Below are 72,089 nucleotides of genomic sequence, written 5' to 3'. Positions count from 1 at the left end.
CTGGTGATAAACTGTTCATATTATTGGTATTTGCATGATAATCAATCACTATTAGTCGAAAAAATTTCAAATAATCCCTTTTTACTTGAAAATATATTTATTTTAAAAATTATATAATGCTATGTTGTTTATTCTTATTAAATGACAAGTATGTGAATAGTGTCTTTATGTATATAATAACCTTTACTTCTGACTATACCTGTTTATGTTATTTCTATGTTATAAATGTTCAATGAAACAAATGCTAGATGAATATCTAGCTATTCAAATACGTGGAGGCAATATTTTTCGGAAATGCGAAGATGGAAACCACAATGCAAATATCTCTACAATCCATATGATGTATATCTTTTTCTATTTGATTTTCCCATTGGGGAGGGAAAGAAGAAAAAAAAAAAGACTTGAAAAATCTAATCATATAAATCAAATATAATCATTTCTCCTTAATTTAAAATTCGTATTTATCAACAAAAAAAATTCCTTGTTTAAATGTTTTGATCCAATTGTTTAGTGTAATATTTGCAAAAGTTTTATTAAATTTATGTTATTTACTATTTAAAAATTATCCAGAAATAATTATTATAATCATTACTTTATTATTCTTTGAATTACCATAAGTCCCTTTTTGAAAATGAAGCATTTTTTAAGCATTGATGTAAGAATTTTAATCTTATTTTTTTATTGTAGTAAGCACTAATTAATTGTATATTAAGCACTTATTAATTTGAAACAATTGTTTTTTTTATACAAAAAGCATCATTAAGACATACTAAAATATTCCTGCATTATTACAATACATGAAAATATATTTAGATTGGTTTGAAGATAATTTTAAACCTACATTTAGTTATATTTTTGTTTTTTCATATATGTAATTATGTCAATTTTATTAAAATTGTTTGATAATCCCGTTAATGTTTTGTAATTTTCTACAAAAATAATTTTCTTAACACTTTTTTCCCTCTAAAAACATTTAAATCTGCTTTTATGATTCCTTTTTTTTATCATATTTGACTTTTGACAATTGGTGTTAATATATGATATTTTATTTTTTATATGTTCTGACCCATGAAATTGATAAAATTGATTTTTTTTTCCATTATGCGAGTTCTATTTCGTTTATGAACTAATACAATGTTGTAATAAAACTCCTATGTTCATTTAAAAGAAGATTTCTTCCATTCATTTAGAAGTATTTTATTAGTAATATTATATTTTTTCATTGTGTTTTTTTTTTCGATGTTTGGGCCGCAGTTGTAGCCTTTAAAAAACAAAAACTAGATTGTTTTTATTTAAGATTATATCATTGTTCTGTATGATATGAATGAGTGAACAGTTTATGCTTCTGAAAAAAACTCAGATTCATTCTTTTGTTGTTCTTTGATTTTTAAATATTATCTATGAAGATGTAATATTTTGTTTGGAATTTATAAATAAAATTTTTTAAACAATTAGGCTATTTTATTTAACAATTTTTTCAGATATATTTTATATTCCGTCCCGCAGTGGACTGATCGTTAAGACACGGTTCCCAGCAGATCACCGAAGTCAAGCATCATTGGCTGCGGTCAGTGTGCGGGTGGGTGACCACTTGGATCAGCCTGCGTAGGGACCGAGGGTGTGCGGTATTGGTCCTCGTTAAACTGTTCTACTGTAAAGTGCTCGACTTCGCGTGCAGGTCGTCGGGCTACCGAAGCCGCGGTGCCATCCCCTCAGCAGAGGATCGAAATTGAGGCATGTCTTCGGATCATCCTCAGGGATGTTTCCCAGACCGTCGCCAATAGCCCATTGTGCAGCTCTACTGCGACGTAAATGAACAACAACAACATTTTATATTGCAGTTGAATATAGTTTGCTCACCAGGAGTTGGCACTTGACTCCACCTTCATCACATGGTATCCGACGATACTATTTCGCTATTTTTGGGAGCAGGATGTGAACAAGGTTGCTATTTGGCGATAATATGACAAAAATATTTATTTCGTAATCTTTATGTGCATTTTTTAGCATTAAATATTTCATAAATTTGATGATATTTCTCTCTTATGAGTGAATATTTTCACCTTTTTGAGACATTTTGCTGCAATGTATTTAATTATTTAGAGTAAGGAACAATATCAGGTGATAGAGCGAAGTAAGTGATTGAAAAAGAATTCATTGTTTGCGTTTGGCGCGCATTAAGGGTTGTCTCAATTTCAAGCGTGGAGACGTTTTTTCTCTTACTCCCGCTCTGAAATAAACAATCTAGTTGTTGCTCTTTTGCATCAAATTTGGCTCTAGTTTCGCCACTGTGAACATGCAAATCATTATTGCTTTAAATGCGTATTCTACAGTTCGTAGGCGTTATTTGTCCTAAAATTTTGGCACAGGGAGTTGCTGTTGGTCAAAAATGTCTTTAAGAGGATGCCATTATCATCAGCTCACTGACTTGGAGCGTGGTCATTTAATAAGGCTGCAAGGAGGTGGGTTTTCTTTCCGCGATATTGTAGAAAAACTGGGGAGAAATGTATCCACTGTGCATGATATTACCGTCGTTGAACGGCAGACCCAATTTTTGGTTTACGACTACTGATACTCAACTCCTTAGCCTTGTAACTTTGAACCCTTCTGGAGAAGGCAAGGGAACTGTGTCTAGTATTGGGAGAAATTTGCCTTCGTGGAGGACTTTAATGGAACTAATCCGTATTTGCGTTTGGTTTGCGAGAGGAAAACCTCACGGTTAGCCTGACGGCAAGAGAAGATATTTTACGTCAGCACTGTGTCGACTTGGTGAGACATGTGGGCGTTTGTATGTCCCATGCATGTATGCATCTACACATACACGATATTTGCATGTTCAATGTATGTCCCATGCATGCATGTACGATTTATTTATGAACAATATATATATATATGTACAATATATGTATGTATACATGTGCATCATATGTACGTATACACGATATGTTCAATGTATTTATCCAAATATGCATAATACATTTGTATACGATTGTACTTACATTGGACTTATTTATATTTTACATGTACACATATATACATTCGACATGCATATATTGTGCAAATGTACAAATATGCATTCGATATGCATAACATATCTACATACATGCATTCATTTGACATGCATATATTGTACAAATGTATATACCATATAGTGTACAGATGTACATTCATATAATGTACATGAGATGTAGTGTACATATTATGTTCTTATAATGTGCATACATATATTGGACAAATCTTTCGTTCAAATTTTACATGTGTGCATACATGTTAACCCCATATATGCTATACGTACAATGTATATATGTCCAATGAATGTATCCTCACATGTACAATACCCGCATGTTCCATATATATAAATATATATAGCCATATGTACTATATATGCATGTACTATGTCTGAATGTGTGTACAAGCATTGTACATACGTACATGCATTGCATGTATACATATGTACAATACATTTATGTCTAAATATATGTATAATATATATAGCCATATATATATAGTCATATGTACTATATATGCACGTACTATGTCTGAATGTGTGTACAAGCATTGTACATACGTACATGCATTGCATGTATACATATGTACATACATTGTCTTAACGTATATATACAATATATATCCAATAAATGTGTATGCATATGTACAATACATTTATGTCTAAATATATGTATAATGCAATAAAGAAAATGCATGTAAGTTAACTGAAAGCGATTCAAGCAAGTTAAATGACAAAATCAAACGATATTTAAATTTAGTTTTCAACTTTAATTGTTCTATATAATTTTAAAATTGTTTGAGTGAAAAATAATTTTCCGGTATTTTCACAAAATGTTTGACACTACAAATTTATTTTTTATAACATAACGATCATGGAAATTTTTAGATGGCAAAAAAAAAAAAAAAAAAGGGNAAAAAAAAAAAAAAAAAAGCGGTTAATTTTATTTGTGGAAATAATATTAAAACAAAAACTTTAATAACTTTACTTTCATAAATTTCTTTAATCGATGCACATTGTATGTATACATTGTAATTACATATATTTCAACGTACGCATGTAGTTATTTATTACATGTAATTGCGTGCATGTATACGTTGTATGCACATACGTGCAATGTGCATATAATCATTTTTGTACATCTATACATTACATGTGCATATGTATTAACAAAGTGTACAGTTATATAAGTACACGTTCCTTGTACAAACCATATATCAATGTACGTGTAAATGTACAGGCATGCATTTTATTTACGCTACTATGTACATATAGTGCATCTTTAAGCAAAATTCTTACATATTGTGCATAAATAGGTACAATGTGTATGTATACGTACATTGCATATACGAGCTATTATTGTAAATTCATGCAATGTATGTACTTACGTACATAAATACTTACGTATAAAATGTTATGTATCTACTTAAGTACAAAACATAAATACATGCATGCGTATAAACATTTATTTCATATACGTCCATACATATATTGTTTTTGTATACGAACATACAAAACATTGCGTTTGTATACAAACTAACACACATGCATACATGTATCATAAATTCATAATTATCTGTACTAAGCATATACGTATTGTATTATGTATATAAAATGTAATTATGTATTGTACATACAAACAGCGTTTGTGCATACATTGTATATGTATATACAGGAATCACAAATTGTGCGTACATTCTATGAACATAAAAATATCCCCACATAAAAGCATCCCCACACATACTTACATAATGTATTTGCATATAGTATGCAATCGTAATTACTTGTAATCGTATAGTTTGATTATAAGTAATCATAATTACTTGTAATCACGATTACATGATGTAATCATATATTTTGATTACTTGTAAACATAATTACCCGTAATCGTTTTTGTTGTGATAAATCGCAATTACTTGGAATCATGATTACACTAGTAATCAAAATTTTGGTGAATTGTAATCAAGATTACAAGTAATTGATTACTGTAATCAATTATTGTAATCACGATTACAGCTGTAATCAAAATGTTTGAAAGTTGTAATCAAGATTACAAGTAATTGATTACTGTAATCGATTATAGTAATCACGACTACAGTTGTAATCAAAGTTGTAATCACCATTACAAGTAATTGATTACTGTAATTGTTTGTTGTAATCACAATTACAGCTGTAGTCAAAATTATGTTATCTTGTAATCATGATTACAAGTGATTGATTATTGTAATCGAAAAATGTAATCGATTACATTTTTGCCCAACTCTGGTGGGTAAAGGAATAGAGCGCTCGCCCAGTGAGGTGACTTGGGTTCAAATGCCAGCGATAGCTGGTTGATACGAATTCCGCACCCGGCTCGCACCGAAAACAGTGTTGACGTGAAAAATTCTCAACGCTCGACGGATCATGGGTTAGAGTCCCCTCAAGGTCAGGCTAACTGTGGGAGGTTTTCCTCCCCATGCTGGTCTCCATGAGCAAATGCGGGTTAGTTCCACCAACGGAGGCAAATTTCTCCCAAGACTTGAGCCAGGTTGTGTTCTGGATTGAGTTCAAAATTACAATTCTGCGAAGTTGAACATTAGCAATAGTAAACTCGAAATTGGGTCGGATGCTCAGCAATAAATAATATAAAATAAAAATTGGCAAATGTTATCATGACACTTTTATGTCTGTACCTTGGGAAAGATTACATAGTGATAATTGACAATTGGTTCACAAATCCATACATGTTTCTTAGCTGCATATAATGAAACAGATGCGTTTGGAACAGTGTGCAAAAATCGACAAGACATGCCCCATGCCTAGGGATATCTAAGAAGGCGATAATATGACTACCGATGTAAGAATAATTTCTTGACATTAAAATGGCAAAAAAAAAAAAGAAAATGCGTGTATGCTATCAAGTGTTCTCAAACTTTTTTTTTTCGAATGGCAGGCACTGAACTTTATTCGTTTCATCTTACAAGATGCCAGAGGTGTTACTCATTTCGCGTTACCCACTGGGCACCTGTGAACCAAAGTCACGGAGGCGAGTAACATTGTCCACGCCACACTGCCAGAAACCCGTTCATAGGGTGGGCTACATTCACACATCACACACAACAGAGGACAACACAAGAGAGAGAAACACCCATGCTCAGAGCGGGATTCGAACCCGCGGCCATTGGCTTCGCAGTCAGGCGCGCTAACCGCTCGGCCACCTGGAAGGCGATCTCTCAAACTTAAAATGATAAAAACTTGTCGTTGAAATTATAATGCAGGTTTGTTGAAGTTAAAACCAGAATGTGGTGCTAATTACAGCCCAATATAGGTCCAATGAACCGTTATTTTGTATTTTTAAACACTCAATTCTCTCAGAAAATGTGTAAAATGGTAGAAGAAGTTAATTTGCAGTTAAAGGGATAATATTTATACATACTTAGACTACTTTGTACTAATATTTATACTACTTCTAACTTTTAAAAAAATCAAGTAATGTATTATATTTCTGGCTCATTGCTTCCAAAAAAAATCCTCCGATCACTTTAATACAAAATACTTAGTTTAATCCTTATTAAAATAAACAAGACAATATTATTACCATAATTACAAATGTTTTAAGACAGAAAAGTGACCACCTTTTAGTACTATCGGCCCATGACTGAATATTTTGCCACCTTGCAAGGAGAGCTATTACTGGCTAGCTGATCTTTTGTCCCATTTTTTTTTTTTAAATTTTTTTTCTTCAGGAATGCCAGTTTTTTTAAGAACCCGAGAGTAGCCAGAAACACTACAGTTAGTGGGGAGATGTTCTCTCTAATTTTTATTTTTATGAAATGTTTAGCAACATATTCATCAACTACTTGAAAAACCATTGATAGCAATTATTACACAGCGGAGTCTCGGTGCGGTTTAGGGAATATGGTGCTTAATGAGGTGACAGGTTTGAATTCTAACAATAGCTTCCGGATCGCACCGTTTTTAGGGGCAGTGATAATTTAAAATAACCACAGTGGTAGACGGATCATGGGTTGGAATCTGCTTACCATCTTGCTAACGATTGGAGGTTTCAGTGGTTTTCTCTCCTTGCAACGAAATGTGAGTTAATTCCCTCAAAAAATCCTCTAAGGCTAATATTGTCTTAATCCAGTAGTTCCAACATCCTCTGGTTTAGTTTACAATTCAAGTCTATGGAAATGAACAATGATAAGTTGTAAACAAAAAAGTGGAATGGCTGTTTAATGCAAGTCTAAAAATAAAATAAACTTACTAGGGTAAACCAACCAGTGAAGGAACGCTACCCAGTGAAGAAACATTTCATATATATTGATTAAAAATAAGAATTTGAAAATTTTTCTTTAGATTGATTGATAACAATAGCTTACTGCCAAACAATAGGAAGTCATCCAGCAATGTTTTGGATTACCTGGTCAAATAGACTTCTCTGGAAAAAATTTTGAATTTGTTATTATCTCTGCAACACCTTGCTTCTTTGAAAAAATTACGGAGGATTATAAAGTGAGTGTTTGTATTTATATGTTTGAAGTGGAATTAATTGCATGTAATAGTTTTTTTTTCTCACTGTGAAAATAAGAATTTAAAATATAGTTATTGAAGTTACGTTTTATTTTTTTTAAGCATCATAGCATAATAAAGTACTGAGATAAGGGGGTGTTTATTCACTGGATCACCAAACGAAGAAAAACCAGTGAAGGTACAACTGTTACTTTACTGGGTTTTTTTCTAAGTTAATGAAAATAAAAGATAAACTTTAATTTTCCTGTACCTTTAGTGATGTTCCGCATCAAAAGTATGTTAAAAATACGAAAAACAACTTCTAACCAGTGAGGGAACAGGCATGTTCCTTTACTGGGCATAGATTTCCCAGTGAATGAACAGTATGTGTTAATATGTTGACACTTTAATTTTCAATTCATGATTACAAAAAAAAGTTAACATTTTCCAAGTATTTATATGTTATAATTTCAAGAATAGGCTTGTTTTTAAATATTTGTATGGCTTATAAATTCATAAAGAGCATTAAAAAATAACCAAAATTAAGTGTTCCTTTACTGGGTGTTCATTCACTGGTAAGAGCTGTTCCTTCACTTGGTCTTCTTACTACTTGTTATTTGAACCTCCAAAACTTTAAAACAATATTATGTAAGTTCTCTACAATTTTTTTACATAATTTGCAATTAGTAACAAATATGTTGACACTGTCATTTAACTAAAATTACGAATTTTGAAATTAATATGATTTTTCATAAGGCAAGCAAAGCTTAAGTGTTCCTTCACTGGTTAGTTTACCATACACTGGACTAATTGATGGAGGAAATCAACAGAAAATAACCCCACATGTTGAGAAAAAGAAAGTGGTTTTAGAACACCACAAAGAAAACCAGCACCAAGTCAATGATATTGATAGCAAAGCTGTGCAAATTGAGCTTGAAATTGCAATCAATCCTAACCATTTGTATACTCTAGATCAGGCTAGGAGTGTGTATCCGTTCACACGTCCCAAAGTATTACCGCATTTTAAAAGATTTTATGCAAATGGTAAAGTCATATGGTAAAGCGTTCTTTCCAACTCTCATTAGAAAGGCATTGACATTCCAGGGAAAAGATAGGAATGGTCTCTTCAAAGAGACCATGTTGATATGATGAATAAAGTCGAATTTGGCAAAAAGTTCTCTCTAGAAGCGAAACTCTCTGACTTATGCATTACAAAGTATTTTACTGAGTTCGAAGTTTCAAATTTTTTTTTTTAATTTATGAATCGGCCAAACCTTTTTTGAGTGATTTATTCTCCACTAGAGCTATGCGCAGACTGGCAACATAAGTTTAAATTGCTTCCTGACCACTGAAAACAGCATTTATCGGGATATTATCATCAATGGGAATTTATGGCCAAGCATAATTTGCTGATGACATCGTACTCTGATTTTGCTGATGATACCTTGATTTTGCTGATGACATCGTACTTATTTCATCCAAATGTACAGACCTTCAGCTTAAAACAAACAAATTCAACAAATATTCAAATAGTGTAGATTTATTCATAAACAAGAAGAAAACTAAAGTAATGTGAATAAATCAAAAGAAAAAATGACAAAATTAAAATCGAAAATCGCGAAATAGATGACATAGAGTCATTTAGCTATTTAGGTTCTATTGTAGATAAAAAATGTGGAAGTAGTGTAGATATTAGACAGAGAATAATCAAAGCAAGAACATGTTTTAAGGGATTACATAAATTTTGGAGAGATTCAAATATTGAAATAAAGACAAAAATAGCTGTTTACAAGGCTATTGTTAGAGCAGTACTATTATATGGCGCAGAAACCTGGAAACAGACTAAGATCGAAATACAAAAATTAGAAACCTTTCAAAACAAATGTTTAAGATTTATTTTTAAAATTTTCTGGCCTTACAAAGTATCAAGTCAAAATCTATTAAAGAAAGCTAAAATAAAAACAATAGAAGATGAAATAAAAAAAAAAACGAAGATGGAGTTGTCTCTGACATATCCTTAGAATGCCCAAAGAAAAAATTACATTTGTTGCGCTTACATGGGCCCCTGATGGTAAAAGAACAAGAGGAAGACCCAAACTTACCATCCAGCACATGTTTTTGGGCGAATTAAAAGAATGTAGAATATCTGGCTGGGAGGAAGCAAGATCTATTGCTAGAGACAGGAGGCGGAGGGATATGCTAGAGGCCTTAAGTGCCCAATGGCACGTAGAGGATAAGTGAGTAAGTAAGTATAATTTTGACGACATTTTGACAAAAAGAAACTAACAGGTATAAAACAAAAAAGAAGAAAATAATGAAGGGAAATGAAACTTTTAAAATAAACTGAGGGGAGGGAGAGAGCAGATATCGACAATGTCAACATTCAAGCAGATATCGACAATGTCAACCTTCATCTATGAAAAAGTAACTCACTATGGAATCTAGTTAACATGTCTTATATACTAGTGAATTGGAATTGCATTTTTGTAGTGGTAGACACTCTACAGTACACCCCCACCGGAATTATAGCTGTGATAGAATTCGATCAACGGATACCACTAGTTGTATCATTGCTGTTTTGTGAGAAACCAGGAGAGCTGTATTAAGATCACCGTGCTTCTGCTGATCGTGAGAGCTGTATTAAGTTAACAGTCGTGGTTGCTCCTGTGTTGCCATTAGCAGTCGAGTCTATGCATGTCGACGTTGTGTGTGATCGAGACTGAGTAGCAACAGTGCGACGAAGTGGTTAATGTCGCAGTCACAAGTAGCAAGTAAACTGTTTAATGTGGACAATGCATCGAAATAGGCTCGTTAAAATCGAAGTGGGTGTTACTGTCGAAGTAGGTTCACATCACACCCGGGTCACCAATGTGGGGAGAGCAGATATCGACAATGTCAACTTTCATATATGGAAAGGTACCCCACCATAGAATCGAGTTGACATGTCTTATATACTAGTGATATGTACTAGTGTTTTATATACTTATGTACATAAACTTTTTATAACTGCACTAAACGGGACAAAATAACTCTAAAACTGTAGTGTACAAATGTTATAAACTTCTATCACCAACGAAAAGTCACCCCACGTCTTATGAAAGTCATGCTCTCTACGTTTCCTGTTTTAGGTTGTCGAAAATAAATTTATTTTCTAATTTTAAGTCTGCTTGCAAAACATAGATTTTAAAATTTTAATTTATTATTTACCTTATGACAAGCTGACAAGCAATCTTATTAAGTTGTGATTTACCATTTTGCATTTTCTTAACCCTTTTTAGGATACAAAACACCGATTTATTCTAATTATCTAGAAATAGTTGCTCTTAAATTTAGACAAAGTCTTACAATCTATAGTTCTTAGTTTCCTACCATTTTATAAATTCTTTTGCAGAGCCGAGCAATTTTGCATCTGTATCGTCCCGTCAACAGGGGCTACTTTGATCCAATACAAAAATAATAGAGTTGTTAATGGACATCAAGTCCAATTTTCATTTTATGACTCATCTGAGTTCGCTGTTAACCAAGCTAAAAGCAAAAAAGTAAATGTTTCCCTCATAAAAGTCAATCATTTGCTCTGTATCTAGTTTTACCTTCCTCATAAATACGCAAAGTAAAGCCTGTTGAACCTCTTTCCTAGCTTGGAATATCACATTACTTATGAGGCCTGTTATGAGGCAAGCAAACATTCAAAATGCATCAGTTAAGAGACTACGACTCATTCGCGTTTTGTATTCTTCTACTGAATAAACAAGCAAAATTAGACATAAGTATTATCAGGCTTAAAAATATTTTTTACCTCATTCGTGGGTATGTTGATAGAATTGGGTAATTTAAAAAATGTTGCCACGCTATTGACAACATTGTAGTTTTTGTAAACCATTGTTTCGATGAGTAAATTGTTAACCTCCAAACTTTCCATTGTCTTCCAGTTGCGTGATAAAAATAAGAAAAGCATAAAAAAAATATTATTTTTAATAGCATGTCACTAATGTGTGATAATTGTTTGTCCAATTTTTATTTTATTTTATTTTATTTTATTTCATTTCATTTTATTTTATTTTATATATTTATTTATTTATTTTTTTCTTGCTTTGACGGTATATTTCAAGGAAACCTAACTTATAAAATCAAGCCCGATACAAAGCATATTCTTACTTAAGAGAAGGCTGACGACATTTAAGAAAATTTTTTTATTTTATTATTATTTTTTATTATTATTATTGCTAACAAGGGGGAAGTCCCAGATTGCCAGAAAATAAAAATATGCTTTAATGCTCATCACATCAATCTTTTATTGTATTCTAAAAAAAAAAAAGAAAAACTGCTTTAGTTAAAGCCACATAATGTAATTTCCAGCAGCCAATTCCAGAGAAAACGCTTAACAGAAGTCAGCGTAAATTCCATTGTTTTGAAAACAACTAATTATATGAGAAGATATTGTGAAGATAATTGTTGCGTGAAACAAATTCCGAAAAGGATTCTTTTCATTATGTATTTGGATTGAAAAAAAAGCCTTAAAGAATAAGACGCGAGTCTTCTATAACTAAAGCGTTGCGCATGGCCAGCGATGCGATTATTTCTTATATATTGATATTTATCGCAAAATGATTTCATGGAGACATTTTAAAATGCCTGAGCGATCTTCATCCGCTAGAAATTCGGCACTTGAGATAACTCGTTTTCCATTGGATAAACAAATTTCCTTTTTAGACAAAACAAACGTTTTTCGCCGATTTTCTTATGAGCTGGGAAATTCTGTCCTCCCTCTACCTATAATGGCAGTGATTTGTATCACCGTTTGCTAGTGAAATCTTCTTATCGTATGAATTCGAAAAATGGTGTTAAGTCGATGATTGTTTTTTACTTTGGATAAAGATTTTTTTTATGGGATATTGAAATGATAACAGAGCATTAAGTTTCTCAGGAATTACACTATATAGCGTTGATTTTGTCACGTTTGATTTGCTCTTGCTAAAAACAAGCTTGGTACAAAATCGTTTAACGGATAGGTTTTTTTTTTCCTTTCAGAATATACTGCTCTATGATTTCTAGATGTTTATATCGAAATGATAAGGAGAATGTATACTTGTCCTCTTGGATTTATTAGCATTGCGAAAAGTAATACTTTAATAAATATATAAATAATACTGATAGTGTAATTCTGGATGTTTACAGATGTTATCGTCAATACACCGGCATTGTATACTATTGCCTTGCGTTTTAAGCGTTTTCAGCGTTAGAAAAATTAACATTCTCTCTATTCAATAAATAATTTTTTTATGGAATACAAGTTTTAATTTAACCGGAGTACAATATCCGGTCAAGAAAAGCATCACCGTAGGAAATACCGGGTAATAGATTTTTACCTTAAAAAACAAATTTAAGTTTGGAAAGGAATACCGGGCAAGAATTTACCGAGAAATCTGCTTTAATTTTAAATCCATAGCGTAGTGAATACCGTGCAAGTTCAGTTTTATCGGACAATGGCTTACACATTTCCACCAGGTTATTGTCCATATTAAGTTGATTACTACTAATAATGGATGACGAATTCTAAACGTTTATACCTTTCTTATTAAAGAAAACAAAATAAGGTAAAAACCTACTTTTTTTTTATCAGGAAATCAGTTTCTACTAACTCTAGTAAACCATAATCATACTAATTAAAAGTATGAATAAGCATAGTTTATACTTTGCCGTTTTGTCAGTTGGCATTGTATACAATGTATATAAGCAATGTATATAAGCAATGTATATAGGCAATATATCATTTGATGCTTTGCAGATCAATTTTTGGCATTGTATGAAATGCCAGATTTCCTACTTTGGATAGCCGCCCCTTGAAGACGATATTTACACTGAAGGAAACATATACAATGTTATTCATACAATGCTGCTTAGCATATTATCAACTCAGTTACAACTTCTATGAATTATTGTTACAATTTCTACTAATTCTTGCTTTTAGTACAAATACTTTATATTTTTTTGAGTGTGAATTCTTTATTAGAATCGTTTCTATCTTCCTCTTTTTTTTATTATGTTTGTTAATATATTAAAATTTTGTCGGGAAGGATGGAAAATACTGATTTCATCCACCGTTGTTAAATATTATGGATATGGCAATAAATATTTAACGTCTCTATGATGACGTTTTTTTTTATTTTACCAAATGAAATTTTATAATGATTCTTGATATAGCGAAATATTGTGTGAAAAAAGAATGTGCACCAATAAATGTAAGTATCAGTGAATATATAAATTAGTAACTCAACAAATTGGTGAAACAACTAAAAATTGAATGTGTGTGAAAATGGATAAAAAGAAGTTTATAAACCTCTAATTTGTGGTACCGCTGATAACGATTTTTCCCCTGAATTTCATTTGTTTTCAAGTTCACAAATATTTTTAAATAATATTCAAACATTAGCATAAATTTTATGTTACAATGTTTAATATTTGACAAGAGATTTTTATAATTATATTTTTTATTCAGTTATTTTTTATTTGCTTAAATATATTCCGTTTTGGGATCCATTTTTCCATATTCTTTGTTGCCTATTACATATGTTTGAAGAGGTGAAAGTTAAAGTTAGCTTTTAATTAAATTGATTATATTCATATTTCAGAAAATTCATTACAGGACATATGTTCTGGGAAACCAAGAACAGAATGTTTTTCCCCTCTCTTTTCTATTCTTTTTATTTAAAAAAGAAAAAAAGGAGATTGTCATCTTAATAAGAAAAAGATGATTTTCTACCAAATCAACACTTTGAAGTGTTAAGTTCGCTCGATAATACCTTTCATTTTCTAATGTTAAGTCTCCTGCCATCAGTGGAGCAAACGATTTTTCATCATCTTTCACCATCCGAAAGAGGGAGCTAAGGAGCATCCAAAGAGGCAGACGAGAATCAAACATTCAGGGAAACTCGCGTCTTCTCTGCCGCGCATGGCACTCAGGTATACGCAAGTGATTTTTCTGCTGAGGTAACGAGGTGTGTGTGCGCGCTATTTCATAACATAACTCTCGTCTCTTATCATTGTGTTTCGTATGGCATGGCGAAAATCGTCTGCCGCACGAGGAAGCTGTGGTTGAGCGCGAGATCGCGTTTTGTGGAGTGTGCGTTCCGTTTGCTGGGTGGCCGCCCCTACGTTCGCTTACATTGAGGACTATAGCGTGCTTGAAATGGCGGAGCAAGTACAGGGCGGCGGCGAGGAGGGCGCCATGGCCGCCCCTGAAGAGGACAGGTCGCCCGAATTGGCGTTCTCTTTTATGGATAAGGTGCGATTTATGATGTATGGTGAGCAGGAAAAGGAAGCTTTTCTTATCGAGAAAAAAGAAAAGGAGGAAAAGAAGAAAGGTGAGTCAAATGATTAAAAACAATGAAAATGTAAATATTTCTGGCCAAATTACTATTTGTGATGGGTGTTAATCAATGATTTATTCAAAAAATATTTAGAAATCAAAGTAGTTACTAAAACTAGAAACTATCAGCTAGATATAATCATAAATTTAAACTTCCAACCACTATTTATTACTGTTATTTTTCTTCTTTCATTTGTTCTTTTTGCAACTTTTCATTATCTCACAGTAATGAGTTACATAAAAAAAAATTTTTTTTAAGGATGGCATTTAAAAGTGAAGTATTACTTTGATATTTGAACTTCTAACCACTATTTATTATTATTATTTTTCTTCTTTCATTTGTTCTTTTTGCAACTTTCCATTATTTCACAGTAATGAGTTATCTAAACTTTTTTTTTAGGATGACATTTAAAAGTGAAGTGTTTACTTTGATATTTTTTCACTAAAATTGATTATAAAATTGCTATCAATTTTTTTTCTTTATTTTTTATAAGATTTAATTTTTTAGTTTTATGAACAATTCCTTAGAAAAAGAAAACAAATTATAAAATTAGATTTGATTCCGTTTTTTAAGCTTATTTTTTTTGCATTTATTCTTAACATTTGTCCAAAATGTTAAGGTGACTGTTGGCAGTGTTGGAGAAAATAACAATTAATTTCCTAGGTTTCAATGCAAGGAAGGCATTATCTCCACGGATAGTATATTTACAGCATATCAACTAATTTCTATCATCTTCATGAAAAAACGACAAGGAAATGAAGGAAAAAGAAATGAAAAAACAAGCGAAAGACAAAACTAACAATTAAAAAAAAAGGGCTTCTAGAAACATTTTCATTTCATTTCTCAGTAAAATAGTTATTTGTCTAGATGCGAAAAGCTAACTTTCTAGTTAAGAGAAGTGGCAAAACTATTTACTATAAGTAATTTTTTTTCAAGTGGAATATTGAATATTTAGAACTGATAAAAACGGACTAAAAATAAAAAACGGACGCAACCACTAAGAATTTGTTAGACAAAACCCGCAGTTTGCACAGTTACCACATTATACCTGGGGGGGGGGCATTATATATAGTGATTATTTAACACCAATTTCAACATTCAGTGTGGCAGGTAATTTTTGGTGACAAGGCGGAGCCATCAAGTGCAAAGAGATAATTATTAGTTCACTTGCTTTCCTCAAGATTGCATAGGCAAATCACTACGATTGACATGTTAGAAGGTGATGATATATATATATATATATATATATACNCTATATATATTGGGAGAATATATCATATCAAGTGTTAGGAGAAATTTGCCTTCGTGGAGGACTTTTTGATCGTACTAACCTGCATTTACGTTACATTGAGAGGGAAACCACAAAACTTCCCGTCGGTTAGCCTGACGGCAAGGGGACTCTAATCCATGATACATTTACCACTGAGGATATTTTACGTCAGCACCAGTGTAAGCCGGATGACCGGTCACCTCATTGAAAGGCGAACGCTCTATCCCCTGATCCATCCCGGCTCTTAGAACACATTTACAATTTAAACAAATATACAAGGTATGATAGTCTTGCATTAAATTTCAAAATTGGACAAATAAGGATCATTTTAGTTGTTATATCGCCGACACTGAAGAGCTTTGACGCATATACATTAAATAGTTTTACTACCAGCTACTTTTCAAGGTAAAAATCAGTCCTGAATAAAATGTTATTTAAATTCAAATCGTCGAATCTCATACATTCATAATCAGATTTCCCTATTATGAAATAATATTGCAGTTGAATAATAACATAAAGCGTGATAAAGACAGAAATAAGCAAAGAAAAAGCGTTAGCGAATATAACATTTCACTGTCATATTTTACTATTGTCTTTGGGTATAAATTATTTGCTGTTTAGAAGGGGGGGGAAATGCGAAGTCAGTTGTTCGTTCTCGATTATAATGATATGAGAATTATCGTTTGATTATTTGGAAGGAAGAGAAAAGATTTCTTATTCGTGTGAGTTAATATTCATTTGATTATGTAGCATAATTGTTGTTACTAAAAATCAAAGCTCAGTTTTTGTATTTTATAAATAGCACATTCTTGATTCTATGCTCTCTGGTTACTTTAAAATGCTATTGAAGCTACTAATGCACGAATATATGCGATATGTAAAAATATAGGATTTTGACTGGCCAAATTTGTCCATCTTAATTGCAAAAATTTAGCTGAATTCCGTTCCCAGAAAGCCATGGATTTACGAAGTATAGATTAATGAGAAACAAACATAAAACTAACAGATTTTTCTCTGTACTGATACTTTGTTTTAAAAAAAGTTTATTAAGGAAGGAAACGTAAAATTAACTCTCTATTCGATTTGGGAGCCCCCTTCTGATGTGGGCAATTGCCCCGTATACCCTGCCTTCGTCAGGCTCTGCTTGTATGCTCCTTATAAAAACGACTTATAAAGACCATATCAAGACGAGTAACAAATTGTAAAAATTAGAGGACATCAAAAAGATACATTCAGTAATACGAAGAATTACAACCCTTTGCCTCCATGCTGCCTTCTGGCGGATTAAAACTATTACGAAAACGCTCGGTCGGCCAGGCAAGCCCTTATTCTAAAATAATACGGTTACAAAACATTAGGTGAAAAATTTCAGAGCTGTGATTTATGATGCTCCATTAGAAAGGGCAAAGAAGTGCAAATGATTGAATTTTTTTAAGGTTTGGGAACTTAAAATGAGCGAAAAATTATGGAGAAGCTCTACTGCTGTGTTAAATGTATGAAAACATTATTTCCTCAGTAGCTTCATGTGTTTATATTTGTGTTTATCCATTCCGGCTCATGGTGACGAAAGAAAAAGCAAAAGTTTGTAATGTTGTCAATGGTAGGGTTAATACTCAATGTTTTTTTTTTTTTTTTTTTTTTTTTTNAGAAAAGTTTTTTTTTTTTTTTTTTTTTTTTAAGAAATAGCTTTTGCTCGAGTTTTAAAATATCTCAGCTGTGATTAAAATCTAGCAATTTAGTAAAATTAGACATTTCGTTTTTTTAAAAAAATGTCTGATGTTTTGTTTCATGAAAAGCTTTGTGGTGTCCTTATAAATGATACTCGAAATTCTCCTCCGTACTCTTCTCCCTTTTCTATATTTTATTTTATAACCGTCGTTGAACAGCAGACTCATATTTGGGTTTACGACTACCAATGTTCTACTCTGCAGCTCTGTTTATTTTGAACCCAACCTAGAAACCAAGTATCTATAACTCCTGGATTAAGCATTGGGACAAACTAGCCTCCCTCGAGATTTTCTTTGAGGAAACTAACTCTTATTTGCGTTGCATGGAGAGGAAAACCACTAAAAGCTCACACGTCCAGCCTAAAGCCAAGGTGACTCTAACCTACGATAACCACTGTTGATGTTTTACGTCACTACTGTGGTCGGTGCAAGCTGGGTGCAGAATTAGTATCAAACAGCTGCCGCTAGGATTCAAACATGGATCACGTCACTGGGAGATGAACGCTCTCTCCCCTGAGCCACCTCGACTCCCCTTACAATGTACTTTTTTATTACCGACATTGTACAGCTGACCCAATTTTGGGTATACCACTAGCAATGTTCAACTCCGTTGTCTTGTAATTTTGAAACCAATCCAGAAGACAAGAGAACTCTTGGAGCAAGTATTAGGAGAAAATTGTCTTCGTGGGGGACTCTTTGATGGAACTCACCTGCGTTTGCGTTACATGAAAAGGAAAAACACGAAAACTTCCCACGGTTAACCTGACGGCAAGGGACGTCGCTGGGATTCGAATCCGCTTCACCTCATTGGAAGGCGAGCGCTCTGTCCATTGAGCGACTTCTTTCGAAGTATTGGCGAAATTAAACAAAATTGTGCAAATTTTAGTTTTTATTTCACTACCACTTTATAAAATCTTTTGTCGAAAGCGGAGTGATTCGTTTCCCTGGTTTTACCGTTAACACGAAAAAGAGAAGTTAATTTTTTCTAGTCAAGTAAGTAATGCGTTGTTTCCATTTCATTTTTTTCCACGCTTAGAGGCTATACGCAAAAAAGGAACAATTTTATACTTGTACAGGGTGTCTATCGGTCACGAGAACTTTCGTTATTTCAAACTCGATGATTTTCTAAGCTTTTTAAGAAATTTTTTTCTTCTTCATCATCATCATCGAAATTTATCTGGGCCCCTCAGGGCCTTTAACGACCCTTTTCCCATCCATCTTGAAATTTTTATCTTCGAGGTGGCTCTTTCTGGTAACTGGGATGCTAATTAGAGGGAAAAGAAATGTCTTCTCTCAAGTTTTCAAAAGTCAAAATTTCATTAAATATTGCTGTGTCAAAATGTATAGTTTTTTTTTCTAAAAAATTGTCAATTTAGCTTTGCAATAATCTAAAAAAATCTATGTTGAGATCGTGTTGTATGTTTTTATTTCGGAAAAACCATCTTGCTTGCGTTATTTTTCGGAGTATTTTATTCTGGCATCTTTTGAGTTTCTCAAGCTGTGATGGGGAGATGTTACTTAAACTGTATAAAAATCTGGTCACCTGAGGCCACTTGCGGCCCTTTTGCCATTCATTTTGAGCTTGATCTTTGTGGTGCTTCGATGAGGTTGTGGAATGCAAATGAAGTAAAGGAGTATTCATGTGGATCTTTGAGGTTCTGACTGTGTAATTATATGCAGTAGGGTGATAACACAATATTGTAAAAGTATGCACTTTAGCTAAGCTGATATGATGAAAATGAGGTTATGTATATGCTATTGATGTCGGGAATGTGATGCATCACTGCAATAGTATGCTGCTATTGGTCTCTTGTCTTCAGTTAAATTTTCAAATAGGAATATTTCATAGAAATTTGGTGCAGAGCAGGAGGTGGCTTTTTCGTGGAATTCGTTATTTAATTTAGCTATATGTGTGTCTACTGCATCTATTCTGAGGTCATGGTGTATTGTATCATTTTTTACGAACCATCCGGCTTTTGTTATCCTTCTTAATATTTTATTCCAGCAGACTGTTAGTTTATTTAGCTGAGCTTGTGTAATATTTGTCAAGAGTGGTGAAGCATATGTAAGGATGGAGCGAAGCATGGATAAATAGAGCAATCTTTTGAATTTCAATGCCATGTTGGATTGATAGAGTAGTACCTGGAGTTTACTGCATGCTGCTTGTGCTTTACTGGTTATGCTTTTGATGTTATCGTTCTAGTTGAATTTGCTATTAAGGATGAATCCAAAGCATTTGGCTATGTCAACTATTGGTATTGTTTGTCAACTATTGGTATTGTTAATTAACTTGTTTTGCGGTAGTATTTTTTTCTTCTTTTTATTTCGGATGATTAAAGGTTGTGATTTTTGGCCGCAAATTTTCACTCTAGGCACCACTTTTCTATGCCTTGTATCCTTACTTGTAGTTTGCTGAGGGCTATGTATGGAGTTTTGGATAAATTTCTTCTTCAACGAATCTGATAGTGGCTAAAAGGAATTAGTTTTCAAAAAGAAGTGGTGTTTGACAGAACCACTTGAAAAAGATATTTGTTTGCGATTCGCATCAATAGTAACCACTCGGTTTTACCTTTTAACGCATCTGGCATTGCTATCTAAACAGATAAAGTACTGTTTTCTCTAAATTTTTCTTTCACGTTGATATATGCATGAGACAAAACAGAGGTCAAGAATAAAATAATTGTACACAACTAATTGTTATTTTAGGAGAAGCTCATGCGAGCATCATAACTGCCTCTTTATAATTTTCAGATTAAGATTCTTTGTAGTGGTCGCAACCTAATTCCTTAAAATAAGCAAGAATTTATTATATTGTAAGATAACATAAGATGACACGTTAGCCTCCTTTGTAAGAAATAACTCTTAGTGGTTGCTAAGATAACGGTTTAATGTTTGATTTCTCGTAAAAATATTGTAATATATATTTAAAATGATTCAGTACTTACATTATTTTAAATAACATTTTAAAGTACTCAGACTGAAAAAGATTAATAAACGTTAAAAACTAATTGCAAAACCATTACATTTCTAAATTTCTTTAAAAGAAAAGTGGAAAGGTTTGTTTTTTTAAATTATAAATTATCTATTTAGTTTTTTATTGATTAAAAAAAAGAAACTCCTAGGTGTACAAGTCATAACAGTTAATAAGCGTTGTTAGTTTAATAATTATAAATTAATTATTTAGCTTTTTTCACTGATAAGAAATACTTTTGTATATATGTCATAACGGTGAATCAGTATTGATAGTTTAATAATTATAAATTATCTAATTAAGTTTTCACCCATAAAAAATACTCTTGTAAATTTGTTACAGCTGTTAATAAGTATCGGTTGTCCAAAAATTATAAATGAACTACTTAGCGCTTCACCGATAAGAAATACTCTTGAATACATGTCATAACAATTAATAAGTATCGCCAGTCCAAAAATTATAAATGAACTATTTAGTGCTTCACCGATAAGAAATACTCTTGAATACATGTCATAACAATTAATAAGTATCGCTAGTCCAAAAATTATCAATGAACTATTTAGTGCTTCACCGATAAGAAATACTCTTGAATACATGTCATAACAGTTAGTAAGTATCGCTAGTCCAAAAATTATAAATGAACTATTTAGCGCTTCACCGATAAGAAATACTATTGCATACATGTCATAACAGTTAATGAGTGTTGTTAGTCCAATAATTATAAATTAACTATTTAGTTTTTTTACTGATAAGGAATACTTTTGTATATATGTTATAACTGTGAATAAGTATCGATAGTTTAATAATTATAAGTTATCTAATTAGATTTTCAAAGATAAAAAATACTCTTGTAAATTTGTTACAGCTGTTAATAAGTATCGGTTGTCCAAAAATTATAAATTAATTATTTAACCTTCCCCCGGTAAGGAATACTCTTGTATACGTATCATAACTATCAATCAGCTTCAGTATTCCAATAATTTTTTATTGTCCATTTAGCTTTTCATCTATAAGAAGTACTCTTGTATACTTGTGACAACTGTTAACCCTTTCGCGCCGACTGTCACAAATACGTGCCAGCATAAAACCGTATCAATCAGGGTAAAAATATAAAACTGGAAATCAAAGTATTTCTTTAGCAGTTTATTTGTGGGCGGAGTTATACTTGTTTGATTTATTTAATTCACCAATACTTTGTTCAAAATAAAACTATTTAGTTATATTTTGAATTAACATTGATTATATGTATGATTAAAGTAACAATAATTAAAGTAAAAGCGAAGTAAGTCTGTCAAATTAGCAACGACTGCATTCAAGTTACCGTTTCTTTTATTTAACTACAACTTGATTTTGATTTTGTACGAATGCTTTTATGAATCACCCGTCCCCAAGGGGTTAATAAGTGTTGTTAGTCCGATAATTATAAATTAACTATTTTGTTTTCTACCGGTAAGAAACACTTCGTATATATGTCATAGCTGTAAATAAGTGTTGGCAGTTAAGAATATTTTTCTCCTAGTAAAAACAAATTAGATATAAAAAAAGTTTTATTATCAGTTTTTTTCTCTCTTTTCCGGGGTAATAACAGCCCTGCTTTTAATAAATAGTATTCTACCAGTTAGTAACTTCTTTCTTGATCGCCATATAAGTTATCAAGTACTTATCGGTAAAAGTGTAAAAAAAAAGTGGTTGCGAAGCTATTTAAGATTTTTTGAGAGAGATAAATCCGTTAACAGGGATGCCAATTTGCTCCGCTTTGTAAAAAAAAAAAATATTTTCTAGTGGTAACAAAATTTATGTTATATCTATTTAAGTATTTTTCAGCTTAAGTTATTTTTTCTATCACTACATATCAAAAATTCAAAGTATCATATGAAATGTAACTTCATTGCAATTATCTCGTGGTGACTCTTTTAAAGAGTAGCCGTTATTATCCTCATTTTGCAAGTTTACTAAAACTTTTGCAGAAAGCGGTGCAGTTGCCATCCCTGCGTTTACTAAATTTCTTACATTGTAACATGTATATTTACTAGTAAAATCTTTTTACACACAAATGTATACCATAACTAATAACACATAATTAAGTTGATATAATTCTGATATAAGTTTTAATTTTGCGTGCTTGCAACGCCACGAACCACGCCTACAAGATTCTGAGTTTAGCGCCTATCCAAGATAGCGGTGAAATCGGAACTATTTTGGCCCTTGGGAAGCCCCTGAAGTGGTAGTTAAAACGACAAACTACTTACACTTTTTGTCATAATATTTGTGATCATCAGCATAAGAAAATATGTAGGTGAAACAAATATCCTTAAAGAAATTGAAAAATTTTTAAAAGTTTTGTTTAAAAAGGCATCCAATAATATTTGCCCCTATTTACATCACATCACTTTAATTTGCATTAAATTTTATCAGCATTTGTCATCAAAGTTATAAAAATTTCGTTTCGTTTTCCAACAATACAGGACGTCCAGTGGTACCCTAAAATTATTATAGTGGCATTTAACTTATCATTAAAGCAGTGGAAGTTTATCTGGCTCCGTAACCGTTCATATATAGAGATGCCAACTTGTATCTCTACATATGAAAGGCGGATAAATAGTTCTGAATGGTAGTCTCTTAATGTAGAGATACAAACTTGTATCTCTACATTTGAATGGCAGATAAATAGTTCCGAATGGTAGTCTTTTAATGTATGATCCTGGGTTTAATAAATCCGATTTATAGAGTTTTCATTCACCACTACTTCCAAATAATTCAAAGGCTTTTGGTTTACGCCACTTTATTAGAGTTAGGTCCTGTTGAGTCTTGGGAAAAATTAATTTTAAACCTACAAATGTTAGTTTGTAGTTCTCTACCGACTTTTAAATATTTTGTCAAATTCTCTCAGCATATGTAGCAAGTTTTCACCTATAAATATATATATGAAGGGTTACCATAGGGCGACTAAAAATGCAAAAAGTGCTGACTAATAAAATTCAAAATTTATTAACACGTTGAATGCCATGGGGGTCACCGGTGACCGGAAATGGGTTTGTTCGTAGCGCCATGGGGTCACCGGTGACCAGCGAATCCAAGATTATTAGAAACACATAATTCGAGTAAATTTTTAATTTTTTTATATTATTATCTTTTCTAAAATTGTTTGAGGAAATTAATGCAGTGTAGAACATACAAAAATAGTTTAATTTATATACTCGGAGATGCCAACTTGCTCCGGACAGCGAATAAATATTTTCAAGTGGTAGTTTATTAAGTGAAATTCTTGGTTTAATAAATTCAATTTAGTAGATTTTTATCCACCACTATTTCTAAACAATTCGTAGGCTTATATAATTCACCAATTTTTTCAGATATATCATGCTAAACCTTTTAAAAAACCAGCAAAATCTGTCTAATATTTGCAAATTTAGTTTGTTATTATTTACCAGACTGGCAAGCCATGTAAAATTAGTGTGGCATTCAACGTCTTAAGAGAAACTAAAATCAGCATCTTTTTATAGAATTTTTTCTGCTTACTATTAAAAGTAGTTGCATATGAATAATAGGAAAAGTAAGTCATAAAGGTAGATACGATTGAATTATTTAAGAGATAATAAAAGTTAATTGAGTTTCTATCACTTTGTACATAAATAATCGCCATCCCTGTCTTCGATTTTTCGAATTATTAAGCAGTCAGGAACGTTTCATGATACCCATTTAAAAATATGAAATACATTTTATGACAAAAATTTATTTACAACTATATTAATAATTTTGAGGTAAGCCCAGATGCCCTGCAATAAGTATTTTCGATTTTTTCTTAACTCTTCCTTTCAATGTCAGAGGCAAGCCCCATGGAAAGATTCGAAAGAACGTCGTCACAACAATTTTTTCCCCATCGGAAGAATTTTTTTTATTACATATATAAATAGAATCCCTAAATAGCGGTACCAAAGAAAGAAAAGACGAAGAGAAACGTATTTCTTTTTCGTCTCGCAGGTGCAGAGTTCCAAAAACGACGGTAACAGTGACTGCGCAGAAGTGGGTAGGGTGTGTCTGTGGGGAGAGAATTACACATCATCAACTGACCATATCGATCTGCCAGACTGACCACTTGGATTCAATCTATGTTATTTATTTATCTATTCCATTTCGTGCAAGAAAAAGATTTATAAAATGAGGAGATATCGTACAAAGAATATAAGTTAATGATCAGCGAATCTTAATCCATTTGAAAACCCACTTTTTATAAGGAGGATTTTTTTTTTATTAAAAAAAAAAAATGTGGTAACACAAGTGTTTTATTATTTTGCAGGAATAAGATACTTAACACGTTGAATGCCACGCTAATTTTACATGGCTTGCCAGGCCAAACGGTAAATTACTTCAAACTAAATTTGCAAATATTAGACAGATTTTGCTAGTTTTTTTAACCCTATCGAGCCGACTGTCACAAATACGTGCCAGCATAAAACTGTGTCAATCATGGTAAAAAGATAAAACTGGTAATCAAAGTATTTCTTTAGCAGTTTATTTGTGGGCGGAGTTATAATTGTTTGATTTATTTAATTCACCATTACTTTGTTCAAAATAAAACTATATAGTTATACTTTGAATTAACATTGATTATATATATGATTAAGCTTACAATAATTAAAGTAAAAGCAAAGTAAGTCTGTCAAATTAGCAATGACTACATTTAAGTTACCGTTTTTATTTAATTACATCTAGATTCTGATTTTATACGAATGCTTTTCTGAATCACCCGTCCCCAAGGGGTTAAGGGTTTAGCATGACATATCTGAAAATAGTGGTGAATTATATAAGCCTACGAATTGTTTTGAAATAATGGTGGATCAAAATCTACTAAATTGAATTTATTAAACCAAGAATCACAATTAATAAACTACCACTTGAAAATATTTACTCGCTGTCCGGAGCAAATTGGCATCTCTGTGTATATAAATGAATCCATTTTTGCGTGTTCTATATTGCATTAATTTCTTCAAACCATTTCAGAAACTATAATAATATTTTAAAAAAATTAAAAATTTACTAGAATTATGTGTTTCTAATAATCTTGTCTTCGCCGGTCACCGATGACCCCCATGGCATTCAGCGTATTAATATAAATATCTTTATCAGAAATCGAACCTTTTTTAAAGCTTAAGTGGTAGGCAACATTAATAAATATTCACTAATGCGGGTTAGTTCCCTAAAACAGTTCTCCACAAAGATAAATTTCTCCCAATACTAAATCCAGGACTTCCCTTGTCTTTTGGATTGGGATCAAAATTACAAGGTTACGGAGTTGATCATTGGAAGTCAGGCTTAGCGGGGAATTTTTTCATTGCCATGTAATGCAAATGAGGGTAAGTTCCATTAAAAAGTCGTCCACAAAGACAAATTTCTCCCACTACTTGATCCAGGAGTTTCATTGTCTTCTGGGTAGGGATGGATCAAAATTGCAAGTTGAACATTGGTAGTCATAAACCCAAAATTGGTCCCGGCTGTTCGACGACGGTTATAAATTAAACAGAAGTAGTTAGTCAAATTAGTAGTTAATTGTTAATAAGAAATAAGAAAATGAAAGAGGAGAAATAATGGACAACACAAACATAGAAGCCACATAAATATATATATATATATATATATATATATATTTAAAAATGNTAGAGATCTCTAAAAGTCTCCAATATATTCCAAGCATATATAAAAAAAATTTTATGCATCATCATCGATTTAAATTCATCAAAGTTAAAAACGAGAGAGCGATAAAATAAAAAAAATCAATCTTTTTGCAAATATTTATCAGACATAAGCATCTTTTTCTTATGTGCAAAATTTAGAGAGCTATCCTGACTGTGTATTTTAATTTTTGTTCCCCTCCAAAATTGGGCCAAGGTGACGCCCATAAATTGGCAGGAATGCAATATATCTAATTCTCCTACTGTGCAATATTCTACTTAAACACATTATCACTTCTCTCCTATATCTCAGGATGATGTAAAAAGCGTTGTAATAAAAATAGTGGGCCATTCATTAATGTTTAGTTTAAATGGGTATTATTTTTTTTTATCTATCACTTAAGTTTAAAAGAAAATCAGGATTCCATTATTATAGATTAAAATTTACAGCTTTATATTGGTAATATGCTATCGACAGTCATGTTTTGCAAAGCTGCTACAACTTATACGCTTTTTGTGAAATACAGTCAAACCTCGTTATAGTGAACATGGTTTATAGTGAACTTCCGGATATAGTGAACGAAATGTTCGTTTTCGTGCCTTGCTATATACATATAATATTATTTTTCGTGGAGATACCGAACCAAAAGAAGTGAGGAAATTGGATATTATGATCTTTTTTCTGTCTTCGACTGTTTTGTTTTCTCATTTTTTAGTAATTTTGAAATTTCTACATAAAATACATATAATGATTTTATAAACCATCTATTGCGTGGACTGCAGCCATAAGCATTTTATTCTTGTTTGCTTCTTCTATCTAAGTTTCCCATCCCTAAATAAAGCCCCCCCTAATTTTTTTGTACGCAAGACAAAGAGTAATAAGAAATAAAAATTAACACATTTTTTATTACTACATATTGGTTTTTTTTGTTAATACATATTGTTTTCTAATCATTTTTGTATTTCTTTTTATTGGTCATTTATTTAAATAATGTTTAATAAAAGGGAGCAGTTCGGAAAAATTAGTTAAAATTGTTTGCAGTATGGATATAGTGAACTCCCGGTTATATTGAATTGAAATTTCGTTCCCTTGAAGATTCACTGTAGCGGGGTTTGACTGTATTTTAAAGGGTGATAGACAGTTAAAACTAAAGCTTTAAGAATTTTTGTTAGTTTTTGCTAACGTTTTAAAAGCCTCACCACGAGAAGGTGGAATTTCATTTAAACTTTTTAAATAATTTGCATGTAGTGGGGTTAAAAAATAATATATACAACATTCATATTTCCAACATTGATAAAGCGTAAAAAAATTACTTAATTTTAAACATGTAACTTAGAAAACCAAGTTGTTCGTCAAGTTTAATAATAACATTTAGATAAGAAATAAAAGTTCTTAACTTTATGAGATCAAAATTAATACCTTAGTTTAAATATAAATACTCTACTACTTTTGCCATGGGTGCTGTGATCACATTCTGCAATTAAATTAATTCGGTAAGTAAAGAGAGCCAATAGAGCATTCGCAAATTTTTCCAATTAAATGGAACGGAATAAACTCAAAAGTTAGAAAGATTGGAGGGTCTCCAACAGATCCGTTTTTGAACGACACCCAAAAGCATTCTATTGTCATTAGATTCTAAAGATAGTTTCTACAGTTATGAAACTTGTAAAATTACCAAAGTGTAATTTAACTATAACGTAGAAAGTACCTAAATTAAAAAAAAAATTTTAGAATAAATTCAAAAAGAAAAAGTCCTTCAGAAGTCTAACGAGATTTAACTTAAGGAGATGTTACCATGAGCCAAAATTATCTCTTTACAGACCCTTCAGAATAATTTTAGTTTGAGAAAAAAAAAAATAGGAACGGCTTCTTACTCTTTTAAACCTTAAAGCTTTTTTTTCCATCCCTTTCACCTAGCTGTTGCTCGTCGTCTGCAAACAATAGTGAAGTATGCCATTAAAATTTTCTGTGGTGAGAACATTGTTGGTCATTAGTGTTTCTCGTTTTCTCCTCAGGTGAAAGAACCCTATACTTAAATTCTATAAATTAGTGACAGAAACTCTGAACCGCACCCCCGCATTTCCTTCCCCTCCCTTTCTTATTCGATGTTCTTTGAAGAAAAATATCTTTTGTTCGAGGTTGGCAGTTCTTTTATCTTCTGTGGACCGTAACCGTTCTCGTCCCACGCAAAATCTTTGTAGAATGTTTCCAGAGGAAAACTCTCATTCACAGCAGGTATAGTGATTTGGGTGATAGGGTTACGGTGCATATTCTAGAGAGGTGCATATTCCTTAACAGTTATTTGGTACATATTCTTTAACAGTTATTCTTAATCCTTTCCAATCTCGAATTTATCTGAAAATGCCTGTCTTTTCGGATCTTAATATTTTGAAAAATTTAGAGCTAAAAATAATAATAATACAAGATTAAATGAATGCCAAGAAAAAGGGGAAAGATATATATGCAATTAGGGAAGCGCTTTTTGCACTGATCTGCAGTTTTTCTACTTTTGTTTTACAACTTTTACTTATTTTTCTCCGGATACTTCTCATTTTCTACTTCACTCTCAGTTGCCTATGTTTTTCCAGCTTTTGTTTCTCACCTTTATTTATTTTCCTTTTTTTGCGTTAGCAGCTTCACGTTTTCTGTTTTAAATCTCTTTTGTTTATCTCAGTCACGTCTGGAGAATATTGAGAATAGGCGTCTATTTTTGAGCACTTGAAGCGTGTCGATTTTTACCATCTTCATATTTTTGAAGCAAATGAAATTTTTATGTCATCAAATAATACAAGATGTCTACAAATAACGAGAATCTCTTCAAGGAATATTTCTTAACAGTTCTGATACATAACACTTTTCTTTTTTAAAATATCTTAACCGGAAGATTTCAGATTATTAATGAAAATTTTAGCTTAGAGATACAGTAAGACAAACATTTGAGAATATCCTGTAATTGAAATAATATAATATTCAGGAGCGGTAGACATCCTGTGGGGTATTCTACTATCCGGAAACCTCTATCCTTTCCTTTGTTCAAAAAATTAAAAATTAGTAGCATGAGCATAGCTGCCAACATGTGCAATTTGCGAGGCACGTTTTTCATAGCGATTGGAAAATATAAATTGCATCAACATTTTTTCATATTTCGTCAGTACCTAAAATCGCACCAAATGACACTGCGAAAAACTCACTCAATCAGTTCTTTTATACATCTTTGTTTACACTCATTAGGGTGTACTTATTTAAACCAATTAGATATAATGGTGTTCAACATAATTTTAAATCAAGTTTAACAAGTCAAGAATAAAAAATCGAAGACTAAATATTGCTTTACGCGTAAAAATTAAATCTTCCGAAAAAACTGGGAGATTTGGCAACAATACCTAAGTATTTTATCACTATAGAAGGTGTAAATATATTTGTGCCAAGGAAATTAGGGCTAGGAAATTTTGCTTATTGGCCTGTGGTCAATTATAGCATTTTTAACAGTGGCCACTTTTTTGGCAATTATTTCAAAAATTGAATATCTTAAATGACTAAAAATCTGTATATCAATGAAGAAAGACTTTCCTTTTGAAGCATTTTCAAAATATGTCACTGTTCATTTCTGATAAGAAAAACTTTTAGAAAAAAGCGTGAAAAAAAGTAATTTTCAGTATATTGTGAAATATTTATAAGACTTTCAAAATGTATTATTATTAATAATAATATGCAAATGGTTTTTGAATGAAAAAGTGCTGATCGCTAGGCGATCGGCAGACACCTTTTTAATTGCAACCTGTTATATTTAATGACGCTGTGGCAGGTGGTTACCATTAATTTGGCCTAATATCGAGCACCTTTTTAAAAAATATGATTTCTTTTCCCGTAAAAGCAAAATGTAGTACCTCGTATCAGTATTTTTTTTATGAAGTAAGATTGTATTGTTAACCATAATATTTACAATTTATATACTATGACTAATTTTTACATAATATTATGATTTAGGATATTGTGATTTAGGGGGGGGGATAAAAAACACAACACTTTCAACGCTAGTATTAATATGTTACCCAGTATTATCTAGTGTAGTGGTTACCAACTGGCCGCTTGCGGGCCACATCCGGCCCGCGAAGCCTTTTTTTGTGGCCCGCGAATTGAAATATATTAGTTGTCATTTTTTGGGGGGACAAATTTCGTAAAAAATCTATATGGGTTTCAAACACTTTTCTTTCGTTAAAAAAAAAATCTAATTTCTTCGTTTCTGTGAAATTTAACATACCACCGGTGCAAAAAAATTAATTTCTCAGGTAGAAATCTGCTTCTTTTAATTTGTAATTCAATACTTTCGTTTTGTACAATTTGATAAAAGTCTGACAGTAATATTTAATGCTCCTTCAAACATAAAAGAGTCCTATATAAAATTCTGATGAAGTTGCGGCCGGCAATTTGACTGGTGTTTTTAATTGCGGCCCACGACCTCATGTAAGTTGGAAACCCCTGGTCTAGTGGGATAATTTGGTGTAAAAAAAAATCTAATTACAGTGTTATCCCAACATATTATTTCAGTATATTGAGATAATACTGTAACAAGGTTTTTTTTCCTCTAAAAAAGACATTTCCCCACCAAAAGCAGTGACTTTTCAACTATTGAGTGGTAGATAACAGAACGAAACCTTTAACGAGAACGGCCTTTATTGTCACAGGCCATTTTTCTTGTTAAACTTTTACCTCATAACTCTTGAAGTTATATAAATACTCAGAGATTGGATACAATTCGAAAGATCACGCTTTAAGCTTTTGAAAATGATGTCATTTTTACCCATGCAAAATTTGGATCAACCAAAATGTATAGAAAAAGTTAATAACTTATTTCTTGTTTTATCAATCAATCATTCTAAAGGTCAACCATTCTAAGGGAATACAATATTTATATTCGAATGCTTTTTTTTATTATTGAAAATTAGCATTGAGAAGAGATATGAAAAAAACTTTTAACTTTCTGCGCTCATTTTGACGGATGCAAATTTTGCGTGTGTAAAAAGTGACACCATTTCTAAAAGATTCAAGCTCGAACTTTAAAATTGTGCCAACAGATTTCCTATGTAAAATCTTCCAAAATGCTTACTGCTAAAAAAAATTATTTGCATGGAATGTTACCATAATTTTGCCCAACCACTGCAAATTTACTTAACACTAAACATACCAATACTTAATATATACCTGTTTCTACCATAGCCGGTCAAATCACCGGAATTTATGTTTCTTGATTGAATGTTTTAAATATTGATGTTAGGAAGGAAATAAACTAAAAAAACTTTATTATAATTAAACAAAATTGTATATTGCTAATTTTTATGTACTACAAACACAAAGAATAAGATTTTTTAACTAATTGCTCATTCTTTTTATTTTTTACACATACAGGTTGTTTCTCTTGTACATTTTCAGCAAACATATTTTTCATATTTTGAACAAATTTTGATGTATATTCAAACGATGTATATTCAAACTCATAATTTTCAACCAGTATATCCTCATTTTCAGAAAATCTATCTTCTTCAGTTTCCGAAAACTCTTCGCCTATATTATTTATTTCTTCTATGAACTTGTGCTGCCTTGATTAATTCGACATTTTTCTGGGTAAAAACTAACCTAAGTAAGCACAGAACCCGTTATCCGGAAATCAAAAAACCGGAACGAAATTCGATAAATTTTCCCCCCATTTAAAAAAAAAAAAATTTTTTTCCTCATAAGATTTTAGAATTTTTCTTTCTTTTTTGAAAGATGTTTACCTTACCATCATTTTGGAAATAATCATTAGTGTATTACTCCATCGTTTTTTCTTCTTTTTAAGATTATTTCCAAAAAAAATTTTTTTTTAGTTGGGTTTAACAATAAAAAAACGGCTTTTTGTAGCGATTCAGAAAACCGGAAAAATCAGTTATCCGGAATAGCGATGGTCCCGATCGTTCCGGATAATCGGTTCCCTATTGTAGTTAGAAATGAAGTAAAGCAATCAGAATAAAATATAAGCTACCTACCAAAACTTTTAGTTTTTGTCTCTTTTTCTTACACAAAAATAACAATCTAAAATTTTAGGTACTTGCTTGAAATTTGAATTCACAGTTATTCTGATTGAATTAATTACGCAACAGTCTTTGCAGAAATGTGCATTTAATCGAATGCAATACGTTGAACACGCATTACATCGCAATTTCTGATCCGATAACCTTATAAAGCAAACAATTGTTCTCCCGGTCAAATGACCAGTTGTGGTAGAAATAGGTATACGACAAGCGTTATTCGAAAGGAACGAAATACAAGAAAATAATACTAATAGATTATTAACTGTATATAATTGTTAGAAAAAGTCATGAAGTCAAATGTGCGAAAACGATAAGATGATAAACGCATTTTCGATGGAAAAGTTCTTAAACGGTTATTTGACCGGTTATGTTATGATTTGTGTTATGTATAATGTCTTTATTTGTATTAAGCAATGGAAACACATCATTGAATGATTCTATTTAAAGTTAATACATTGAAATGAAAGAAATGAACAATTCGTTGTAAATATTAATAGCTCTATTTTGCTTGTCGTAAACGCAAGTCCTCTTAATCATAGGCAAGCTGTAATTACTTTTTACCTACATTGTTCTTCATATTTATCTCATTAAATTCCTATTTTTATACTGCATCATTAAAATGTATTTAAAAATAATTTAAGTTCACTGCTATTTAATTAACTGCCTTTCGAATTGTGGATGTATCTATTAACACAAAGAAGTATGTTAGTAGTTTTTACTTTGGTAATAGAGCTTATAAAACTGCGACAATTTTTTTTCTTCAAAGAGCAAAGTGCAACACTTTTCGACCAATGAGTATAACGCCCCGCTACGGTAATAAACGGAAAAATATATTAAACTATAAGTTAACTATTTTCTGCTTTTTTTTTTCTTTCTTTCTCTTTTTTTTTTAATTGCTCTTATGAATTAAAGCCTAATAGTGAAAATTCTTTGACCGAAATTTTATTCCTGAAATTAATGTGTAATTTTTATTTGACTCCAACGTATTAAAAAGTAATTTAAAAAGTTTTCTCTTCTTCTTTTTTTGCTTTGATAAAAATATGCTCTTAAAGAGAAAAATTAAACTTAACATGATTGCCCTTGAATCTAAATCTGATTAGAGAAGGATAAAATTTAGCTATTTTATTCAAAAAGATAAAATTTGGTATCGAACAAGGTTGACATGATTTAAATTATTATTAAAATCGAAATTTGAATCAGTTGACTTTTTAAAAAATAATATACAGTCAAACCCCGCTGTAGTGAACATGGTTTATAGTGAACTCTCGGATATAGCGAATGAAATGTTCGCTCCCGTTCCTTACTATACACATATAATATTATTTTTTGTGGATACAGCGAACGAAAAGGAAAGAGGAAATTGGTTATTATTAAGGCCCGGAATTTGATGACATTTGCATTTTTGGACATTTTTTGTCTTTTAGAGCATTTTTTTAGATTTATAGGGCATTTTTTTTTTAAATTTTGGGGCGTATTTTGCATTTTAATGCATTTCTTAAAGTTTTTTGTTAATTTTTGCTAATTTTTATTATTTTTTATCAATTTTCATTATTACACTGGCCTCCAAACAGTGAAGAAAATCTATAGAATATTAACAGGTGAAGCAAAATCTTTTCAAATTGAAGAAGAATTGTCAGTAAGTGAGACCGTCTTTTTCAAGTACGCACCTATAACATCAGTAGACGTTGAAAGAAGCTTCTGCAGGAATGAAAATTTACTTTCAGACAAGAGACGATCGTTTACATTTCAAATTATCAAAAAACATTTAATAATCCAATGTAATTCTGATATTTAGTAATATTATGAGATGGAAGTTGTTATATCCATTAAAGTTTCTATACAAAATAAAAATATTTTGGTCTCAATATATTTTCCTTTTTTTGTTATTTTAGGATATAAAACAAATTTTTCAAACTTTAATGAACGTAGAACAAGTATTGCATTGCTTCATATTTTTCAAATGACTTATAATAATTTTAAAGAGCAAAAATTTTTTTAATTCAATATTTTTACTTTATTTAAGGCATTTTTTGCGCAATTTAAGGGCATTAGTTGAGATTTTTTAGGTCATCAAAATCCGGACTCTAGTTATTATGAACTTTTTTCTGTCCTCGACAGATTTTTTTTCTTCATTTTTTTGCGTGCGAACCTGCGACTGCGTGCGAAGCGACTGCGTGCGACGACCTGCGTGCGAAGTCGAGCACTTAACGGTAGAACAGTTTGAAGTGAAGAGGACCAATACCGCATACCCTCGGTCCCTACCGCAGACTGATTCAAGTGGTCACCCACCCGCACACTGACCGCAGCCAGTGATGCTTGACTTTGGTGGTGCACTGCAGAGGAGAAACTTTTAGAAAAGCGTAGTGACGACGTCAGAGTGGATAGTCCTTTAGCATTACAGTTCATGATCATAATTAGAAATTGTGGAAATAACTGGAATATTTAAGAATCGTGACATTTGTTTACTTTTCCCACTTATTTATGATTTATTCTGATTTAATCAAGGTCAAGCGTTGAAACCTTTTTATTAATTCTTCAATGCAAAGTTGCTGGTAATTAATATGATAAGTGAAGATTGCAAATTAAAGAATATCAACCTTTCACAATATCAATATTTTATAAACATAGAACTGCAGTTTCATAATAAAAAATATCCCACAGCCTTTAAACGTTCAAGTTTCAAACAATAGCTATTTTAAATTCAAAAACCTTACAAAAAATATCATTTTTGAAAATATATATGCAAATAAAATGTTAGAAAATTGACCTAGTTTTAATTCAAGTTGAGAAGAATAAAAGATCCCATAACTAACTCATCAACTTTATAGTAACATATTTCCATTGAAACAAATTAAATGCTGCACATTTGAAATTAATCAGTCATAGTTTTTCATATTGAATTGGTCGCAAAAATTCTTAATAGTTTGTCACAAATCGTCTATCTCTTACATATTTGATAGATCAATAGATATTGGAAGACTAAGAGACTTCCTATATCATTAATGACTAAAAAAAAAGCAATATGTTTTTTTGAATTTTGGATGAAATTTTTATTTTGATATAATTTATTAAATTATATATTTATAAAAATAAAAGAAAGAGAGAGTGTGCTCTCACTTTCTCTCTCTCTCTCTATTTTTTAGAATCGTTTCTTCTGATGTCCTAAAATTTAGACAATTTAAGCCATCGATCCTAAAAATTGCGCCAAACTTTTGACTAGTCTGTTCGGGAAAAACATGCGGAAAAAAAAATCTCATAAAGTTTGTATAGCTCATGGTTGCAAATAAAACTACAGTTAAATGTGTTTTTCTCCTAATTATTTAAAAGATATTATTTCAGTTTATGTTTTCTGGCTTAAATCTATATTTAATCAAAGACAGGTTACCCTGGGAGTTTATTGCACATTTTTATGTATTTTTATTATCCCGGGATATTTATGTATTTTTATCAACATTTAAAATCACCATATTACGGTATCGTCTCTGAATTAGTATTTTTGAATATAAATGAAACTACGTGTTTATATTTTTAATGTGTAGTTACGCTTTTGAAATGTGGTTCGAAAAAATTATGTAATAAAAAATCAACTATAAGGAAATTAAAATATGCAATAAAGAACAAAACTCATCGATAGATGAAACTACGTGTACAAAAACTCATTGATCAACTGATAGATGCAACTACGTGTTTATACTGTTAATGTGCAGTTGTGTTTTTGATGTGTGGGTCGATAAAACTATATAATAAAAAGTCGACTATAAAGAAATTAAATTATGCAATAAAGAGTAAAACTCATCGATAGATGAAACTACGTGTACGAAAACGCATCGATCGACTGATAGATGAAACTACGTGTACGAAAACTCATCGATCGACTGATAGATGAAACTACGTGTTTATATTGTTAATGTGTAGTTACTCTTTTGAAATGTGGTTCGATAAAACTATATAATAAAAAATCAACGATAAAAAGAATTAAGTTATGCAATAAAGAGCAAAACGCATCGAGAAAATGTCTTGATAGTGATACATTTAGACTATGATGAGTAGGCTCAATCATTAACATTATTTTCGGTGCCAAAAGGTACTGAACTTAGTTAATCTTTATTTTGACGAATTGAACTTCTTAAAACATGTTTAATTTAATCTGATAACGTAAAGTCACTAGGCAGGGGAACTTATAACAATAAATAAAAATTTAAACCATTTTAAATGTATCGGTATATACCTTTCAACGTTTGCATGATTGCGTAATGTTGATTAACACTGATTTATTCATTTCTTTTTGTGCTGTACGAAAAACGGTTATTCAGCTAGTAAATGAATGTACAAATATTTTTGTAAAATAATATGATATATTTTGTCTTAATTATGCTATGTTAAGTATTATAAAAAATATTGAGAATGCACATAGATATTATTCTTTTTCATTAAAGATCTTTATTTTTCATTCTAAAAATATTAAGTACATATATCGAATCAATTTGCATGGTACTTATTTTTACATTGTTTATGATTGTGTGTATCTGTATTTTGCATGCTTTCTAGAAAAATAAAAAGTTTTTGGCCTTAGTGTAGACTTTTATTTTTCAATTTGTTTTTGCCACAACTAACTAAAAAGGATGGTGGCACGTTTTTCATTTTCAATAATTTGTCACAAAGCAGGAATTATGGGAGAAATTTTGATATTCACAGTTTCGTTTACAAGGCTAGCATTAACTTCACGCAGCTTTGTTTAATTTCTATCAGAGATTCTTTCTAAATTCGTGAATTTGAAGATTTTTATTTTAATGAGTTTATTATTTTATATTTTTTTTATTTTATATTTTTTTTATTTTATATTTTTTTTATTTTATATTTTTTTTATTTTATATTTTTTTTATTTTATATTTTTTNTTCGTGAATTTGAAGATTTTTATTTTAATAAGTTTATTATTTTATATTTTTTTTATTTTATATTTTTTGTTTTATATTTTTTGTTTCAATAAATTTGATTTAAAATAATTGACTAGTTGATTGAAAAATGTATAGAAATCAAAAATCTTTTGCATACATTTATGAAACTGTTAACCCAAAGAAATTTAATATCCAAAACGAATTTCAAATTCGCATTTTTTATTTGTCATTATTTATTTGCTATTATTTAATTTAACATTAAATGAAACAATTTGATTGGTACAATTTACAAATTTATACACTCTTTAAAAAAGTAATTTAAAATGACCAAAATTGAAGCTTGAGCGAAATTGGTCGATTGGTTCCTGAGACCTAAAAAAATATTAAAATAGTTCTGTTTTTGCATAATTTATTTATCGGAAAGGAATACTAACACTACATCAAGGATGCCAACTGCTCTGCTTGCAGTTTAAAATTTAATAAAGCTATATAGAATTAAAAATTAAATTTCTTAACATTTCGAGAGCCTCATCACAAGATAACAAAGCAAAGTGGGGTTTAACAAGTGCATCTGAATTTTTAATTCGTCATGGTAGGAAAAACTCACTTAACCAAGTAACAAACATTAGAAGCTTGATGCCACTGGGAAAAAATTGCCAAAAAGTGGAGCAATTTGCATCTGTGCTTATAAGAGCTACAATACTATCTACGAATCAAGATTAAACCTAATAACTCTTTTATGAACTGTAACTTAGCTGCAACTTATGAACTGTAACATAGCTGCCAACTCTACCGCATTTTGCGAAATTTTGTATCAAAATCATTTCATATATTAACTCGCATTTTAAACATTTTATTTAAAATTATCTACTGCATGGATATAAGTAAACCATATACTCGTAAATAAACAACATCATAAACATTAGATTGAACCTATAACTGTTGGCGAAATTTCTTTTTAAAAAAATCGCATACAATTGTCAATTTAGTTCTTTTTTTTCTCCTTCTACTAGGAAAAGTCGTTCATGGCAAGTGCAAAAGTTGGCAGCTATGAATTTTCCTCCCCCCCTCCCCAATCGGAAATGTGCATGCTTATATGAGAGAAATTTATTTTCTGAGAAGCGTATTGTCACTGCAGGTATGCGAACCCGAGCCCTGTCATTGCACCAACAGGGTTGGTCCTGGACAAAGATTGCTACCGAGCTTGGCTGCCACCGGACCACTGTGATGCGCCTGGTACACAAGTGGCAGCAGACCGGTTGCATTGCCGATCTGCCTCACAGAAGAAGGCCCCGTGCCCTCACCCAACACCATCCTCAACAACAGCAAGTCCACAATGGAGAGGATCAACAACTTCCTGTCCACAACAGGTGAGAACATCCCCACTTTCTTGATTACCAATGAATCTGATCATCTAGTTCAGTGTTCCCCAACCCCCGGTCCACGGACCGGTCAAATGGTACCGGTCCGCCCATTTCTTTGAAACTGAATTTAAATTCCTAGGTTTATACTCCAAATTAAAAACATCTATGTTCCATAAAAATTTTACTTATTTTTAAAAAAAAAGGGCCCCCGAAGGTAGTGACATACATTTTTTTAATATTTGTAATGTATCATTGTCTCCGATTACCCCCAGATGGAACAGTCTCATTGCAAAGAAACAAGTTCGGGGTTCTCATTGATTTAACGTTCTAGTAAGTTAAAAAGTTAAATCCCTTTATATTAATTTTTTGAATGTAACTGTATTTTATTTTGAAGGCATGTTTAAATACAATTAAATTTAAATTAATAAATCAAAACAATCTAAAATATAAACAGTCAACGCCCTCCGTGCGGGCCGAGGTAAAATTATCAAATGTTGACAGGTCAGCGGTGATAAAAAGGTTGGGAAACACTGATCTAGTTCATATATATATTTTATGTTCTTTTTATGGATTTTGCGATTATTCAATAAAGCATTCTTATGTGCTAGTCTCTTAAAGGTCTACCCAAAATAATTAAGTGGCAGTAAACCAGTCTTCAAAATAAGTAGACATATCTCTGCGAATAAACGACCACTTAAGTTTAAATAATTTTCGTCCCAGGTTTCTATAAAGGTAATCGAGTCACTTTGATTAATTTTGTGGACCAATCTAGGCTACACCTGATGCAGCACATTCCTTTGCACGTCATCATGTTCAGTATCAGAAAGTCTCAGTTTATCAAATGGCATTCGCACCTTCTTGAATTTCGAACTTCTTACGGAGTAATATAGAAAGAGCTTTTTATTTAGTCCTTTTTGATGCTAGTATTAGAGCATTAATCTTTTCAAGAGCATTAATTAGAGCATTAATTTTTTCGAAGCGATAAGTTTTTCAAATACAGTCCTCCACCACTTCTAAGAGGTTTGCTGAATAGCTGATTGTAATTAACTATGTATTTTTTTGTACATTCGCAATTATGAAACATATTTTTTTTTGTCAGTTAACGCATGAATTTTATTTCCTTAATTTTTTGCATCACTTACAGCAAAACAGAAATATTAGCAGTTGTTGGTCTTCTGGAATTCTGGATCATTCTGATCCCTAAATCTGTAGGGAATAATTGCTATACAATAGTTTAATTTATTAAAAAAAATTGATTAAAAATAAGCAAAAAATTAAAGGAAAAATTTGTAGTGAGGGCCTCACAAGGAAGCCAGGAAGATCACCTTAGCAGCGAATGATAAGACTTTAAGTGTAGAATCAGAATCGTGTCCCTGTTTCACTACATACTTACTTCATCGTTGACCTGGATGTGATTGGAATACACAGATTCAAAGGGCAGCAAAACTTTTATCTCAAATAAGTGTATCTCAAATAAACGTTCGACAAGTGGATGACAAGGTGTAGATTCGGTGAAAGTGTCCTAGGAAGAAAAAAAAAGAGAAAATGTTCTACATTTAGAAATTTTTCTCCATCAGAAATTTCTTTAAATACTCAAATAAAAGCATATTTGAATTATCTGCTTCACAAATACTGAAAGCGGTAATAAAAACGCATTGCTAACAATTTATGGAAATGGCAACGTGTTTTCATGTACTAGATCTATTCAAATATTTTAATTTGTATTTAGGTTGATGTATCTCTGGTATGAATTTATAAAACTAAAATTCAAAAGAATTTTGCTACTCTCAAATTTAAGCCAGTGAAAATTGATTTTCCACGAATTTATTCGAGAAAATATTCTACGAATTTATTATGTTTGGAATTTTGGAACAAAAATTATAAATTGTTAGACTGATATAAAGATTCCCAGTAAAGAGAAGTGTTTTACTTAGCCCCGTTTAATTTAGCTTCCAAAATAGATTCATGTACAAAATAGACACTGCGGCAGCTGAAAATTAGAAAAACATAAATGGTAAGTGGTCGGTAAGGTTCGCCCGACTGTAATGGGGCTATAGCCTATTTTGTGTCTACTATTGTAGTAAAAGGCATAGAGTATAGACGTAGAGTTTGTATCATAGAGAATTTATTCTCTTCGCCGTTGAATTTTACTAGACAACCCCTAGCAGCAAAACTACTTGTGCTCTCATTGGACCAATATTTCCGATTTTGGTCCTACATAGAATAGTCCGATTCACTCGATATTTTACAGCCAATATCGGTCCTATATAGAGCTTTTAGATCACCCAATATTTTAGATTCATTATTCAGCCAATATAGGCCGTATATTGCTCGTATATGGGCCGATTACCCTATATTGGCTGTATATAGGCCGACATTGGCCCTATATAGGACCACTATTAAAAATTCTAAGCATCCCAATACTGATCTCTCGGTGAATATTCATGTACTCATATGAATATTCATATTGAGCTCAACTGGGGAACAGGTAAAATTGATGCTAGGGATGTTATACAAGCTCCTTCTAGCAAAGAAACTACTTTTTGCGTATTTACAGAATTGATCTAGTTAATGAATCGTATGCTAGATTGATTGAAAGAAGAGCTTAATTGCGCAAGAACTGAAAGTATCATTATTTTGTGTCAGACTTAAATGACATTACATACTCAAGGGAAGAACACAAAGCGATGTTACAAACTGAGTCTGATGTAAGTTAACAGAAAAATTGAATTTATAGTATACGTGAGTTAAATAAATTATTAGCGTACGTACGTTAAAATGAATTGGACAGGAAGGAGTAAAAACACCAAAACGGCGCAATCCATCTCCATTATCAGTGGTAAGAGTTAAATGACAACCTTCAGAGCTACTTCAGTATTTACCCACGAATATATTAATTTATTTTCTAAAAGGAACTGAATAGATAGATTTTGCTTATACCTTGATAGTCTCATAATTTTGACCCCAACTGAAATTTGTTGCCTTAAATTGTGAATTTCGTTTTGTGGAATAATTACTTGTCTGCGGTGGCTTCTAATCATCCAAAAAAAGGGGAAAAACGAAGTCAAGCCAGGTCCAAAAGACAATTGACTCGAAGAAAGTCAATGATAAAGAAAGGATTTGAATTAATTTTCTCCGTGGTGAGGCCCAAACATTCCAGAATGTGTTTGGCAGAAGCCTCGTGTCGTGGCATTTTATGCAGATTTCGAAGATTTACAAACCATCTTTGAAAATGCTCTTAATGTGGCCACTAGCTAACCGTGAGAAACCCTTCTGAAAGCTTGGGTCCCAAGCAAGGTCCAACCCGGCTTTCTACCCAAATAAGACTCTACGCACCAAACACTCAGTTTTAAGTTGCGCATTTTTCATAGAGAATAATTCTTGATAAGTTAGAACAGTAGAAGTAGGAATAAGATAGTTTATTTGCCATCCTGTTACCATAAAATCTGACATCTGAGGGAGCCCACAGAAATATATATCATGGAACTGAGAAATAATCTGCAATTTCTGTAGACTCTATCACCTACAAGAATTCTATTACTAAGGTATTGTATTCAGCTGCGGTTGTCTGATATAATCGCCGTAGTTGATCAAAAATCACTTCAATCAGTATACCCTTTTAGGTCTTTTATTGATTGCAAGAACTTCGCTTCTAAAGACAGAGCAGGGATCTGGATTATTTTGGCAAGGAATAAATTTTCTTCAAGGAGTCTCTTTAAAAATGCCATTACCTGTCCTGTATGATCAAGCAATTTCACTGTCATCAGCAAAATTCTTGATGACATTTTTGGGTATAGTGTTGATTACCTTTAAGGCCAATTGTCTAAGGTAGTGTGTAATAAAATCTTATTTGTTCATAGCAGTGGAAAAGTTAAATTAAAATTGAAAATGTATGTATTGAAATGTTCCTGGATGGAATGGGTGAAGTGACCCTAGGCGGAAAAGCCATTCCATTTTACCCAGCTAAAATCAGTTGGCGAAGGAGACAAGACAATCTTCTACCTACCGCTGTTCGAATTAACATAAGTTGCTTATTCCTTCCTCCATATGACTTCCAAATACGATATATGATACTTATTATGATACTTATACATATGATACTTATAAACAGAATACTTATAGTAAAAATGTGAAGTATCTACGATCGCCAGTTATTTCACATTCTTATTACGGACAAAAATTAAAATTTTATTTCGTTTTTTTACTTCAATGAAAACGTGTTCTTACTAGACGTATAACAGTAAGTAGCCGAATTAAACAGTAAGTAGTAACAGTAAGTAGCCGAATTTCTAGGAACAGAATAAAATAAATCGAATTATATATCGGCGAATCAATGAACTAGTATTTAAACGAATAAATAAAACAACGAATAAGTAAATGAGTAAAAAGTAACTAAATGAATTACCAAACCAATTAACGAGTGAATCTCAAATGAACAAACTACAATATCAACGAAAAATTTGCTGATTAGCAGTTCATTCATGGATTTGCTAACACGGTGATTCCTTTATTTCACCGATTCCTTGATTATTGATTCACTGATACTTTGACTAGCTCAATTATTGTTCCACTGACATATGGATTCCATCCTTAATTTAAAATGATTCTTGGATTCACTGATCCATATATTTATTGGATTGTTGATTTAACAATTCATAAGTTTGTTAAAATGTTGATTCGTCTAAATGTTCATTTATTAATTCACTTATTTATAGATTACTTCCTTCTTTGAATCTCTAAATCATTTTGAGTTATTCTTTCGCTTTGTATTGATTTTGATGATTCTTGGTTTGCTTTTTTATCGATTTATTGATTTTCTCAGTTACTGACATACTTATAAATTTAATGTTTTTAAATTTGATTACTTACTGTTATGCAAATAGTTGTACTGTTATACGGGTTGATAATTTAAACTAGAATTAAATTGCAGGGGATGAAATTAATTAGGGTGAAATTAATCTTTGAACGTCTTCTTTTTTGTTCATTATTTTGCATAAAATTGGATTTCACCTATTTATAGTAACATTTATATTATGTAGACAAAATACAAAAAATTACAAGAACGAAATAGAAAAAAAAAATCCAACAGAAAATGTCTCTTTCTACCTATACACAGATTTTCAAATTCGATTGTAGAAGCAATATCTTTCTTATCAATGAATTGAATCCAGCAGAACAAATCAAATGCAAAAAAAGAAGAGAATGTAATAATATCGATGGTTTACTGTTATCTGACATTTCGCATGAAAAAAGTAAAATAATAATCCTCTTAGCAGGTGAAGCTGAGGTTTATTCTTGTATCAGCTGTTTGTTTTGAGGAAGAATTATCTGCGTCTCTTTCAATTTATGGCAATTTTTCTCATGCGTTTGACCTTTGCTGCTTTGTTTAGCTTGTAGCACGCTTCATAAAATCTTTTGTTTTCAGAGACATTTTTCTAAAAAATAACACAGTTAATGAGGGTGAAAACAATACTGTTTGGAAAACAGCAGACGACAATGCAGAAGCTGACGGTTTTGAATTTTTTTAATATTTTAATTCATTTTTGTTTTATTATTTTTATTTTATCCAAAATATGAAACCGATTTTAAAATACATGAGAAAAACAACTGAATTTTACGTAATAGGTGCGAAAATAATTGCACTTACCCACTATTGCTCAATATTAGGCGTCCCAAGAACTTTCCGAAATAAAATATAAAATTTTTAATTTTTTTTTCAAAAAATAAAATTTTAGATAATTGATGAAAAACTAAATATAAAAAAATAACCGACTGACTTCATATTTTAAAATAATAGAAGAACTACTTCCATAAAAAAAATTGCATTGATAAATATAACATTGATAAACAAGCTGTAGATATGTTAGCATGATGTTTACCTTTCTTAATGTAGTTTGTTATGCTGGTTTCAACTACGGAAACTGTTTTGCCCTATCACGTCAAGGTTTTAAGATATTGACAAAAATTATTTTTCATGGAACAACTTAATTTTCATAGAATGTTTTAATTTTCGTTATTTTAGTGGAATACTGTTTAAATTTTATAAGTTTTATTGGAATACTGTTTGAATTTAGTTAATTTTCAAGAAACACTGTTTAAATTTTTTTAAACTTAAATGAAAGGTTGTTTAAATCTGTTATTTTTAATAGAATTTGCTTGCATCGGGTACAACAAATACGGATTTTCACCATACACACAAAGAGTTTAAGAATTTCCTTGTAATGAGTGACACTTCATACTAGAACCACAGGAAAAAGCTCTGGGGGGGGGAGCTCTAGTTGAAAAAGCAAGGATAAAGATCATTGGAAAAAAGCACCGAGGGAAAAGCACACCTCTTTTAACAATTACATGAGTTTAATGGCCGATTTTATTCAGACTGTTAAACATAAATTTATTATAATTAGATATTTATTCGAATATATAGTATTTTTTTAAAAACTGATTAATATGCAAAGTTTAGTTTGAAGCTTGCTGAAACGAACTTTCAATGCATGTTCTGATTTTTCTTAGTTATACGTAATACAATTGTATAGTATATTTATAAGTATTATTATGCATAATATATTTATTAGTATTATTATGTATAGTATATTTATTAGTATTATTATACATAATGTCTCAATTAAAAATAGTGTTTCAGGTTATAAATTTCATGATAAGTTAAAAATAATCACAGAATTATTCAATGTTTCAATTTAATAATGCAATATTTTTTTTCAAAATAAATTAGTGCTTAATAAAGCATTATCACAGCACAATTAGTGTAGTAATTGTAATTCAGTAAAATTAGAGTCAGAGTCCTCCAATTCATAGTCCTAAAAATTTTGTTAAATAGTAAAGAATACGTAAAGTTCCTTCCATGAATTTTAAACTTATCCTTTTACTTTATAAATGTTTTCTTGAAAAAATATCTAATTTTATTGAAATAAATATTTTATTACTGTAAAATATTGATAAATATATAAATATTGATAATATAAATATTAATTACTTTAAATTCAATCTAATACGTTTAAAGACCAAAATCAAAATTGTACGTAAATACAATAATAATAATAATAAAAAATTGGAAAAAAAACAGAACATTTCGCATAAAAGTACCTTTTTTGAGAAAATAACGCAACACAGTTTTGTATTAGAAATTGACATGGAAACATTACGAAAATGGATTATAATATGCATGGATAAATGGATTACGTGTCCACCACTAATTGCACTGCGTCAGCATTTCCCGTACAGCAAATTAAGTTGTCAGTCACCAAATTACTCATGTTCCAGCTCTCGAAAGAATCGTATAGAGATATTCAAAGCAGTCCACCGAGGTTTTCCCAAATTACTTCTATCGGGTGCAGGTCAAGAGAGGCAGCTGTTCAAACCATCCTACAAATATCTTTCGATTCCAGAATATCCTTGACAAAATGAGGTCAATGTCGCTCATTAATATGGCATCAAAACCAAATGAATCCTATAAAAATGGGAAAGGTTCTAAGAACACGTATACTAAAACTAGTAGCAGTGCCTCTTACGAAGACATGAAAAGGTCGTCGTGCCTACATACAACATCATGCCTTCTCAAATCATAAAACCTTCACTGGCATGATTTTTCGGACATACAAGGATTCCTATTTTGTACTTTTTTAATGAGTAAGTCAGAGGTATTCCCTATCTACCCTTCACTGTCCAAAAAGTCAACAATTACTAAAACAGTCGTTTGATGGTCTGACTCTAGTGATCTTTCCTCCTTTTTATTTTAAAAACCGACTTAGTTTGATTACGTTTGACTGAGTACGTAGTAACATTTGTGTTAGACTCAGTATAATTGCTTTTCATTCTTCAAATATTAAAGTCTTTTACATTTTTAAAACATAGTCTTCCTCTTTCATCTAGATTGGTACCCCATTCTCACCCACTTAAATCTCGATGGCAGGAAGAAAACCGAAAAGTACCGACAGGTCCTACCTCCAGCAACCGAAGCACCACCATAACCGTTCGCCGGCGTCTGAAAGAACTTCGATCTCAGCTTGGAATTCAGTCGCCACCCAGTCCCAAGCTAGAAAGCGTATCTCCGCACAACCAACAATGCAATAAACTGAACCAACACCATCAACCACCCCCGCAGAATCCACCCCCTCTACCTCCAGCTGAAAAACAGCCCACCAAACCTCCTCGGACTTTGCAAGAGATCTGTTCCTTCTCAACCGAAGAACTCAGCTACATGGTGTTCAGTGACATGAAGATCTTTCTTTCGGACAGAGACGGTGGTGTAAGAGTGTGGAGGCTTGGTCAGCCCCCTTTGGACAGTTACTCGGGTCTGCAAGAATTTTTTCAGCGTGGAGGTCTTTCTGCCACTTTCTGGGTGTGCATTTCAGGCTCTGGAAAGAAGGGTCAACTTTTACACATTCCTAATGAACTTACGGAGGAGAGATATGTCCAAATATTGCACAATGGGCTTCTACCTTCAGCTGCAGCTATGTATGGTCTGAATGCTCACAGGTAGGCTCTTATTCTGAGAAGCTAATGCACGAAATGCACGATCTGTTTTTAATAAAAACGACCTAGCGTCAATCTTTAAGCCAGATTCGATAAAGTCGAAATGGCTTATTTTTAGGTATTTCCAAATCTCATGATCGCATTGAATGATCATAAATCCCCTGCACATTAACACGTTCAATGCCACGGGGGTCACCGGTGACCGGCGAAGCCAAGATTGTTAGAAACACATAATTCGAGTAAATTTTTAATTTTTAATATTATTATCGTTTCTAAAATGATTTGAAGAAAATAATGCAATATAGAACACACAAAAATAGTTTTATTCATGTACACAGAGATGCCAACTTGCTCCGGACAGCGAAAAAATATTTGCAAGTGGTAGTTTATGAATTGTGATTCTTGATTTAATAAATTAAATTTAGTAGATTTTTATTCATCACTATTTCTAAACAATTCGTAGGCTTATATATTTCGCCACTTTTTCAGATGTGTCATACTAAACCTTTGAAAAAGCTAGCAAAATCTGTCTAATATTTGCAAATTTATTTTGTAGTTATTTACCGTTTGGCCAGACGGGCAAACCATGTAAAATTAGCGTGTGACATTCAACGTGTTAAGGATGAAAGATCAATACATATCCATGCTCATTAATTTGATCACTGAAAACTTTTAAAAGTTACATAATGTATGAAATTTTTTTTAAAAAAAATCAAGAAACTAATAGTTCAGTTAGGAATTAGATATCCCTATTAAAACGTAGAAATTTTAAAATTACTCAGTTGAAAAATATGTAATATGTTACACTCTGTTACTTATATTTCTGGCAGCAAAATCACTCCAATATTTAAATGCTATTAAAATCTATTTTTGAAGATTTCTAACGAAAACATTAAGTTAAAAACAATATTTGTAGTCTAATTTCTCATTTCTTTCAGGTGAATACTAGTTTGAAAGAAGAAAAAAAACTACTCTTATTTGAAAAAAAAACATCTATGCTCTACATAATTAATAAATAATATCAGGTAAAATTTGAAATAAATGAATAAATAAATTAAATTCAAACTAACCTCACATAATCTGCTGTTTTCGCTTGGATTCCAGTTATCTCCGTCAATATACTTTCCGTCGTTTTATATTGTGATTGCCCACAGATAAACGATGTAATTTAAAGTCCAAATTTGACTTATTAGAACAACCAAATGCGTAGCAACCTGTAATTATTAATTTAAAAATATGAAATAAATAAAGCTTAAAAAAATCGAAATAATATATCAGGTGCAATGATACTTTGCCATTCAAACTAATCACCAATATGGCGACTGTTTACCCATGTGATAAGCGGTAGCCAATCTAAATCGAAAGCGGCACAAAGGACGAAATAGTCTCGCTACTTAAGCTAGATAATCCGGAACTTTAACATCAGCATGACTCGACTAGTTCCATATGCATCTTTCATTAGTCATAATACAAATTTACTGTAAATGAAACTATATCCTACATTTATTAAACATTAAAACATCGTTTTTACTATATAAATGAAGCTTTAAGTTATACAGTGGTAATATTTAATATCAATTTTCAATTATATTCTGTTTTTAAAATCTAATTCATACCTTACGGCACATATTCTATTCGAAGATGATTTTCCCAAGTGGAATTCCATAGTTTCTCAAATGCTACCTAATGGTACGATTGTTAGAAAAGTGTATCTCAAAATGCTAGTAAAATAATAATTAAAATAAAAAGAATTTTTTTTTTCAATAAATTACTTCCACAAAGGCTTAAAAGAATAACGTTACTACTTGGGAATATCATCCTCAAGGGAAAATTTGCACGAATGCTAACAGTTTTTGTCAAATGGTTCATATAGTGTTTAAAAAATAATACCAGTTTCATAATAGACAAGAAAACTTTCAACTTTTTTTACTATTACCTTCCACTTTCAAATTAATATCTCAAAAACTAGCTTTTGCATTTATGTTTTTACAGTTGAAATTATTAACACTTTGAATACCTCGCTAATTTTACATGGCTTGCCCGTCTGGCCAAACGGTAAATAACTACAAAATAAATTTCCAAATATTAGACATATTTGCTATTTTTTTAAAGGGTTTAATGACATATTTGAAAAAAAATGGTGAATTATATAAACCTACGAATTGTTTAGAAATAGAGGAGGATAAAAATCTACTAAATTGAATTTATTAAACCCAGAATCACAATTAATAAACTACCACTTGAAAATAATTATTCGCGGTCCGGAGCAAGTTGGCATCTTTGTGTATATAAATAAAATTATTTTTGTGTGTTCTATATTGCATTAATTTCTTCAAACCAATTTAGTAACGATAATAATAAATAAAATAAAAAAATTTACTCGAAATATGTGTTTCTAATAATCTTGACTTCGCCGGTCACCGGTGACCCCTATGGCATTTAACGTGTTAAAATATTGTGCCGATTACGAATATAGTATAAATGTTTTATTCCTCTTAATTTCTCTATTCCATTTTAAACATTTTAAGCATCCTAATGACTTCCAACATTTTTAAGTTAATGCGATGTATTTTTTCCAATGGTAGTAAGCTGATGCAGAAATTTTGAAACAAATGGAGTTTTTTTTAAAACGTCTATCAAATTATATGAACGAGAGCGCTTATCAATCTGACTTTTACATATATTTCTAAAATAATTTATAGGTAACTTATAAGCAACAGAGCTGCTAACTACTACACGTTTTACAAAATATTTTATGGGAATGGTAGACAATTAAAAACTAAAGCTTTCAGAATTTTTTGTAATTTTGCTACCGCTTTAAAAGCATCACCACGAGAGAGCTGAGACAAAGTGAAGTTTCGTAGAAACTTTTAAATCATTTACAAGTAGTGGTTAAAAAATAACTTTAAATCAAATTTTCATTTAAAAGTAATAATACATTAAAATATAAATTTAGTTACCACTAGATGAAATTTTTCCCTAAAACGCTGAAGGTTGGTGAACAAAATTCTATTAAGTTTAATTATATATTATCTCTGCTACCACTGGGGAAAATATTTTCTGAGAGCACGAAATTCCGTAGGAGTTGGAGGATATGAATATATTATCTAGACAACCACTAGCACAATTATTTTCTGAAACTACAGAAATTCCATTTTTGGCGAGCATTGGTTTCTTTTTATTTTTTAGTACATCCTGGACTTAAGTAATAAAATTTAATTTTTCTAAAAATAAAAATAAAAAAATAAGAAACTTAATTGATTTTTACACGAACAAAACCAACTGCAAATGTCATTGACTGGTATAGTTTACAAAAACTATAAGACGTAATGCAAGTTTTTACATAATACCAAACATTCCAACAACATACTATGTATATAAGACGCCCGGTGGCTGAACGGTAGCGCTTCGCGCTGTTGTGCCACAGGTCCCTGGTTCGATCCTTGGACCGGGCAAAGTTGACTCAGCCTTTAAAATCAGCCGAGAAAATCAGTACCAAGCATGCGTTGGGCTGACCACCCATCCGGAACCTCTGCTCTTGCACCTCAGAGCCCAAATGTCAAGAATTAGATGGGCACAGTAGGCCTTGAATGGATGACAGCCCATAGAGGGATCTCTATGGGCTATCGCACCACTGAGTTTAGTTTAGTAGTTACTATATATATAAAATGTATATTAATACGAAATTCATTTCAGATTCCTATTTGCCCAAGATAAAGCTTCGATTCAAGCTAGTCCTGTTGTGGAAGACTTTCTATGCCAGCAGCAAGTGCAGTGCGTAGAGTGGCCAGCCAGATCTGCTGATCTAAATCCTTGTGATTTACTTTGGCCGGAAGTGGAGGCCACTTTACCAACAACGCGGCAACCCCGAACAGTACCGGAACTTGTACAAATGGTTCGTGCAGGCTACGAGAGCGTCGATCCTGACTACTTCCAGTGGTTGGTGTCGCCCGTCCGAATCCGAAGTTTGTGTCGCAGAATGTTGCGATCCCTAGGACAACAGCAGCCCTCAAATGACACACAGGATCTAACGATTCCAACAACGCAACAAAAGAAACACTAACACAGATTACTAAATAGAATATGTTTTCGAAGAAAAAAAAAGAACTGTTTTATAACTCAGCCTGTTGGAAAAAGAACTTCTGCAGAAGATAAAAGGAAAGAACTTATTTGTTTTTTTATGTGCAATACATCAAAAAGTGTGTGCGTTTTATGGTGTACTGCGTACATTGTTTTCGGCCTTAATTTGTAAGAAAGTGCTGATCTGAATATTGATATTTCTGTGTGCATTCATCTGTAACTGAGTACACTGCCTTCCCTACGAAAAAAATTTGGTAGATGGAAATTCTGAAATGCAATTTTTAAAATAGCAATTAATGTTTACATTCCTTCCTTTAGTATTCATAACTTCGTGGTGTCCCGCAATGGACTGATCGTTAAGACACGGTTCCCAGCAGATCACTGAAGTCAAGCAACACTGGCTGCGGTCAGTGTGCGGGTGGGGGACCACTTCGAGCAGTCTGAGAAGGGATCGAGGGTGTATTGGTCCCCGTTAAACTGTTCTACCATAAAGTGCTCGACTTCGCGTGCAGGTCGTCGGGCTACCGAAGCTGGGGTGCCATTTCCTCTGCAAAGGATCAAAATTGTGATGGCATGTCTTCGGATCATCCTTAGGAATGTTTCCCAAACCGTCACCAATGTACAGCTCTATTGCGACGTAAATGGACAAGGACAACAACAACAACATAGCTTCGTGGTTAATTATTAAAATTTAATCTATTATTTCAAAGTCATAACTTGTCATACGTTTCTACATGAAAGAAACATTGCAAGAAGGGTCGTCTTATTAGTCTGTATTATCTAAGAAACTACCGGATTGGTTAACGAGCTGTTCATCGCATTATTAAATATTGAAAAGCAGTAAATAGAGAGATTTAGCATTTTTATACAACGTCTTCTCATTGATGTGCGCACATTCTGTGTAACACAATAATTACAGAACAAACTGTCTTCGGATCTTGTACAGGATAAACGTATTTGAATGTGTGGGATGATAAGAAAAAAAATTAATTAATAATAAATAATAAATTAATAATTAATAATAAATTAATAATAAACCAAACCAACTCGTAAAAATAATGAAAAGAAATACCAAGTGAAACACTTAGTGAAAAACGGTAACGAAGACAAAATGGTTATATTTTTCTTAAACTCGTTTCTATTATTCAAAGGTTGTTTCTGTATTATTCGACAAAAAGTAATCGATGTTCACTGAGTTGATTTTACTAGCACGTAAGCGTTCGTCGCTATTTTAAAAACTGCATGCCTGAAATTTTGTAGACACATTTTTTTTTTTCTAACCAGGCAGTGTACAACACATACTAGGGAAAATGGAAATACTATGCGAGATATAAAATGGATTACAACCTATTTAAGGAACATATAATCCTTCAAGTATTATCAAAAATTCGTAAAATGTGTATTAATTCGTATCCAAGTGCTTAATTTATAAGAAATTTAGAGCTTTTACACCGATTTTAATTAACATTTGTTACTATGAACCTTTTGAATTTGTAAGATAAATGAACGGAAAATGAAAATCATATGTTTAATGGAATTTGAAGTGACGTTTAAAATTATTAGAAGTACGAAATATTTGTTTATAGAGGAAAAGAGTCATTTTGGTGCGATTTCCTTACTTTTACTTAAAGGAATACAGTCACAGTTACAAAAAAAAAATATTTTTATAAGATTACGGGTGTTTATTTATTTATTTATTGTGTGATACTTATATTTGTGAAATTTCTAGTCAGAAACTGAACAAATTATTGAATATTTTATTTTTGTCGCATGTTTCAGATGCTATTTTTATTGGTTTAATGATCAAATTATTGAGTAGTTCACTTTTTTCATTACGTTTTAATAATTTCACACAGCATTTATTTTACTATTTTTCATTGGATAAATTGAATTCTCATCGGATTTTCTTAAACAACCTCAAAAATTTGCAGTCTTTTAATTCTTGTTGAAATGTTCATACGGGTATTTAAAGAAAATAATTTAGTAGTTTCTACGTTAATTATTTTATTTCTTTATTTTTTTTTACATAATAAGGCACAAAAATATTTTATTTCTCTTTTGAAAGTGAACTATAAAAGTAGAAATGCAGTGGAAAGAAAAGTCACAAAAAATATTTTTTATCGAAAATAAAAAAACTACTAAATAGGATTCCTATATTTAATTTATTTTGTGTACGTTTTTTGTTTAAACAATATTTAAAGATCAAAAAATCATTTTTAGATTATTTTCGAAAGCTAAACATTTATAATTTTAAAAAGTTTTACTTAAAAAAATATATACTGTTCAAGAAAATAATTCTTAGATTATTTTCAAAAGCTAAAAATTTATAATTTTAAAAAGTTTTACTCAAAAAAATATATACTGTTCAAGAAAATAATTCTTAGATTATTTTCAAAAGCTAAAAATTTATAATTTTAAAAAGTTTTGCTTAAAAAAATATATACTGATCAAGAAAATAATTCTTAGATTATTTTTAAAAGCTAAAAATTTATAATTTTAAAAAGTTTTACATAAAAAAATATTTATTGATCAAGAAAATAATTCTTAGATTATTTTTAAGAGCTAAAAAATTGTGTTAAAAATTTTTGTTTTAAAAAATATTTATTAATCATAAAACTCGTACTTAGATTTTTCCTTAAAAGCTAAGAAATTATGATGTTAAAAAATTTTTTCCATCAAATTTAGTAGCCTTTTTTAACAATATCTTTTGATCCTTTTTTTTAAAGCATTATTGAATTTATCATTACTGTCTATAAAAACCCAAATTTATCAACATTTATAGTTTATAGAGTATCAATAGAAATTTTAGTGGAAAAAAATAATGAAATGTAAGGATCAGAAAACAAATTTAACAAAATACTCCGATAGCTAATAAGTGTAATCTGTTAATTTTTATGTCGTATTTAATTATCTTTTTTAAAATGTTCATTGTTTTGAAAAAATTTTTTGAAGCATTTAATAAACTTAAAGGATCCGGGTTCAGGTATTCCGAATATACCGAAGATCCGGATATTTTAAATGTCACTTGCATTTAATTACACACCTTAAATTTATAACCGCTATTGTGAAGGTCTGAAATCTCGTGAATGTCGACATTCATATATTTATTTCGGTGAATGTCCATATTTGATAAATGAAAAGCTTTGTGGGGGGAAATGAAATTTCTTTCGTCATTATAAATTAAGTTCTTTTTTTTTTCTTTTTTTTTAATAATGTTCTGTTTTCATAACTGTTGAGTTTACAACAGTTATTCCCGACTGTTCAGTTAAGCTTATCTTTAGCCAGTATGTTCTCTGTGCTAATTCTGAAAATGGCGCAAAACGTCAATTATATAGAAAAAGCAATGGATTTGTGAAAATGAAAAGCGGTTGTGATCTAATCTTTTAATATTTAACCCTTGAGCCGTGATGGCTCAGAGGATGGAGCGTTCGCCTTCAATGAAGTGAACCGGGTTCGAATCCCACCAACGGCTGAACGATGTGAATCCGCATCCGGCATTCACCGACCACAGTGCTGATGTGAAATATCCTCAGTGGCAGGTGGATTATGGGTTAAAGTCCCCTTGCCGTCAGGCTAACCGTGGGAGGTTCTCGTAGTCTTCCTCTCCATGTTACGCAAATGCGGGTTAGTTCCATCAAAATGTCCTCCACGAAGGCAAATTTCTCCCAATACTCGATCCAGGAGTTCCCAACGCATAATTTTAATTTCCTAATGTCAACGTATAAATGATAAAACTTATACATTTAAATTCACTAAATTATCACTAAGTTCCCTCATCCACTTAGCCCTTCTTATTTTATACTTACACGGGATATTGTCGACATTCACTGGCAAAGGATCACTAAGTTCATCCACTTAGCTCTTCAAATAATATTATTTCATACTTTCACAAGGGAGTGTCGACATTCACTGGTGAAGTTCATTAAGTTCATCCACTTAGCTCTTCAAATAATATTATTTCATACTTACACAGGAGATTGTCGACATTCATTGTCGAAGTTCATTAGTTCATCCACCTAGCTCCTCAAATAATATTATTTAATACTTACACAGGAGATTGTCGACATTCACTGGTGAAGTTCATTAAGTTCATCCACTTAGCTCTTCAAATAATATTATTTCATACTTACACGGGAGATTGTCGACATTCACTGGCGAAGTTCATTAAGTTCATCCACTTTAGATCTTTAAATACCATTATTTCACATTTACGCAAAAGATTGACGACATTCACTGATTTCAGCCTTTTACCTCAAAATATATGTCGAATGTTCACAAATGTTTTATTTATGTATATTTGCGTTACTATTACTGAAATGTTACGATTTTATTTGATGATTTTATTCGTTGTTTTTTGACAGATTAATTTTAATTTGTATTCAACCTAACATACTTAGTAATTAATTTATTTCAATGATATTCTACGAATAGTTGCAGCTGTATGAAATGTAAACTTAAGCAATTGAGAGAAAGAAACCTTGACGTATATCAAGTTGATGTGTATAAAAACTCATTTATTTAATCATCTGATTCATTAAATAGGTACTCATTAGCTATATTTATTTTCAAAAAACTGTCTTCTCATTTCATAATCATCGATAGCAAAGTGGTTTTCTCTTTATCCTCTTGAAATAATTGGACAATTATCTTGCAAAACTCCCAAAAGCCTTAAAAATTTTAAAAAGTGGTTAAAAATCTCGATCATTTAATTTATATGGGATTCCCATCATATGACACTTTTAAAATAAAATATTTCAATATAAAAGTTCAACATTACCAGATCACAAAAGTATCCAGAAGTGGTATTTTAAAAAGAAATTTCTCTTAACTTTAACATAAATTTATTAAATAAACTTTATATTAAATTTTATTTAATTTTTTAAATTATTAAATTAAATTAAATTAGTTATTAAATTTTCCAAGGTCCTCGGAAACCCCGTTTAAACATAAAAATACCTAAAATTGTTGCAATTAAACGAAAATGCTTTTATTTACTAAGCGCAACTAAAAGCAAAAATGTTTATATGTACACATATTACAAAACTAAATGTAAAAAATGTTGAAAGAATTTTCATGCTATTTGTATTTTCAGGTATTTACAATCCTCATTGATTTTCAATTTTATATCGATAAACGTTTAAATATCGATATTTAAAATAAGAGTTAAATGTATCACAGCAGTTATATTTTATTAATTGTTTTGAATTAAACATGGTGCTGCTAAGGACATTATCAACACGTTAAATCTAAACGAGAAATTTTAGTTACGAAGATATTTTTTCCTGTAATTAAATAACCATATTAATAATTAATTTAAACCTTCTATTTGCTGACATTCTCCACCATAATACGAAATGGTGGAGACGTATACCATTAAAACAAGGGTGGCTCCATCTATGGCCAAGAATTCTACTTCTGCCTCACCCATATGTGACATCCGTTTATAGGACGTCCCATTCATTCATCCACAGATCGTAATTTTGACCTGAAACAGAGAATAATCAATCTCCAATTTAGTACCCCCCAGACGTACGGAAGCATGGGGGACTTAGAGACTCGACAAATTTTACGTGCTATAGTTACCATTTTACTGCACGGGGAGTAGGGATCAAACCCACGACCTCTTGGACATGGACCCAGTGCCCTACCGACCAGGCTATCCTGGCTCAACCAAACAGTGGATTAGTATAAATCTATCCACTTAAACATAATGCTTAATTTAGAAAAAAAGAGAGATTGATAGTGTATTGTAGCAGATTAAGGGTATTTTAATATCCAATAAAAGAGGGTGCGCATACCAGTACTTAAAAGTTTTAAACTACATGTTCACACCCTTTTTATATAAATTAAAGTACATAATAACATAAAAGCTCGGTGTACCACCTGGAAACATTATCGTTGGAACAAATATTACCTGTTACTACCTATTAGAACCTAATATTACCTATTTTGTCATATGCACTTATTATTATTTTATTTTCGCCATTGCTGCCAGTTCTAATTATAATAAATAATCAGTTTTTTTTAATGAACATTTTAATTTTAAATAATTATTATACTAAAGTAATAGTAATTCAACTTCAGCACTTATTAATCTAACTTCCAGCATTCATTTTTTAAAAAAAGTAAATAAATGAAATGAAAAAAAGTAAAACATTCCTGCAACAACTTGTTGTGGCGCATGGAGATTATGGTTCCACAATATGATCACTGGCGGTAACAATCTTTTCATCATCGATATGAAGGCGAACTTAAGAGATTTCATTGGGGACGGAATTTCACAACAGCAGAAGACATAAGATTTATTAATTTCGAATTAAAATAACATAAAATTCTTGACCACATGATAGAGGATATAAAAGTGATGACCAATTTGCTTGGCGTGTTATTTCAAAGTGCATGTGTATTTTAAGTCATGTAAATAATATTTATTTTTATTGTTGTATTGGCATGGTTCCTGATACAGCAGCAGCAAGAGCAGGTATCTGAGAAAGATGCTACCTTGGTTTAAATGCTATTTTATAAAGTATTGTGGTGGTGCTACATTGCCATTATCTTGTCTTCTCTTTTTAAAGGCAAGTACAAGTGAATTCGACGTGTATTCCTTTTCCCTCAACCAAAAAGAACTTTTGCTTTTTCACATTTATAAAAACCATTCCTAAAAAAATGAAAGCTTCATTTGGAAGGAAACGATACTAAGTAATAACTAATAGATTTACCAGCCATTTCATGTAAAGATGATAGAAAATTCTTCAATAAAAATAACTAAATAAAACTTAAAAATAATAGTGTTTGGCATTAAAATTTAAAGATTTATTTGATCTAAAATGAAGGAATCTTTATGCTGAAATTGGTTTTGTTTTCAAATTTTCAGTTATTTGTCGTCTTTAACCCTTTCGTTCCAGCATCCTTTTAAATAAACGGTTCTACTTTTTTCAAAAAAGAAAAAAAAAAGCTATAACACAAGTGTTCATTATTAGGATTTTTTATTTCTTTTTTATTTTGCAAAAACACTGCCTTATTTATAACACAAAAGTTGCCTCTCTAGGCAAATTACAAATTATTTTCTATCACTAATTGTTTTCTCTTTTTTTACGAAAAACGAAGATTCCTTTTTATGATGACCACCGATATTCAAAAGTATTTTCGGTAATAAAAAAAGGAGGGGCAGGATATCGATCACATATATAATTTGTTTATTTGAGAATAGATGACATACAAATTGAGGAACAACTCTCAGGTTTTATATTAATGTTTACTTACGGGTAACTAATGTACTCTGTTACTACAATTCCGGACTTATAAAATTTTCCTTAAGGAAAAAAAGATAATCTATTTGTGACTACCACTATTTATTTACAATTGAAGCACACATATTTACTTATAAACGTAAGTATCTTATATCTGTTATTAATAGTGGTAGTTTCCGATAAAAATGAAATTTTCTTTCCAGAAATTAGCATCACTGTAAACTCAGATATCTGCTTTTGATTGACGCAAATTAAGCTACCTCAAACGCTCAGCAGTCATTTATTATTATTTATTTTATCATGCATTCATTCATGGATTTGTGTGTTTTGTCGAAAATATAAATTTAGTATAGATGAAACTGAATAAAAACTGATCTTGTCTGAGACTCATTTATTATTCCTTTAAAACTAAGAACAGTTACATATTACTACCAGTGTACGACAACAGGCACGAACCTGAAATTACTATAAACCTTAATTTTTTTTACCTTCGTTAAAGTTGATGCAAACTTAGAATTAAATCGAATCGTATTCTAGTTTCTGTTATCTACAAAACATCTTTTTCTCTCTCTAAAATGGAATCGATTGGTGCAGATCAATAACTTTATTACGATTTGGAGAAAAAAAAAATTTTTAGGTGGTTGCAAATTAGAGAAAAAGTGTTTCTAGTTTTTCGTATCTACTGAAACATAATAATAACTTTCAATTCAAATAAAGTATTTAAATATATATCCTTCAAATACCGAACTAATCTATCTTTGTATCTATGTGTATATATTTCTGCTTGCAAACCAACATTTTACATTTTGTTAGAGGGTATGTATTTGTGTTCAAAAAGTCTTTTGATTTTAATAATAATGCTTAAGTGTAAGCTAAATTGAAAAACACTTTTTAGTACTATTGAAAAACCTTAGCTACCATTTATTGACTTTTTTTTAGGTCGTAGCAACCCTACAAAATTCCGCTTTAGATAGCTTTTTGTTTTTATACAAACAAATAATCTTTTTCAAAGAATTATTAAATTAAATTTCAATAAAATAATTAAATACTATTTTTAATCACGTTTGAAACTAATCACAGCTTTTTTTATCACGAAATTAACGTTTAATTACAACCTATGCAACATGAAATGCATTTTCTTGTTGTTCTGATTAAGCATTTTATTTTATTTTATAACCGTCGTTGAACAGCCGACCCAATTTTTGAGTTTACGATGTTCAACTCCGTAGCCTTTCAATTTTGAACCCAATCCAGAAGACAAGGAAACTCCTGGATCGAGTATTGGGAGAAATTTGCTTTCGTGGAGAACTTTCTGATGGAACTAACCAGCATTTGCGTTACATGAAGAGGAAGACCATGAGAACCTCCCGCTGTTAGCCTGACGGAAAGGGGGCTCTAACTCATGATCCGTCTACTACTGAGGATATTTTACATCGGCACTGAAGTCGGTGCAAGTCGGATGCGGAATTCGTATCGACCAGCCATCGCCGGTATCGAATCCTGTTCACCTTATTGGAAGTCTAACGCTCTATCCCCTGAGCCATCGCGGCTCTGATTAAGCATTTAATCAATTTTATATTAAGAACTTTTTTGAATATCGTCTGCACAAATTAGATAGCACGTTTAGAGGTTTGGCCTTTGATTAAGTCGTTATACGTGAAAATCCGATAATTAAATCAAAAGATTTATCTTTTTTTTTCTGCGTTCTGTACAGTGTGTATAATAAAATAATGGAATACTCTGTATAACATTTCATAAGATTTTTAAATACTTAGTGATCTTAATTGATAGAGGTGTAAATTCTATCTGAAAATACTAAATAACTATCTGAATACTGAAAAACTAAATTCTCTCTGAAAATACCAAATAACTATCCGAATACTAAATAACTACTGAAATAACTATCTGAATATAAGTATAGACAATATTTAGAGTTACGAAATCAGACACAAAAACTTACTTTCCTTGAACAAACACATTGCTTTGCGGATTTTTTAAAAAGTTTTTCAAAGTTCTAGATTTTAAAAATTCTAAACCCAAGAATTTAAAATCTGATAACCAAGATCAATGCGATACATTTCAATGGAGATGAGGTTGCTAAAGTGGTAGAGCACTCGCCTCAAAATGAGGTGACGCACCTGGCTCGCATCGACTGCAGTGATGACGTAAAATATCCTCAATAGCTGACGGATCGAGGGTTATACTCCTCTTACCGTCAGCCTAACGGTGAGGCTTTCGTGATTTACCACTCCATGTAACGCAAATGTGAGCTAGTTCCATTAAAAAATCCTCCACGAAGGCAAATTTCTCCCAATACTTGATCCAGGCGTTCCCTTGTGTGGGTTCAAAATTACAAGGCTACGGCTTTGAACATTGCTATTCGTAAACTCAAAATTGGGTCAGCTGTTCAACGATGGTTATGAAATATGATACAAAATAAAATACATTTCAATTAATAAAATGAGCCGCAATGGCCCAGGGGATAGAGCGTTCGCCTTCCAATGAGGTGAACCGGGTTTGAATTCCACGATTCCGCATCCGGCTTGCACAGACCACAGTGCTGACGTGAAATATCCTCAGTGGTAGACGGATCATGGGTTAGAGTCTCCTTGCCGTCAGGCTAACCATGGAAGGTACTCGTGGTCTTCCTCGCCATGTAGTGCAAATGCGGGTTAACTCCATCAAAAAGTCCTCCAAGAAGGCAAATTTCTCCCAATACTTGATCCAGGAGTTCCCTTGTCTTCTGGATTGGGTTCAAAATTACAAGGCTACGGAGTTGAACATTATTAGCCGTGAACCCTAAATTGGGTCGGTTGTTCAACGACTGTTATAAAATGAAATAAAATTAATAAAATCAAACAAAATTTAATTTGTCACTGAATAAATACGGATATTCCGTGCATAAAATTCTCCGTAATTTAACATAGAGGAAGCATAAATTCTATCTATATAAATTCTATTCTAAATAAGTATAAATTCTAAGTAATTAATAAATTCTAGTAAGTAATAAATAGGTAAGTAATAAATTCTAGTATAAATTCTATTCTGAAATCTATTTCATTCAACGGATAAAATAGCATGCAAATGTCCTTTCATTAAATCTGAAGTTATTCCGGAGTTCAGAATTCCGGAGTTTAAAATTAAATATTATCGCTAAATCGTTAGCATACCGTTATAGATAAAATATTTCGTTTCATTCAAATATAGGCGAAAATAATAATTCTCCATTTATGGCATTTTATGAATGTAACGCTGTAAGCTTTGTCATTCGTCAGAACTAATTTACGTTTATCTTACATCTAGAGGGGGGGGGATTACAGGGCAGCCATATTCCAAAGGCACACAATAAATAAATAAATTAACGAATAATTTTGTAATAAATTAACGAATAATTGTTTAAGCTAATTACTATTAAAAATATATGTAAATTATAAAGCTACTGATTAACAACGGATTAACTGAATTTTTAAAGTTGGCGTGAAATTAAAGCCTTTAAAAATTACGATAACCGCATAAAACTTTTTCAATTTTTCCAGAATGTATTTAATCCATTCTATTCACAATTAGCCAGCACATTTTTTTTTCTTTTTCTACTTAATAGTTTTGCTGAAAGCTCAAAATTTTTAATTCTACAATTTTCTCTGCTTTCAGCAGTTTTTCGATTTATGCTATTCTTAAGAGTACACCAGCTATAGCCAGCACATCCCGAAATTAATGAATTATAAATAAACCCGATATTAATGTATTGAATTCTATTATAAGCAATAAAAGATATCGATATTTTGGACATTTTTTGGGTACTGTGACCCAAAAAATAATAAAAACTCACATTTTACTACCAGTAGAAAAAATTTGTTTACAAAGTAGAACAAGCTGTCATCGGAGATTATCAGATTTTTTACTCCGCATATGCAAAATCATAGAATCGAGGAATAAGTTTTAAGGTTCAAATAGAATTAAAGTCGTAGCTCATTTAAAAGATGTTACTATTTAAGCCAGTGAAAAATTTATAACGGTGTTAAAAAAAATACATGTATCAACCAACATAGATTTAGACATATTTAACCTATTTTTAGAATTTATAGTTAAGCAGGTATTATTTCTTTTAAACTTACAAGTATAATTAATAAATGATATAGGTAAATTTGAAAGTTAATGCGACATTGTTTTCATTACTGCAAAACAGGAAATCCGGCATTGGGTTTAAAAAGAAAATTGCATTGTTTTTCTGAGGGGAATTTGGTATCATCAAAATCAAAAATTTTAAAAGTCCACGGAACATTTCAAATTAAAAAGAGTGTCGCGATTTTTATCATTTTAAATATAACAAAAGCTAAAAGCAAGTTAAGAAGTGAATAAAATAGTACCTTTGTAGAAGAGATTTAGCAGATGAAAGAAATAGAATTTATTTTCTTTTTTTGTGCGTACAATTTTGGGGGCTTTTATAAATGAGTATTTTAATTTCCTTCCCTTTAATACTTAATAAGGCACCCACTTTTCACTTTATTATGCCGCTCAGTAAAAATATTTACTGACCTATAAATTACCTATAAGTTACCCAACATGAAAATGAAGTTGCTTCGATTTCACATTAAGTTCTAGTCTGGGAAATTCGTAAATATTTTAATTATTTTTACTCACTTTATTTTGTCTCTCAGAAAAAATCATTTTGTTTCTGAATTACATATAAATGACAGCTTAATCTTTAAGTTACCTAGCAGGAAAATTAAATTGTTTCGATTCCTCTATAAGTTTCAGTCAAGGAAATTCGATAATATTTTAATGATTTTTATCTCACTTTATTTCGTCGCTCAGAAAAATCATTTACTTTCTGAATTTGATACAAATTACAACATAATTTGTACCCAACATAAAAAGTAAGTTGCTTCAATTCCTCATTAAGCTCTAGTCTTGGGAATTCGTAAATATTTTAATGATTTATACTCACTTTATTTTGCCCTTAAGAAAAAATCTCTTTGTTTCTGAATTACATACAAATTACAACATAACTAAGGCACCCACTTTTCACTTTATTATGCCGCTCAGTAAAAATATTTCGTTTTTTAACTACCTATAAATAACCTCTAAGTTACTCAACAGGAAAATTAAATTGTTTCGATTTCTCTATAAGTTTTAGTCAAGGGAATTCGTGAATATTTTAAAGATTTTTTTTTCTCACTTTATTTTGTCCATGAGAAAAAATCATTCTGTTTCTGAATTACATACAAATGACAACTTAATCTTTAAGTTACTCAACATGAAAATAAAATTGCTTCGATTCCTCATTAAGTTTTAGTATTGGAAATTCGTAAATATTGTAATGATTTATATTCACTTTATTTTGTTCTTAAAAAAAATCACTTTGTTTCTGAATTACATACAAATTTCAACATAACTAAGGCACCCACTTTTCACTTTATTACGAAAAAATATTTCGTTTTTTAACTACCTATAAATGACCTCTAAGTTACCCAACAGGAAAATTAAATTGTTTCGATTCCTCTATAAGTTTTAGTCAAGGGAATTCGTGAATATTTTAATATTTTTTTTTCTCACTTTATTTTGTCCATGAGAAAAAATAATTTTGTTTCCGAATTACATACAAATTACAACTTAATCTTTAAGTTACCCAACATGAAAATAAAATTGCTTCGATTCCTCATTAAGTTCTAGTCTTGGAAATTCGTAAATATTGTAATGATTTATACTCACTTTATTTTGTCCTTAAAAAAAATCACTTTGTTTCTGAATTATATACAAATTTCAACAAAGGCACCCACTTTTCACTTTATTATGCAAAATTATTTCGTTTTTTAACTACCTATAAATAATCTCTAAGTTACCCAACAGGAAAATTAAATTGTTTCGATTCCTCTATAAGTTTTAGTCAAGGGAATTCGTGAATATTTTAATGATATTTTTTTTCTCACTTTATTTTGTCCATGAGAAAAAATCATTTTGATTCTGAATTACATACAAATGACAACTTAACCTTTAAGTTACCCAACATGAAAATGAAGTTACTTCGATTCACCTTTACAAGGGAATTCATAAATATTTTGTGTAGAACAGAGGGAAGATCAGCAGGAGAAGACATTGGGTGGACAGATATCGATTGGGGTGGTAGGGTGCATCTAGGAGAAATGATGCATCCATTGTTCCTTCTATCTGTCCAGTCAGTGGTGGCCAGCAGAGCCGTTCGATACGCAAACACACGCCACTATTGACCCAGTGGGGGAGACTTCTTTTGCACGTGCATCGACTATCGCTCAAAAACAAATCCCCACTGCACTGCGCACTCGCACTTTTCCTCTACGCGTGTAGCTGTCCACCCCCTTTGAAATTTTCTCCATTAAAAACAAATACAAAAAAAAAAGAAAAGGAAAGGAAACAGTTCATTAGTAACTAAGACTTGATTTTTTTATTTGACGCATGTGAGCTTACATAGATATTTTAAATGCATAGAGATTGGAATCTACAGTCAAACCCCGGTATAGTGAACCTTCAAGGGACCGAAATTTTAGTTCACTATAACCTGGAGTTCACTATATCCGCACTGCAAATAATTTTAATTAATTTTTCCGAACTGCTCCCTTTTATTACGCATTATTTAAATAAATGACCCATGAAAAGAAATACAAAAATGATTAGAAAACAATATGTAGTAAAAAAAAAAATTTGTTAACTTTTATTTTTTATTACTCTTCGTATTACGTACAAAAAATTTATTTAGGGATGGGAAACTGAGGCAGAAGAAGCAAGCCAGAAAAAATACTTATGGCTACATTCCACTGAATAGTTGGTTTTAAAAATTCGTTATATGTATTCTATGTAGAAATTTCAAAATTACCAAAAAAAAAATGAAGGAAAGAAATCAGTCGAAGACAGAAAAAAGTTCCTTATATCCAATTTCCTCTCTTTGTTTGGTTCTCTATATCCACAAAAAATAATATTATATGTGCATAGCAAAGCATACATTTCGTTCACTATATCCGGGAGTTCACTATAAACCATGTTCACTATAAGGGGGTTTGATTGCATAATTTTTTTTTTTTTTTTAAATTGGACGTATTGGGATTTAAAATGCTACGCAGCTGTTCACGATTGTTTTAAAATTAGTGTAAACCTATAAGATTGAATAAAAAATACAAACTATCAACATATACTGTTAAAAATGTCCTAGCGATATCAGCTATTAATAAATTAAAATTTATGAAATTGAATTTTTAAAGTTTTCATATTAAAAATTTTAAAATTTATTTTGCATACTAGAGAAAAACGATGAGAGACAGATAATATTTAAAATATTGAAAAAATGTGCTCTCTCTTCCCCACTTTCCATTTTAATGTACTTTTAATATGTTTTAAAGGGGAGTCGGTAGGGCATGTACCAATAATCCTAAAACTGACCTTTTTAGATGTGCCTTTTCTAATATATGTTTTCACAAATGTAATAAATGTTAAAACATATCTGTAGCAGAAATTTTTTTAAAAAAAATTATGTGAATTTTATTTTTTTTAAATTATGAAAATTTTTTTTTAAAAAATTTCATCAAACATCTTACATACTTCAAAAAGTATTCCTGTTAACGCTAAAACATTAAGGTTTTAACCCCCTCTTTCTCTCTCTCTGTACTTTCCTGCTAATTTTGAGATTTGAGTTTAAGACATACTTTCTGAGAAAATTAGGAGTTGAACTTATAAGAAAATTTCCAAATCAATTTTGTCCTAGATGAGACTTTAACTTATGAGTAAATTTTGTATCATGTTAAGAAAAATGTGTCATAATTTCTTTAAGTATCCAAATATGTCTAGAGATTTCAATAGAACATTTTTAGTAAAAATCTCAATTATCAAAGATTATTCTAAGTCCGAAGTATAAATTGCGCTTACATTAAGGTGGATACTCTTTGCGTAATATCATAATTTTTACCAAATGGGGATTCATTTGAAACTACTCTCATTTCATGAAAATCAATTTAATTTAAGAACCAAAAATTCAGAACAAGTTAGTTCCAGAAATTTTATAGACAAATTTAAATTATTTATATCTACATAATGATGATCAAAATCACTTTAATTCAAAATTACTAAATCAACCTTTTAATGGACCATTTATTTCTAGTAAAGGTAAACGAAAGTATTTTTGGAATTGAAATTGATATAAGAATAGTAATTGATATAAGAAAAAAAAAACTCATTTATAGAATAAAAAATTAGTCTAAATTTTAATGCCATTTTTCTTTTTGGTGGTAAGAATATTAACACGACATATTAGGAACTCATTGACTTTTATTTACCGTTATTTATAAAATAAATTTTATGAATGCTACAAACTTCAAAAGGAATTATGTATTTTTTAAACTTTTTCTACGTTTTTTTTAAACTAAAAAATGATTACCAATTTTATTCAAACGCACTTCAAGAATGGTGAAGTTATTAACAAATGGAAACCTAAATTGAAAGTGGCAAAAAAGTTGTGGTAAATATACTTACCACGGCCCTAAAAAGGGTAAAAGCATGTCTTTTGTCTTCTCATTACATGTAAAAATAAAATCTGTAAAAATGGAAGAAATTCGCTGCTATGGTGTAATTATTATTTTTACGTTAAAATAAGTACTATTCCTGAGCAATTTTTTTTTCTACTTGTTTGGGTTAATACAATCTACGCCAATTGTTATTGTTTTTATGCTAAAATATTTACGTCTGACAAAATATTTTAGTATGGGAAAAATACTTCAGAGTAGTTAAAACAATTGTTATTTCTGTGTAAAAATAATTGTTATTTCTTATTTTCAGCAAAGAAGGCAGAAAAATTGAGGCGTGAAGCCGAAAAAAATAAGAAAAAAGAAATACTCTCATCCGGCAAAGTAGAGGAGCCGGACTCTTCGTCGAAGAACCAATCACCAGATGGAAAAACTGGAAACGCTGGGGACAGCAAAGGCAACCTTTAGTTACCCAGGAGAAATTTATCCCATTTATTGGATGTGTTCCTGATTCTACTGAGACAGTATGAGGACCACGAATCAAGGCTTTGTCAAAGAGTTATTACTCAAACTTATTTATATAAACTATATTTATTTTTGAGACATTTGTTGCAATTTAATTTTTAAAATTAAAAAAAACTCTGTGATTTTTTCATGAAGATACTATTTCGGAGTGGGTATTTATTATTTTTTATAATTTAAGTAGCTAAATCCCCCCTCTCAACGAGTACGTCATCTGTATGTATGTAGGGATTTAAGTTAACTAGCTTGAACTCCAAAGTTAAATTTGGCAACAAACAGCATTTCAATATTGCATGGGCATCAAAAAATAATCTAAAACCTAGTGTACAAAACCTAGTGTAAGTGTACAAAAAAAATGTTGAAATATAATTTGATAAATAATTTCTTCTGGGCCTTAAATTAACAGTATAGTGATATACACTATTAAATATTATAAAAACCTAAAACTTGTCGTCCGAGATAGAAGCAAACGCAGTTTATTTTTTTCGTGGATCGATTTTGCTCTTCAACTTTGAAAGCACGTTAACAGATTTGGAGCAGTGAGCACAGCAAATTATAAAACTGGGAGAGTTCAGTGGCACAGAGTTGTTGGAAATGCTCCAAATAGTTAAAGCAGTTTCAACAGTTGCCATTCTTAAAGAGTTTAAAAATTTCAATCAGTTTTATTCATAGAGAGAAGAGCCGATATATTCCATCCTTCTTTTTTCCATGTGAATAAAAAATACGTGTTAAATAAACTTTTTGGAAAAAAAAGTATTTTAATTTAGTATTTTACTAACAGTATTTTTTAGATTAAGATCTCCTTTTCCGTAAAAATAAAATTCATACTAAATATGAATTGAGAAGTAAAGAAAATGATTGGTTTATTTAGGCAGAATGGTCTAACGAAATACAGTAAAAATGTTCCCTAAGTTGCTGAAAAATATTAATTTGATGTTATTATACTTTAAGGTTTTAATCTTTTCTGTCGTAGAATTATGACGTCACGCTAAAATTATAAAAAAGATTGATCGAAAATTCATTAGTTAAACGCGTGCATATGTTTCAAAAGTTGAAAGAATTTGGAGCGCACTCTATTGGTTCCGTATCGTAGAACTCTCCTTAAGTTTTCTATGAAATAAATAATTAATAAAAAAAATAACTAAATAAAACTATATGACATAACTTATTTTTCCTATTTTTTTAATATGTACTTTTTTTTACTTAGCTTTTTTTTTCTATAATTTTTGTATAAACATTTTTAACACTTTTGCACTTTGAACACCTATGATAAGTTTTGCATGCGATGGAATTTATAAAGTGAAATGCAATGGGTGTTTCTTTTTTGAAAATATAGCATCTGCTGTATGGAATGATTCCAGCATTTCATCTATATATCATATGATATACATGAAATGCTGGAATAATATGAACCATATGATATTGAAGGATTCCACATTTCAGTGCAATCTTAGGTGTGGCAAAAACAGTTGGACGAACAGCTGGAATTTTTAGTATAACTTTATTATAAATAAACGAATTAAAAAAATATTACAAATAAAAGAGTATGCCTTTAAGAAAATAAATTTGAATGGCTTGAATGTCACCGCCGTTTGCCATATATGCAGAGCGCATAATTGCAGCCCATTACTGAATAATTCAGTAAATGCGTGTGCTTCTGCATTGCTGCAATGGGTGGTCACTTTGAAACCAGTCAAATTTATTCATTTGCAAAAGTCTACTATATTATTTGCTATATTTTGTTAATTTGTTTATTTTTAACAAAGTTATATTACAAATTGTTCGGATTTTTTTGACGCATCTTATATTTTTGAGAGCGTAATATGGTATACAATATAAGGAATAATTATATCTGATGTGAAATTATTCCACAATTCAGCACCATCTTATCTTAAAAACTCGGACACGTGAAATATGGGATGATTCCGCACTTCAACAAGACGTATGCAATGAAAGTATGTAATAGATGATATAGTATGTTGTTTTTTTTTACAATTCAGCACTAAGTCAGAGATTCATATACATATTGAATATGTATGGTATATAGTATGGTTTACAACGATGGAAAACGTGTGGTAAGAATAGTACTTCCAAAATTCTGATTCATTGATAATAATGTGCATTATGAAGCTTTATTTACTGTAGTGCTTTTTAAATAACTGTTTTCTTACAAATGTGAAATATGTGCTTCAATACAAAATATGTGTTCTTTATATAGAGCTTCAGATAAATAAAAAAATTATCTTGACTGTGAATATATAATTCGTTATTATTATAATTTCTAACTACCTAATATCACCATTTTGAGGACATTAAAAGATTCAATGAGAGTTATCCCCCAATGCTAAGTAATAAAATAATCAAATTTTTAATTTTTTCGTAAGAAATTGTTAAATTAGTAAACAAATTTTACATAACTTACACTAAGAGAAAGTTTAACGTAAGAAAAAAGCGTTTAGTTCAAAAAGCTTTACGATGTAACTTCTATTGTTTGTCTAAAGTAAGAACTCCTCTAGCCATTCGTCTGGGACTGTGGCGGTGACTATGGTAACGAGGTATAGCTATTTCAAGTAGGGATGTGGAGTCACTGTCTAGGACAGGTTTTGGCCCAGGTCGGAGCAAGGTAATCTTTTTCTTCGGTCTATTGCGTTAGCCCCAGAGTGAAGAGAAGCTACCCTCCCTGAAATGTGCTATCCTTGTTTCCATAGCAGCAGGCGGCCTCTGACTTTGTGGCGGGGGGAAAGTTTTTACCGTAGCACAGTGGGCCAGCATCCAAAGTTTCGTGGCCAAAATTAGTATTTCGATAAAATTTGCGGGTTTTAATGTGCAGGTAAATTGAATTCACAGTTAAAATTTTGAAATACTCTAAAAATACCCCAAAAAACAAAATGGCGGCTGAAATATGGCGAGCAAAAATAAAAAATATAGTACGTTTAAATAATTAAATATAGCAATGAAAATATAATAATTTTCGTAATTTTATGTTAAAAGTGAAAAGCAAATTATATTTCCGAAGTAATATTACAAAATGACGCGAATTAATTACAAAATAATGCGAAAACATGAAAAAAACATATTTTTTGTTTTTCGGTATATTTAGTCCACGTTTGCAATACGGGCAAAATGGAGCAGGTTTTTTCGAAAGAAGAAACATCAAAGAAGACAACAAAAAAAAGTTTAGCTAATTACCCCGTGGAACTTTTTGGAACTAAGTTCCGAACGTTATTCAAACATTGCAAAATGTCAAATGATAAGATATAAACTATAAGTTTGTCAAGAGTATTAACTAATCCAACAAATTGAAAAATTGTACTATAATTTCAGACTAATTACTCTGATAAAAATGTAACGTAAGGTGAAATTCCTATATATATTTCTGAAATAAAAATTTAAAAGTTACATTTAAAAAAAAAAAGAATTTTACATATTTATCATTACATTGTACTCTCGTCGGTCCAAAACGTAAATTATAATGTTTGGAATAATTATGAATACTTAATTTGGACAATATCAAAACTGCCTACACATATTTTAGTTGAAAATTTAATTTTTGGCCAAAGATCATGGTGTTCTGGCCCACAGTGCGTAGACGAACTATAAACATCAAATATAATAGGTAAACATTGCTACTTTCAAAAAATAACAGTCAACTGTTAAATTAAAGCTTTTTGAGGTAAAAGCAGCATTTTTTTAAAATGAGTATTTTTATCTGAATATATGAAAAAGGCAAAGCCCTGCCTCACCACTAATTCTTCCACGTTCCATAAAAGCTAAAATTTGAGAGACGTTTTCTTTATGAGACAATTAGAAAAAATAAGTTACTGTACTTCGCAATTAACGGGATAATTAGCCTAATTGACGGTGATGCTAAGTAACACGTATTTACTGAGATAAAAATCTCAAATTAAGATATGTTTCCTTTATTAGATATAAAGAAAAACTGAAATAGTTACACTTCGATATTCTGCAGTTATTGGGCTAATTATCCCAATTCAAAGTTCTTTTAAGTAAAAGTTTGCCACAAAGATAGAAATACAAGATTTCGACCACGTGTTCCTTATCACTTTTATGAAAAAGAGTTTAATTCCGATATTTTGAACTTATCGGGGACAATTAGAGGGTTTTTAGCCAGATTAACAGTAATGCAGTTGGAAACTATGAGAAACCGTGAAGCAGTGAGTTCGCGTAGGCAGACCAACTTACCACAAATTTGCCCTATTAAACTAAAATACAAATGTCGAAGAGTCAAAACAACGCTGCCAAAGACAACAGGTACCAAGGGCTCCGGCAGCGGGGTGCACTTGCACCCCACTGACTTTTTTTTCTTTTTAACAATTAAAGAGATACAAAAACACAATTTTGTTATAAAAATATTTTTATACAAAAACAAATAATTATTGATGCATAACAATTAAAAAATTTTTTAATCA

The 72,089-nt window shown here is 31.1% G+C and overlaps 1 protein-coding gene across 1 annotated transcript; it reads left to right on the top strand.

Annotated features, from left to right (window-relative positions):
- Nucleotides 1-14,397: 14,397 nt before the first annotated feature.
- On the top strand, nucleotides 14,398-51,602 carry LOC107452754 (uncharacterized). Its single transcript, XM_016069327.3, has 4 exons — nucleotides 14,398-14,859; nucleotides 38,606-38,837; nucleotides 46,719-47,324; nucleotides 51,018-51,602. The coding sequence occupies exons 1-4, from the start codon at nucleotides 14,685-14,687 to the stop codon at nucleotides 51,382-51,384; spliced, it is 1,380 nt and encodes a 459-aa protein (XP_015924813.1). The 5' UTR covers nucleotides 14,398-14,684; the 3' UTR covers nucleotides 51,385-51,602.
- The last annotated feature ends 20,487 nt before the right edge of the window (nucleotides 51,603-72,089 follow it).

This window comes from Parasteatoda tepidariorum, chromosome 2 (genome assembly GCF_043381705.1).
Source record: "Parasteatoda tepidariorum isolate YZ-2023 chromosome 2, CAS_Ptep_4.0, whole genome shotgun sequence".
Lineage (NCBI taxonomy): Eukaryota > Metazoa > Arthropoda > Arachnida > Araneae > Theridiidae > Parasteatoda > Parasteatoda tepidariorum.
Note: the sequence above shows the minus strand (reverse complement) of the source record. Positions and strands in the feature narration are given on the sequence as shown.

Coding starts and splice junctions, on each gene's coding strand:
- LOC107452754 (XM_016069327.3), top strand. CDS start 14,685: ATGGCGGAGCAAGTACAGGGCGGCGGCGAGGAGGGCGCCATGGCCGCC. Junction 14,860..38,605: donor AAAGGAGGAAAAGAAGAAAG/GTGAGTCAAATG, acceptor TTGTCACTGCAG/GTATGCGAACCCGAGCCCTG. Junction 47,325..51,017: donor TATGGTCTGAATGCTCACAG/GTAGGCTCTTAT, acceptor AATTCATTTCAG/ATTCCTATTTGCCCAAGATA.